General features: G+C 46.6%; 1 protein-coding gene across 1 annotated transcript; it reads left to right on the forward strand.

Moving 5' to 3' along the window:
• The first annotated feature begins 8,565 nt into the window (after positions 1-8,565).
• Positions 8,566-55,310, forward strand: LOC129382607 (uncharacterized). The gene is made up of 3 exons (XM_055066746.2): positions 8,566-8,629; positions 23,471-23,560; positions 54,982-55,310. The coding sequence occupies exons 1-3, from the start codon at positions 8,579-8,581 to the stop codon at positions 55,144-55,146; spliced, it is 306 nt and encodes a 101-aa protein (XP_054922721.2). The 5' UTR covers positions 8,566-8,578; the 3' UTR covers positions 55,147-55,310.
• Positions 55,311-72,089: the final 16,779 nt, after the last annotated feature.

Raw genomic sequence — 72,089 nt, forward strand, 5'->3', positions numbered from 1 at the left:
TGCAGGATAACGAAGGTAGCAGGGTAAGTCTGGTCATGAACGGTAATTCTTGCCGTGCAGATTCCAGTCGGCGTAATGAGGTGTCCTCCTGCGGTTCGAATTTGAGGGCCTTCCCATGTAGTCTTAACTTTTTTTCAACTGGGCGTCGGTGTGTCCACTCATTATGGAGTAATTGGCCCCTGTGTCCACTAAGGCGTTAACTGCGTGGCCGTCGAGAAGCACATCGAGGTCGGTGGTTCTTTGTCTGGCGTTGCAGTTAGGTCTTGGCGTCGGATCACGGCTGCGTCGTGTTGAACTGTAGCTGGAACGTCGCGTCGTCAAGTCGTCTTTCGTTGGCGTATTCTTCGCTGGGACGGTGGCATGTCGTTGTTATGTCGTCGAGATCGTCTTTCCGGCGTCTTCGTCGGCGGTGGAGGATCTTCGTCAGTTCGACGAACATCAAGCACACCTCCATCGGTTGCTGCCTTTAGTTTTCCGGATATCGGCTCGCTGACCGGCCCCGGGCTGGGCCAGTGTATGGTCGGCGCTGCGGCGACAGGTAGCGGCCTGGTGACGGCGAGCGAGACGGTCGTCGAGGGCTCCACTGCGTGGCGGCGAGGTAGTCGGCGATATCGCGAGGTCGTTCGCCAATCTGTGGTCGCTGCGCGTTAACGGCGAACCCTCGGAGTCCCACCTCCCGGTACGGGCATCGGCGGTAGATGTGCCGGCTTCTCCGCAGTGATAAACACGTATTAGCTGCACTGAAATTTTGCAGTAATGAATAGCGTAATCTTCTGTGAAAATATTTGTTAATCATTTTGTTGAACTTTGGATTAAGGATTATCGTCAGCGTCGGTGAATATTTTTGTTGATCATCGCCATGTAATGCCTGTTTCTTTTTCCCGAAGGCGTCACATAACAGGACAACTTTGCAGGCGCGAGGCTAAAAACCATCTAATGCTACCTAAGGACATCAAAGCTGTTGTATTGGAGGCCCTCGCTATGAATGAACGATTTCCTTTCTTTTCCTTGTTTAGTCAATTCGTACATGCTGGGGTTTATTAGCCACGTGTCGGCTCCCTTAAGTTCGCGTGTTCCGTGGCGCCAACGGGCACAAATTTTCCACACCCGCCCACCATGGCTCTGAGCGGCACTAGCTAGCATTCAAGGACTAGATCTAGTACACATAAAAACCTAAAAGAGCTGCCGAATTCATAGTCCTCACCGTAGCACCATTCGCAGTGCAACGCATGCATAATGCGAAGGTTGTGGGTTCGGCTCCCACCGGCAGCAAGTTATCTTTTCGTCCACATTAATTTCCATTTTCTTATTTTCTACATTTCTGTTTCAACCATAGTTAATTTACCCTATGGCTTGCTTGGCTTGACTGTCTGTTGACTTTATGCAGTTTCTAGTATGTAACTTTGTCTCAATACCCTATGGGGTAGCATGTTGTATGATACGCCAATAATAATTCGTTTGAACATAGTACATTAAAAAGGAAATGTTCAATTTTACCCGGAATCTATACCATGCCTAGCAATGAAGTACATAGCAAGTGTAACTGTGGAATCGATTGTTGAAAGAGAGAGAGAGAAATAACTTTTATTTATATAGCCGGCAGTTTGGTGTGGGGGCTAACACCGCCTAGATGGCGGCCAGAAGCCCTTGAGCTCTAGCGGCATCCTCGGCCTGCTGGACAGCCAAAAGTTGGTCTTCGGGGGCCAAGCTGAGCAACACAGTCTCCCACTGCTTCCGATCCTGAATTTTTTGGCCCTGTCGGGGCACCCGAGGGCAGGCCCAGATAATGTGATCCAGGTCCGCCCTTTCTTGAAAAAGTTTACAATTGGCCAAATATTGGTCTGGGTAATAATGATTAGAAGTCACCGGATTTGGATATGTATTTGTTTGAAGGAGGCGCCATACCACCGCCTGCTGCTTATTAACTGATGGGTGTGCGGGAGGAAAACGCACCCTCCACAATCTGTAATGATTAGTTATCTCCCTGTAGCCAACCATCCTGTCCCCTGTCAGCCCCAGCCGCGGCGCCCCGGTGGCTCGGCTTGTGAGTCCTCGAGCCACGGTGTCGGCCGCCTCATTGCCGGGGAGGGAGGAGTGCGCAGGCGCCCAGATGATATGGACAACCCGCTCACCGCGAAAGTTTGCCACGATACGTTGTGATTCCGGCGAAATGCGCCCCTTTGCGTAATTGAAAATGGCGGTTTTAGAATCACTGACTATTATCGTGGCCAGTGTGGAAGCCATTGCGAGAGCAATGGCCGATTCCTCAGCCACCTCGGCTCTGTTAGTTTTGATAGATCCGCTGACCTTACGCTCACCTTCCGAGTTCACTGCAACGATACACATATTCTGATTAGTCGTGCACTCTGCCGCGTCGACGTACACCACGTCCTGAGAGCGTTGGAATCTCCTCTGTATAGCCCCTGCCCTTTCCTCCCGCCTTTCCCTGTGGTGTTCGGGATGCATGTTTTTGGGTAGCGGTGGGATAATAAGCTGCTTCCTTATGTCGTGGGGAATGTCTACTTTAGTGCCATACTGTGATGCGTATGTTACTCTAAGCTTGTTAAGTATGTGTCTGCCAGTAGGTGTTTGTGAGAGTCTTTCATATAGCGCTATCGTATGGGCTTCTATGAGTTCTTCGAGCGTGTTGTGGACACCTGAGGCTAGAAGCCTGTTATTCGATGTGTTTACCGGCAAACCTATTGCTTCTTTGAATGGTCGTCTAATGATGCCTTCGATTTTTGTCTTTTCTGCTACTTGAAGATTTAGGTAAGGGGTTACATATACTATGCGGCTGATGACAAAAGCCTGGACTAGTCGTAGCAGATTGTTCTCTTTCATCCCATAATGGCGATTAGCTACTCTCTTAATTAGTCTCATTGTTTGTTGTACGCTGTTTTCTAGTATTCTGATTGTTTCCCCGTTGTGACCGTTCGCTGATACGTGGAGTCCGAGGACTCTAATGCTGTCGACAATAGGTATTTGGTTGCCATTTACAAAAAGCGTGATGTTTGGTTTATCCGTAGAACTCTTACGGCCCCTGCGTGTCGGTCGGTATACAAGTAATTCTGATTTTTGCGGCGAGCATCTCAATCCTTTATCCCCGACATATTTCTCAACCGTATGTATGGCTGTTTGGAGGATTTCTTCAATCTGCCCATCACTTCCAGCTGTTACCCAAAGGGTGATATCATCGGCGTACAGGCTATGCTCTAATCCTTCTATATTTTCTATTTCTGCTGGCAGGCCAATCATAGCTACATTGAAAAGAAAGGGAGATAAGACTGATCCTTGTGGTGTGCCCCGGCTTCCGAGTTTTATCTCTTTGGATTTCACTTCACCGATTGTGATTTGCGCAATACGTTCAGGGAGAAAGTCTTTAACATACGCGTGGGTTCGTTGCCCCACTCCTAGGCCTTGTAAGTTTTCTAAAATAGCCCTGTGGGTGATATTATCAAAGGCATTCGTAAGATCAAGACCAAGGATAGCTTTTGTACCTAGTGTTTGAGGCCCCGCGTCTATTATTTGGTGTTTGATTTGCAACCTAATGTCTTGTGTAGACAGCTTTGGTCTAAACCCAATCATGGTGTGCGGGAAAAGGCCATTATCTTCCATGTAATTAGTTAGACGTGTGAGGATGACGTGCTCCATGAGCTTGCCAGCAAACGACGCTAACGATATAGGCCTGAGATTCTCAAGTTGAAGTTTCTTTCCCGGCTTTGGAATCATTATAACCTGGGCGGTTTTCCATTGACGTGGAATATTACCCTGTTCCCAGCAGTTGTTAATATACTTGGTGAGGGCCGAGATATATTCATCATCGAGACTTCTCAGGATATTGTTGGTGATTCCATCTGGGCCTGGCGTGGATTTCGTGTTCAGCCTGATGAGTTCCGCTCGAACTTCAGCCTCGGTTATGGGGTTGTCAAGATGCGGGTTTTCCTTACCAGTATACCGATGTTGTTGTTCTTTCGTTGTATTTCCTACGTATAGCCTTTGTAGTTCCTGTAAAAGTTCTTCCGTGCCTTTGTATCAGTGAATTATTTTGTGCAGGCAGTGTCGCTGTGTGGACTTGCTGTTTTCCGGGTCTAAAAGATAACGCAGATATTCCAGCAGAACTGATAGTTGGGCGAGTTGGTACGAATTCATAGTACAATATTTTTGCGCGCACAATTGACAAGGACACAGTGAAGGGGGACACACGAGCGCTTTAGGTAGCCCTATCTGTCTCTCCATGACGTTGCACGTGGCCCCCCAATTTTGACGGCTTAATCTATTCGCATAGTCCTCTATTTCCTTATTGAGCATGGCGATTTTCCTTCTCAGGTTTATATTAAGTTTTTGCTGTTTCCAGCGTTTCTGCATGCTGCTTTTTGCCTCCCACATATGTGGGAGTTTGCTGTCCGCCTCCTCTCCCTGCTTTTTCCGGAATAGTCTTAGTGGCTCGTATCACACTTTGATGAAGTTTTTTAGTCCAAATCTCGATGTCATGTATGACTTCATCAGCTTCCTCCTCCCGGATTTTGCGGAAGGAGTCCCATTCGACAATCGTTATTTTCCTGCCTTTCTTTCTTGATGGGCCTTCGTGTACAGTTGTTGCTACAATGAAGTGATCACTACCCAGATTTTCTTGTGTGTTTATCCATTTTGCATCAGGTGTGTTCTTTGTAAAAGTTAGGTCTGGTGTGGTGTCATTGCTCACACTGTTACCCATTCTAGTGGGCACCTGCAGATCCGTTACGAGAGTGAGACCCTCCTGCTGAGCGTCTAACCATATATTCCGACCCTTTACGTTCTCCAAACAGTATCCCCAAGCCGCGTGAGGTGCATTAAAGTCCCCTACAATTACCATTGCATGTCTTTCTGCTAAATTTAAGGATTTACGAAAAAGCGGGCCGAATCTCATCTTGTGTCGAGGGCTACTGTATACATTTAAGATGAAAAGGCTTCCTTCTCCCTTGCGCGTGGGAATGATTTCAATCAGGACGTGGTCTACACCGGTCACGCCAGTGTTGTGTTCTATGACCGTAAGGTTTCTATGTACGAGAGTTGTAACGGACGCCTTCTCGTCGGAAGCACCGTATGCTTTAGCCGGTTAATTTAGCCAGTCCTCCCGTTTCTTGCAGGGCGATGACGTCTGGGGCCTCCTTGCTACTTATGAACTGCTGTAGGTGTCCCCGTTTCCGGCGATACCTGTGACAGTTCCATTGCCATATTATTTATTTATTACGAGGAGCCATGTTTAATTGTTTGATTCTCCCCGGTGACTTTACTGGTTTCTGTCACTACGGGTCGATGGTATGGTTTGGTGGTCGCTTTTACCGGTCCCACTCCCGCAGGCCTCAAGTCTTTTTGGGCGTTTTCAACAACTGTTAATCGGGTTTCAATGCCTTCTATTCTTTGTATAATTTCCACGAACTGTACCTGTAACCCGGCGAATTGTTGTAGCGCCTTAGTTAACTCCACAAACATTCCCTCTACTTGCTTTTCTAACTGCGTTGAGACGCTGCTTTGCGCGTCTGGCTCGTCTTCAGCTTTTCTTTTGTGGGGCGGCGTCCCTGTCATTTGCGCGAGAGCGGGCGTTGACTCGCGTCTAGGCGTCTGTGCTGTACTGGCGGTAGGCGTGTGATTTGGCTCGTGTGTCGTATTCTGCTGAAGCCTAGCGTTTTCTTGCTTTAATTGTTGAATTTCCTCCCTCTGCTTAGCATTTTCACGAGTAATTTGCGCTAGTAATTTTCTAATTTGGATCATTTCCTGCTCCAGGGCGGACCCTTCTCTTTTAGGTGTTATACTAGACGGAGAAGCAGCGCCGGAGACCGTGTCTGCCCAGCTCACCTGCGTTTTGTTGCCGTCGTCCCCGCCAGAGCCCTCCGGGGTTCCGTGTAGTGGGGATCCTCTCGATCTCGATTCAGACCTGGGCCGGGACCTGGACCGGGACTTGGAGTAGGACCGGCCGCCACCGCCTCCACTGGGGAGTCTTAGGAAGGAGCTAGAGCGGCTCCTGTCGAGGCGTCTGCTGCCGTGGCTGTTGGTCCATGTCGATCCCTTGTGCGATTCGGTGCTGCCCGACCGCTCGCTGGACCGACTTGGGCGATTGTCCGCCATAGCTTTCTGCGGTTGATGTTCATTTTGTAGTGATGTAGTTTTTGTTGTTGTTGTTGTTGTTTCCACTGCCTCTTTCTGAGAAGATATGGGGTCTTGAATCGCTCACGGCACTTTTTGTCTCCTTTGAGGTGTCCCTTCCCACATATGAAGCATCTTGGCTCGCACTGATGATCTTCGGATGGATAGAGAGTTCCGCACCCGCGACATTTCTTGCGGTTCGGTGTCGGGCAGACATCCACTCGGTGGCCGAGGCGGCGACAGGTGGTACATGTTTCGTACTGCTTACGATATAGTAGGCATCGGTATTCAGCTCCGCGGTAGTACACGTAGTGTGGTACGTATGTGCCTTCAAACACTATCATAACCGAATCGGTGCGTCCCATGCGTCTTGCGTGTAGTATAGTGGGGTTTCTGCAGTTCACCAGGCCTTTTTCAACGTCTTCAGGCGTGTCGTATTCTGGTATACCATGTATGACTGCCTTGGAGGTGTTCTCCGGCGCAGTGATGTAAGCGGCCGTACTGTAGATGTTCGATCCAAGTTGGACTTCCCGTATCTGGCTGTAGCGTTTCGCATTCTCCAGTTTCGGCGTGCTCATGATCATGGTGTTTTGTCTTGGATTGATTCGTAGCGTATCTTCTCCGGCATTTTCTGGTGTCAATGCGGCTGCCAGCAGAACGCCATCCTTTATGTACGCAATGCGTTGTTGCGCCATGTTGAGCCCACCTCTCGGGCGGATCACGACCTTGTAGTCATCCTCCGGTAGCTGCGGTTGCCTCGGGGCCATTGGTCGTTGTAGAATTCGTGCGTTCGTGGTTTTCCACGCCGTTGAAACCGGCGAGTCTCCGATGTTCTTGGATCGTTCATCGAGGTATGGGCGTCTCATGGCGTTACTACGGCGTTCGTGAGCCGCAATCCAGCCCTGGTCGTAATATTCTTCCGGGGAAATTGTCTCCCCTTCCACTTCTACGACGTCCATCCTCGCGTCTCGTAGCGAAACCGAGTACAGTGCCGTCGCAGACTCAGCTAGTTCGGGTTAGCCAGGCCGCCGGCGTGGCAGTGTATTAAAACTGCCTTTGTGGCTCAAGAAATCGCCCACATGGGATAATGCCGATGTCTTCGTAGTCCGTCGACCTTCCGGTGTTAGGTGTGGTAGTTCTAGACTCGAGAACTGCCTTTTGGGCCACAGTCTTGGAAAGTTTTCGGAGCCCATGTGTATCCCGTCTTGTCGGCTCGGCCCCCTAGCGGCGAAAAAAGTTGAAAAGTTTATTTTTAAATATGTATGGGGACACCTTGTCACGCAAGCACACAGTTCGCAAAGAAAGTTTTTCTTTTTGTAATTCTTGCCACAGGAAGATCAGCACACAAAAATACAAGGGCGTTTGGCTGCTTTTCGTTTACTGCCATGCTCTGAAAGATGTGTGGGTTGTTTTGTGCAACCAGCATTAATTGCTGCTGGATTTATTCAGCAGGATGCAGTTGTGCGTTCTTTTGTGTAGGTGAGCAGATATTTTTGTCACTGTGAAAGAACAAGTTGGCTCTCAAACTATAGTGTTTTTACAACCATGCTGCTTATTAGCTTAATTTTTGTGAAAATGAAAGTTTCAGCAGTGTTTAGATAACATTAGCTTGAAGTCTGCCATGTTCGGATTGCCAATGAAAGCAGCAGCAAGAAAGAAAACCCGGAGGAAGAAAAAGACATTCTTTCAGATTGCGTCCATGTCCCACAGACAAAGGAAATATTTACAAAAATGGAGCTCTGAAGGTTCTAGCCTTGGTATTGCGGCTGCTAATCAGTCACAAAAATATGACCGGATCAAATAATTAGGAAACTTCTACTAGCTCGTCTTTGTAGGAATACGCTCCAATTATTACAATACATTTTCATGTTTTTTTCAGTAGCTGTCATATTTTTTCAGGTATCCTGCAACTGAGATTTCTTTGTCTATGGCCACAAAATACACTCGTTAGTGCATTGTATATCGCATTTGATACGAGGCAACTTGCCTTATAAATTCGCAATTACGAATTTCATTAGCGAATTCACCTTGCCTAGAGTAGAATTGGCTCAGCATATTAATATATATATAAGCCATGCTGTAAGGAGAGACGGAATCCAAAACTCCTATTTCATTACCCCACGTATGCCTGGCCTGAACTATATCCTGTACTACCTCGTGTAGATAAAGCCTGAAAAAAAAAAGCAACAGCGCAGTTTTGTCTTAAAGTGGAGTCGATTATAACATGATCATGATCATACATGGAGTGATCACGAGTAAAAACGGACGGCAAATAAAACTGACGCACTAATGTACTAACTTAAATCAAGGAAACGGACCCTATTGGCCAAAAAAGAGCGTTGTCTTAAACGTGCTCTGAATTGCTTCGTACAAGGTTTCTCAGGCTTGCGGCTAATCTAAATAATGGTGTGGTATCGCCTTATCTGTTTACTTTCAGTCAACCTCATGCCTCCAGATGGCTGCACTGAGGATCACGCAGGACGTTGTGAAAAACATCCGGGAAGGGGTGAGTACTTTGATAATGAGTGGTTAATCGCGTGGACCGAATGCTGTTAGAGTTCGGTGCTTGATATGAGAGCTGTTTTGGAATAGCCCACGTACGCAAACGCGAGACGTTATGTGGGTAAAGTCGCGTTTATCCACTGCCCATTCTTTTTTACGGTTTTGTCACACCATTTTAACATGCCATTTAATGCGTTTAACTCATGCAGCGCTTACGTAAGGCCAAAAATAGCATTGGAAAAAACATCACAGTTCCTGCAGTATACCTCCAGCTTCAGTGCTAAATTTAGTAACGGCTTTACAATGAATGGTTGGCAATGTGGTGGCGATGTAAGCCGTATCGCGAATCCCGCCAGATTTTCTTTACCGTGGACAGCGCACATTGACAATTGCTGGATTCCGTTACTGGATTCCGTTACCATGTAGATGCTTACCATGTGGCACGTAATGGCGCCACGCCTGTTGATGCGTTGCTTGATTTTGCAACCCCGCAGAGGGAAATCAAGCATATATATATATATATATATATATATATATATATATATATATATATATATATACATATATATATATATATATATATACATATATATATATATATATATATATATTGCCATTTGAAGCAGCAAAGGCAACGCTTCCAGAGTCTTCCTTGTGTTTACATAGAGTGCAATTGTGCACAAAAACAAACAATCTAATTTCCTGCCTAGCACACCCCGAAATTTGTATTCTAAAGTGCCGTACCCTAATACACTTATCGGCAACAGGGCAAACTTACTGTTATAAAGCAAGAAAAAGGGTATCCGAGGGTCTGAATTTCTCGTTAGTGCCAATTCAATAGGAAGTAGACAACAACGAAGCCAGAGCAGCCATAGTAGTTAGCTGTTATATATAATTAAAACATTGAAATAATAAGGTTCAGGGAGAAGAAGTTGATGAAAAGACAACTTGCCGCCGGTGAGAGCTAGCCCCGCATCTTCCGCTTTGCGCATGCAGTGCCTGCTGATTTCAGCTATCGCAGTGGCCACCCTCCCGCCCAAATTCTCGGGCACGTGTACATGTCTACAAGAACAGCTTTGGGAGTATTAAGCAGTGCCACTCACGCCCATGGCAGCGAAATTTTAACGAACTTTTAATTCACGGCGCTATATAACACTTTAGCTCACGAAGAAGAAACTGATCCATAAATCTTCATTTACTAGCTCATGGCATCAAAGCTGCCACAGTCGAAGCCCTCGCTATGCATCGAGCCAAAAATATAAGCACACCGCTATTATGCGTATATATCTATTAAACATACCATTTAATTTTTATGCTTCATCCCGCTTCAGTGCAAGTTCTCTGTATTTGTCACAGGGGCGCTATAACGTAATGCTATTCCAAACTTTTCTATTCCAATTCTGCAATCAGCCCTCCGCGATTGGTGAAAAGCTTTTTTGGACCACCCGCACTTCGCCTGTCAGTCACGCGACGTCACGCAAACCGCGATAGCTCCATATCTGATATGACCTGTACACTCTGATTATTCATGACTCGACTGAAGAAAACAAAAATAGTTATTTCTTATTTGACGTCTTTTCGCCATTAGCCCTCGGCTATGGGTAAAAAGTTTTCGGGCTGAACATACTTCAGCTGCTTGTCATGCGACGTCACAAAACCGCGAAAACTGACCACGCCAACGTTGCATTAATATGCCAAACAAACTTAATTTTTCTCTGAATAGCCGCAGCGTGCCCCGTTCCGAAAGGAATAAAAGATGGATGCCGCCGATAGCTCAGGCACGGCTACTCGCACCTGCCGGAGACCATAGGTTTATTTGCGTACAATAAAACATTTTGCGTGGCCGTGTAACGTTTTCGAGCACTTTCAGCACGTTTACGACCTTGCTCAGCGAACGTTTCTTGGTTGAGGATCCTTTTTAGCGGCATTCTTACCCTTTCGCTGCATGCCACTGCAATTTTCGACCAGCCACCGCATGCTAAGTAAAGGAAGCGGACCAATCGCAGACGCCGGTACCACCCTATTCATCCGGTTAGCGATTTTCAGTGCACTGGCTCGGCCCCATCGAATTGCACTTTACTTGAGCGTGTTCCTAGCCTCTTATCAGCCAATTAGATAGGACAAGCCGCTCACTTTAGGCAATGTTATTCGTTTTTAAAGTAAATAAAAGTGACCTCTTATAAACGAGAAGAGCGTTTCATTGGTCTGTTTAGACAAACCTGCGGGTCGCCACCCGATCCTTGCGTCGGCGGTTACGCAAATTTGACGTCAGGGGCTTGGAATAAAAACACATTGGAATAGTTTTACGTTATAGGGCCCCAGATCTAAAATTTTAATAACGTATCTAATATACATATCTGAATCTAAACAACACAGATGAAACATACGTATCAGTCAGAAAAGTTAACGGCACACGCTCACACTAACTGCACAGAACGTGTTCAGGGTTCAAAGAGACTTAGGGCCAAACAATGAAATCTTCCTTACCTCAGTAAGGAAGCCTTCATTGCGGTGAGGCTACCTTATGTCACTCTGAAAGGTTCCTTACTGAGGGGCCCTCGGTAATGGCTTCCTTGGTGATTCCTCAGCATAAGGTAGCTCCAAAGCTACCTTCATGCGTCCTTACGCCGCTCCTGGCCCTGAACGAGCGCCTCACCTCATTGCTTAACCACGTGACGTTTGCTTGCGCATGCGCGCTGTCGCCCACCTGCGGAGAAGCGTGAGCACGGTACGTCTTGCCAGGCATGTTCGTTTCAGTCACGCGAGCGGCCGGCGTGCCAGCGTTGATGGAGCACATCAAGTTTTGCACTGTAATGCGCGACTTTTTTAAACTGTAATAAACAAAACTAAAAGAAAGCGTCCACGCTTCTCTATATTAGCTCTTCAATTTAAAGATTGTGCAACGATACAACATTGTTTTTATAGAATAATGGTGTTCGCGTAAAGATTTTAAGAGATAATCTCGAAACCAGGCATGCGGCAACCGCTCCTTACGCGAGGACGGGTGAAGGGAGCTTTCAGATTACGCTTGCTTCCTCCATCGGTCCTTCGCTATAAGGAGGCCTCACGGAAGGTTAGGAAGCGCTCGAAGGAATGGAACGTTTCATTGTTTCGGCCTGAGATTCATCAAAAGAAGACTCACCATAAATATCTCGGACACCGTCCTATATGCGACTCCTACCACATGTTCGTCCCCTAGCGGCCATGCCGAGGAACGGCTCGTCCAGGTTCAATCTTCAAGTGAGAGACTGTCACGGCATGCTCTGAATTCTTCGTACTTCTCAAATCGTCGTGATGCCGCCGCGCTTAAGCCAGACATGGAAAACTACGGAAACGTTATGCGGGTCATCGCGGCAGAAAGATTGCAATGTAAGATTTCATTTTCTCGCGAAAGAAGCAGACGATCCGCATCGGAGAGCGACTTGGATAAGGTACTTCGCATTGAGAAAAGGTGAAAACTGATACCTGCCGGTTTCTTCGAAACACTTCACTCGGGACTGCGAGCTGGACATTGCTTTCAATACGTTGCGGGTGTTTCAAATCGCGGGGTATGCAAGCTCTTTAATACATTATAGTGATTGATTTGGCTTCGTTCGTTTATAGCTTTCTGCCCAATCATTCGTGTTACTAATGCTTTAAGCAGCAGGAATTTTCTCGCTAATACTCTTGTCTGCATGCACGGTAGCAAGAATCATAACTGCCTCGGAAGGCCTCAAGTTGATCATGACACATGTTATGCTGCGAGGCGACATACCGTTTTCATAGCATGAGTTAGTTTAGCGGTGCAAGCGGACTCATTCACCCCGTTGAGTTGTCAATTTATTTGGTTGCAAGAAATTTAGAAGCAACAGTAAACAGTGCTCGTTCCAGATTTGGAGCGTGCGACCTGCGCACAGCACCACTAATTTGCTTTCCAACACTGTACCCAATCCTTTGTTGTATTACAGCTTGTTCAATTCGTTTCCAAGTCATGCATTTACGTTACCTAGTACAAGTGACTTTGCCCAATAGAACACCTTCGCTAAATTTGAGAATACTTGCTGGAAGAAATGCAACTTTGCCTGACTAGTTGTTATTAACTTCTCGCGTTTCATTTGGGCCTGAGAATTTCTACAGGCGGGGGTGTCTGCTGTGTTCGCAAGCACGTGCCTTACCCGAACACTGCGTAATGCAAGCATGAACAAGCATCCATCACCAAACGCAGACGCCCTTATCACACGTATCAGCTAACCATAAAAAGGAAGGTGCGGCCCCCACTGACAAATAGAACTCACATTTGTTGTTAATCCCGAGACACATTGACCAGGTAACGTTACAGTTTACGTTGCCTCAGAGCAGAGTATCCGCGTTTAGCAAGACAGACGTTGCTGCCTGTTTGTTGTGAGATGTTATATGTGATATACTGCAACACGATTATCAGTGCGGAGTTGCCTATAAAGGACGAAAACACTGGAGCATCGTACCTGTACCAGTGGAGCAACGCCGCGAGCAAGTGCTTGCAGCTTTCGAACACACTCGCTACGCGCACTCACTTCCCTTTTTTATACATCCAGCTTTCCTGAAGGCTCTTTGTCATTGAAAAATCTGATGTGGCTGGCTGGGCAGGCCGGACGTTGGCACGTCCAGCCTAACAATCTCCGCAGTTTCGTCGTGTAAATCCTTGAAAGCGTTCAAAACAAGGTAATCGGCAGCAACAACCACTTCGGCTTCGACAAAACTCCTCGATTCCACGCCATAAGTCAGAAACGCGTGAGTGCAGCACCAAACGAAAGAGCCGCCGTGAACCTGGATGTTGCAGCCATCTTTGTTTATTTGTACAGTGATGCCAGCACAAGTAACGGCTTCTGGAGCTGCCAATAGAAATCTAACTCTGAAGCTCATTTCGACTAACTACCTGATGCAGCCTTGTACAGCCTTACCAAAATCAAACCACGCGCGCTCATTCGGACTCGCCTAATTGAGACACACGTAGGCCAAAGGGCAGTCTGGGGCTCATAGACTCCCATTTTATTAGATTCACGAAATGGAGGAGTCACTGAAGCTCTAAAAACTAAGAAATCACCCTCACTAGAAGATATACAATCACGGTCTCACTCAGTGCTGGGGACTCAGGCGCAATAGTAGACAAGGGACGAGAAGAAACATAAAGGGCTCGGTGCCCCATTTCACGCATTTCGTTCTGTTTCTTCTTACCCGTAGTTTTCTTTTGGGGACTAAACAAAACATCACATTCGTAACCAATCTGAAATAGGTGAGCTCACTCAGGCTCTAAACTTCGGAACCGATGAGCTCCACTCAGACTAGCGCTCACATCTGTTGATATCCGCTTACTCAAGCTCGCGTCCTATCAAACTTTTATTTCTTCAGCGTAATAAATACAGAATATTAATACAGCGCAAAAAGGTTGTGATTTCGCGTTTTCTCGGTTGTATTCGTGATGTGCACAGAAACACGATTACAATAATACAGATGTGATATGCCGTGATCGGAGTGTGTCAGCCATGCGAAGACGACGACGAGACGCTGCAGCGGTTGCACGAGCGCGCCGAAGAAATAAGTCGAAGACGGCGACAACAAAGGTGGCACGTGGCGTGAATTCAAAATATAAAGCGCTTAGCCAATGAGTGACCGACAGGGCGATGCTAAAGGAGCGAGGAAGGTGAAAAAGAATACGGAGAGACGTATAACAACAAGCCAGCGTGGAGGAAGGAGTTCGCCAGCGCTCCACGTGCAGAATTGAAGTCGTCGCGTATCAGGCCTGTGCCTTCTACTGGACGAGGGCGACCTTCCAGGGGCGTGTTGACGGCGTTTTTTTTCCGGATCGCCTGCAGGAAGGTGTCGATCGCTGTACATGAAGCCCATGCAACGGGAGCAGAGGTGAATCCCTTGGACTTGCTGTCCGGCGTCGAGACCTCTACTGTGCCAAGGCCACCTGCCCATGTTCCCAACGTCGCAACCGAATTTCCTGCTGCATCACTAGACCCTGGTGTTTGCCTGCGTGCGACCAGAAATTTTTGTCGACACTTTCTGACTTGGCCACTGCTACTCCACTCCAAGCACCGCCACCGTCGCCACCTCTAGTTAATCTCGCAGCTTCACTGCAGACCCTGAAACTGTAGGCCCTTTCTTATTTTGGTTCTTTGCTTGGAGACTTGGTTCTTTTTTGCTTGTTTGGTTAGCTTCGAGAGTTTCTTTATCTCCATGTGCTGCATTATTTATTGAATGGATTGATGTGTGCTAACGAACGATTTCATCACTTCATGTGCTGAGGCTGCGCCTCAGTGACGATTAATTCGTTGAAAGAAGCTCATAACACAGACGTTTAGAAGAATACATAATCGGTTGAAATATTGGAAAAATGATTTGCTACTGTTCTTGCTATAATTTACCAGAAAGGCAGCATTTTATTGTATGGATAATTTAGCGCTTTAGTTCTCGTCTTCAGCGACAGGCAGAATACGTGCGGAAGAGGGGTAAATATTTCAAGAAGGCGAAGACGCTGCTCGGCGAAACGAAGATGGGAGAATCTTTCTGAATTGCGATGGGTGAATCATGTGAAGCACAAGAGGAAAGAAGGAAGAGGAGAAGACAGATGATCTGGGATTGCTGGCAGGAAGTGAAACCTTCATAGCTTTCGATTGCAAACCATGGCCAATTCCCCCCCCCCCCCCTCGTGGATACGTGCCACTAGGTGAAGGAACAACATTGTTGGCGTGGGCATGGACGGGTACAGACGCATCGCTAGCTGTGATCCGGTGACGTGATTGGGATTCATTCGGGACCCGAACAAGAGGAGGGAAGTCTGAGAACTGGCCAGCGACAGCTCCAGCTACTGAACTCCGGCTACGGTGCCGTTTCAGTACAGCACGGCCTCGGTACAGCACCGTGAAGCCGTCACTTGCCAGCGCCCAGTGCCACGGAGGCAGTCGCCTTGCCACGTCAGCGACCATGCGCACTAGCGTGACGACCACGTCCTACGCCACGTGAGACCCGGGTGTACGGCCGCCAATGCGAAAACCAGCCCCTTCGAGCGACCGCGATTGAGGCTGACGTCTGCGTCAGGTACGAGCTACAATGGCAGCGTCTTGTCCCACGTCAGACTGGCTCCCGCCACTTCGTCACGGTCAGCTTGTTTGCTGTTTACCTTATCAGGAACTGAGAGACTATATATTGTGTTGGTGTGTTGTGTGTCTAAGATATGGGTTTACCATGTGTTTACGCAGACATTATTTGTAGTATTTCCTTGTCGTTCTTTTTCTCTTTCTCATTAGCTTTTGTGTCTTTCTCTGTCATCTACACCTTGTCTCCTGTTTGTGTCCAGAGCACCGAGATAGCCTGGTTTCTTAGAAACGCTTTTTTTTACGGAACCCATCTCACGATGAATTTCATTGCTATAGCCATTAGCAGTAAAGAATAATGTAGCGACAGACCGTACTGTCACCGCCGGTACGCAGAAGACGTGTAAGGCATCCAGCAGCACCGCTGCTAAGTTCCTGCCTCTTACGAGTAAATAATTTTTTTTTATTATTTGCAATTGTACACGTGCATGTACTACTGATTATGCCCACGTGCGCATGCCCATAAAAGCGGCTGCATGCTTGTATGTGTGTTTATTCTGACGAAGGCCGTGCCACGGCCGAAACGTTAAAAACATTAAAGATGCAATTTTCGTAAGTGTGCACCTTCGTTTCTAAAACTATATATATATACTTCGGCACCACTTCTTTGCCAGCACGGACGAAGAATTTCACATTGGTATGTGTTGCTCTGTCGGGGTTTCGGGCTGGGGCTGCCTTGCGTTACTTTTTCAGACGCTGTGCCCACGTTCCTGAGACGAACACGCCTGTTACATTTGGTGGAACCGCTGGGTAGTCCCTTTGCTGGTCCTCGAGCTCTGCAGCCATACTTTACCATCTCCCGCTGAAGTCACTTAGGACGCCACTAGCCCTCAAGCCGTACCTACCCCCGCGCCTGCCATGTGCGCTGGTGTGGTTCCTCAGCGTGACCCTCAGACATTCAGCGGTACTGACGATCGCGATGTCGAAGACTGGCTGGCCGAGGATGAACGCTGTAGCGCCCATAACAAGTGGGATGACGCTGCCAAGCTGACCCACGTCATCTTTTACCTTACTCATGTGGCAAGCTTATAGTTTAACGATCATGAAGCCGATTTTACGACCTGGTCAGCTTTCAAGGAAACCTTCGCTCGGTTCTTCGGTCGGCCAGCCGTGCGCAAGCTTCGCGCTTAACACCGCCTGCGTGGCCGAGCTCAGCAAAATGGTGAGACCTTCACGAACTGTAATGAAGACGTTATCGACCTCTGTGGACAGATGAATGCTTTAATGGCGGAAACCGGGAAAATAAGGCACATCTTCAAAGGCATAGACGACGATGCCTTCCATATGCTGGTAGCGAAGAACCCTAAGACCATCACCCAAGTAATCGAACTGTGCCAAACTCTTGATGAGCTGTATAAGGACCGACTTTCCACGCGTCGTACCACTGTGCAATTCGCGGAAATTTCAGCCTTGGAAACCACACTTATGGGAGCTGAATATTCCACCCTGCTGCCGTAAATTAAGCAGTACATTCGCGAGGGTGTGACCCTCCAGCTCTCTCTTGTGGCATTTGTTCCCGATACTCCTACCTCATTGGACAACCCGCTCCGTCATGCCATTCAGACGCATATCGCTGAGGCACTGCCATCTCATGCTGCACCAACGCACGTTACAGCGCCTGACGCTGAACCTTTTACTTGCTCATGTGCGGACCGACGCCAGCTCAAAGCAGCCCAGTCACCAGCTTCTACTTGCCGCTACGTCACGTACGCCGGGTTCACGTACCAGCGCATCCACCTCCCGGACCCTCTCACAACCCATGGCGTACTCCGCATAACCGCGCCGTCTGTTGCACCTGCGGTATCGCTGTGCATGTTGTGCGCCACAGTCGCCACCGTGTAGCGTATTTTCGTGACGTCGGGCCCCAATTTGAATGCACATCTCAACGACCAGAACGCAATGTTTACGCTGACGCATCGGACTATTCACGTCGTGCCACCTTCAGCTCACGTCGGTCGCCTTCACCTCGCCGCCGCTCCATTTCCCCCATGATTCGGCGGTCCTATTCTCCGCCAAGGGAAAAATAACACCTGCAGTTTCTGAGGCAAGAACTGCGCTGTCGTCGAAATTTTCAAGGCCTCATACTTTGCCCCCTGATGAAATTGCAGTGTTTATAGATAGTGGCGCCACCAAAGCTCTTGTCGACACAGGAGCTGCCGTTTCTGTGATAAGTAAACTACTGTGCCACAGACGGAAAAAAGTGACGATACCGGTTCTTTACCTGTCATCACGGACGGCGAGCTCGCAGCACGTTAAGCCTTTGGCCCCATGCACCGTTCGTGTTTTGATTGAAGACGTGTCGTATGTCGTCGAATTTGTCGCCCTTTCGCGTGCGTCGCGCGAGGTTATCTTAGGCTGGGATTTCCATTCCGAACATCATGCTGTAATCGACTGCGCTAGTGCACAACTGGCTCTGTATCCGCTCAGTATGATAATCGCACACCTTACGTGCCCGTCACTTAAAGTGGTCGTCGCTGCCGACGTCGTCATTTCTCTCTTCTCGGCCGCCTTAGTGTCCATCCGCTGTGGTTCTATCACCGATTCTAGTGCTTTTTTACGCCATCTGAAGATTGCGCCCATCGCCGGAACCTCGTACTTCCGTTTGCTGTCGTCGAACTTGCTGATGGTTGCGGTGCAGTTTACGCGTGCAATCCCTTTCCCTGCCCTTCAACTTTAATACACGGCGAATGTCTCGGCCATCTGGACACTTTTCATGCCATTTTCCCATCCCAGGCATCTTCTGATGTGGCACTACTACCTCTTGATGCAGTCACTTCTGCCACCGCACCCGCCGAACGAGACCAAGACATTTTGTTGCGCAGCATAGAGAACGCCCTCACTCAAGTCCAGCGCAGCCAAGTCGTTCAACCACTTGAACGTTTTCATGCGTCTTTTGGCCTCGACCAACCTTCCTTGGGGCGCACGTCTGCGGTTGTTCACCGTTTTGACACTGGTGACCATGCTCCACTGTGCCAGCGTCCCTACCGGTTATCGCCAAGCAAACGCTACGTTATTAGCGACCGCGTCGATGATATGCTGAAACATGGCGTGATTAAAGGATCCGACAGTCCCTGGGCTTCTCCGGTCGTGTTGATGAGTAGAAAGGATGGTTCGATCAAGTTTTGGTTTGATTACCGCCGACTAAACCAGATTACACGCAAGGATGCCTATCCGCTACCGCGTATGGACGACACCCTGGCTTCCCTTCAAGAAGCCGAATATATCTCGTCCCTCGATCTGCGCTCCGGCTACTGGCAAGTGTCCATGGCTGAATCCGACCACCCAAAAACGGCTTTTGTCACCCCTGACGGTTTATATGAGTTTAATGTGATGGCCTTTGGACCTTTGCAACGCGCCTCCAACTTTCGAGAGGATGATGGGCTATATTCTCAGAGCATTCAAATGGAAGACCTGCCTCTGCTATTTAGAAGATATAGTAGTATTTTCTGCAGATTTTTCCTCGCACATCAGTCGCCTTCAATAAGCTCTCAAGTGTCTCACTGCAGCAGGACTACAGCTAAACTTGAAAAAAATGTCATTTTGTCGCCCGTCAACTTGTGATCTTAGGCCACATAGTCTCGAAACAAGGCATCTTACCCGATCCTGCAAAGCTTCGTGCGGTTGCCGACTACCCCAATCCCTGCACTTTCGAGGAGCTCTGCTAACTTGGCTTGTGCTCGTATTTTCGGCGTTTCATCCGCAATTTCACCTCCATTATCACCCCCTTGGCGCAGCTTCTTGCCGGTAGCACTAACCTCTCGACTTCGAATCCGGAGTGTGATAAGTCATTTACAACGCTTCGCCGACTCCTCACATTCGCTGCAAAATTTGGAGGACGCTTAAGCTTCGCCTTTAAGAGTGCAACGCGATAGCATTCACAGATCCCTGACTGCTTCTCACGCTTCCCGGCAGCTGGGGCGTATGTAACCTCACTGCTTACCAGCATACGCTTGCTGCGAACGATATATGCACGAATGCTAACTTTGTGGTGGAACCACGGCCTCTTGCGGTGGGCCGCAATGCGGCGGAGGCGAGCGCCAGCTGGAGTTAATGCAAGGAACCGGGCGCACCGCTCCGTGGGACACCCATCGCGCCGGCGCATCCAAAACGGAGGACGAAGCAGCCGATCTGTGAAAGCCGCGGCCGGTTTGTGTGTGAAGGGGTTTCTTTTGAGTGTTCGCGTAACAGAATTACGTTTTCTCGTATAGTCAAATTACAATCAGAGGCTATAATGTCTGTAGGTTGGGTGTAAGTCATAGTTTACAATTTTCTGCGTATTTTAGCTTCAGAAATTCAATTAGTTCAGTCAATTTCTTACACCATATGGAAGGCCTGGGTATACGTGGTGCGAAAACCTTTTTGCTGATGAGATGTCAGACGCCGGATGCGATATGCCAAATTTTCTGCGGCGCGGGTTCCTTAACGCTTAATACTGCGTCACTTTGATCCTGCCGCACCTATTGAAATACACACTGACGCTAGTTGTATCGGACTTGGTGCCGTACTCGCCCAACGCAAGCATGGCTTTGACGAGTACGTCGTCGCATACGCCAGCCGTAGACTAGCAAAGGCAGAGTCATATTACTCCGCAACGGAAAAGGACTGTTTGGCCATTGTTTGGGCAATCGGTAAATTTCATATTTTACGGTCGTCAGTGTAACGTTGTCACCGACCACCATGCCCTCTATTGTTTATCGTCTTTGAAAGATCCCACTGTACGCCTCGCTCACTTGGCTTTACGCTTTGAAAAATATAATATTCATGTCAGTTATCGCTCGGGACGAAAACCCTCGAACGCTGACGCCCTCTCCCGTTCGCCCCCATCTTCTGAGCCTGTCTGCTCAACCACTTCCATCTGCGATTGGTCATCCCTTACCATCACCGACATGCCGGTGGAACAGCGCAAAGATCCCTGGATTGCTTCGGTACTTGAACATATATCTAGACCTTCGCCTGACTCGCCCTCATGCACGCTTTGTCGTCGAGCTGCACACTTTGCCGTTCGCGAAGGCTTCTTCTATTGCCGCAATTAACCGACGGCCGCAGGCGGCTCTTTGTTATTGCTCGTCATCTGCGCATGGACATTTGCAGCGTTTTCCACGATGACCCCGAATGTGGCCCCGTTGGCACATTCAAAACATACTCCCGTCTTCGCCTGCGGTACTACTGGAGCGACATGTATCGCTGGGTGCACCAGTATGTTCGGCCATGTCCTACGCGTCAACGCTGCAAGACACCTCCTCACAGCGCCGCCGGTCCTCTACAGTCATTGCCTTGCCCTGCCCGAGCGTTCGACCGCGTCTGAGCCGATCTTTTCGGTCCCCTCCCGAACTCTCCTCACGGCAACCGGTGGGTCATTGTCACCGTCGACCACTTCACACGGTATGCTGAAAGATCTGCGCTGCCAATCGCCACCGCGAAAGCAGTTGCTTACTTCCTTCTTCATTACGTCATTCTGCGACGTGGTCCACCACGTGAATTACTAAGCGACCGTGGCCGCGTGTTTCTCTCAACGTCATCGAAGCCCTCTTAAAAGAATGTCAGATTGTACATCGCACCACCTCAGCTTACCATCCTCAAACTAATGGCATGGCGAACGTTTCAATCTTACCCTTGCCGACATGCTCGCGATGTACGTGTCCGACGATCATACGAATTGGGACCGGGCACTTCTATTCATAGCCTACGCTTATAACTCTGCGGCCCAACGTACCACTGGTTTCTCAGCTTTCTTTCTTCTCTATGGACACGAATCATCATACTCCATAGAAACAATTCTACCATACCGACCTGACGTTTCTGAAGTGAAACGTATTTCTGAAGCGGCTGCTTAAGCAGGAGTATGCCGTCAACTGGCGTGTTCGTTTACCACGCAAGACCAATGTCGTTAAAAACCTCGCCATGACGCCACTGCATCTACTGCCCACTCTTTCTGCGGAACGCTAGTTTGGCTATGGGTTCCATCGACTGCTCTCGGCGTTTCTACGAAGCTCTTGTACAAGTACCACGGTCCTTACAGAGTCCCAGAGCAAACGTCGCCCGCGAACTATGTCATCGAGCCGGTCAAGCCAGCTTCCGCAATCGTTTCCGAGGACGCGAAACAGTTCATGTCGCACGGCTTAAACCTTGGTACGACACGCCTGTGCTGTCTTCTGCCAAGGTCGCCAGGTTAGCTCATTTCTACCCGTGGAGTGTTGTACCGGAGCACTTCGACGCCAGTTCTGTGCCAGCACAGAGGAAGAAGTTGACGCTCGTGTGTGTCTCGCTCTGTAGGTTTTTTGGGCTGTGGCTGCCTTGTGTTAGCTGTCTTTTTCTAGACGCCGTGCCCACTTGCTGAGACGAGCACGCCTGTTACAATAAACATAATTTCGAAGCTCACCCTGCATCCTCCTCTGTTGCATTCCTTCGTTTGTATAACCGTTGTATATCCTCTCTCCGTTCCTAATAGGCACTCACTTGTTGGTGCCTGTTCCGTGTTTTTCTGTTTTACTCACCTTCCTCTGCAGTGATTCTCATTATTATTCTCCTACCTCTCAGGGTTCACTGGCATGCACCGGAACTAGCACACACTCGTGCTTACAGGTGTTCATTTGCTGGAACTCATGGGTTGGTCCGAGTCCAAGCCACCCTCGGTAAATCGACTCGTCAATGAGCTCACCGGCCTACGAAAACATGCAATACATCGTTTATTTGCCAGAACTAAATGCTGTACGGTTAGGTCAGATAACTCTGTCCAGCGCTACAAGAGCTAATTGAGCATGCGAAACCTTTTCAAGCAACCATTTTCAGAAGACGTGTTATGCACATTAAAGTACATTCACAGGGCTTAATCTGTTAATTGTGTACAGTGGTTTACGCTCTAGAGGATAATCTGCTCAGCTCGGAGAGAAACGATGCAGCAACAGCGTAGAAAGTGCTTTAATGCTTTAATGATATTGACGCCAATCAGGAATTATGAGGTGCCTTTATGGCATGCCTTAGAGCGTCATTTCGGTTAATCTAACCAGTCCGTGAGATATCCCGGGGCTTCATGAGCAGAAAGAGCGATGAGAAAGCTTTATTTGCATCTTCTGAAAGCAATGCATTAAACTGCTACAAATAATTTTTTTTTCTTATACTAACAGATTTAGTCTTAGATGCCGAAGTGTTTCAAAGCAATAGCGGACGTTGAAACTGGAGGACAACGTGTTTCGGGCACCTACAATCATTTCCAGCCCTTGCAGCCAGGAATAGCGTCGCCTTCCAGATTAATTTCCGTTTCTCAGCGGCGTCGTAGCTAGGGCTTGAACACCACCTTTGGATGTAGCATGTTGAAAACGAAAAAAAAAACAAATGTGCATGTAGGGACGACTCTGCGTTGCTGTCATGGCTTGGTCGTGGCAACAAAATGGGCCAGGTAATAATTCGCGAGACTTGAATCATTCTTAGGGGTGTCTAACATTGTAACATATTGCAGCAAAAACTCAGTATGCCACAACATCTGTGTGACCTCCGAGATTATGGCGATGTCCTGCTGCGACAAAGCGGCGCCCCTTATCTCAACGGTACTGGTCTTGGCGCACCGAGAGCGTAAATTTAAAGTGTAGAAGACGTGCATACAGCGAAATGCTAATTTCGAAGGAACCTTCGGCATCAGCTGTACCATGGCCTTTGATTTGAAACGAGAGCCACTGCAAGCAATCATGACGTCAGGAACGCCCACTTTACGCCACAACCTGTTGACGCAGGTGAGGACACAGATCGGCAAGTGCGCCTACCTCAGCCAGGCTTACAACCTGTCCGTAAACGTCGTTTGTGACAAGATCGTGTACTCCATGGTAAGTGCCCCAGTTGCCTTCTAAGATAATCGCGAATGAGAGACTATGCCGAGTAGTATGCTCTGGTGAGCAAGGTGCGCCTAATTATTTAGACGGATGCACGAAATAGTTTCTGCCGCAGTAGCTTGCCTTCTGTAATATAAATCAACAACGTTATAGGAACGCTAAGCAAATATATATTGTTTAGCGTTCCTATAACGTTCTTCACCTACTACGCTCCGCTAGGTTGAAGAACTGCTCAGCTGGAATTGGCAATAAACCAGTACTAATGTTATAGAATAATCAGTAATTTACAAAGCAAGCCACCAGAACTACACAACCAATGAACCACGAAGTTGTCACACGAGCAGCCTATAACGTAACATTACGTCATAGGCAGCCGTAGTTATAGACAACTGGCGGCGAGTGGCATCAGCGATATCATTCACAACTAGCTCGTGTTTCTTTAAGAAAAAAAAAGCATGCAGAATGCTGAGAAATAAGTGAGAACATTGAACTAATAATTTGTTGCGTGCGCAAAAATAAACTTGTCGATGTACAAAAATAACTTCAAATCCGACACGTGTGAGACTTCCCTCAGGGTCTCCGCATCTTGTTCCCAAAAATAGGCAGAAACTCTACCGTTTGTTTACCAGCAAAACATAAAAATTTTAGACCTCGAATGGTATTGCTTTATAAATAATATGATGGCGAATGACTTTTGTAGGACATGTTTTCCACTGAATGCAGTATTTCTTATTCAGGTAATATTTTGTCACTTTATTCTATTCTCCTTATATTAAGTCATAAGAATCAGTGGAGCCGAAGTGGTACACTATCATTCATCAACTGTCAACTGTACAGATGTGTACAGGGGCAGGTACCTTTGTCAGGTAGTTCTAGCCCTTGCCTCCCGATTGTGCGAGGAAACAATAAATCAAATCAAATCAAGTAATGGTAAGTTTTATGATATACAGTGCAGAGAGCAAAAAGCATCTGCCTCTGTAATTGTGCACTGTTTCGCCTTGTGAGCATGTCGCACAGCAGTTTGATCTTTTTCTTTTCCTTTTGTTTTGCAGCAGCTACATTGGGTTGTTTTATAGACTGAACTGCAGTATGAACACACATACATTTCGTATTTAGTGTTTTTAAGACATTAAGGCAGACGTTATACTCGTTTCTTGATTGCCTTAGACAAAAGGCACAGACGACTTATTTTTTCCTAAACCGGCCACCCCACAACATGCGGAAGGTTGCTGTACAAAAACGTTTCGTGGATACCCTAAAAATCGGTCACTGTTGCGAATACAACGCAAATGGTAAACACGACAGCGAATGGGACAACAACGACAGGACAAAAACAGCACAGCGGGTCACACATTTCTTTCTTATGATCATAACCATGAGAAAGGTAGCATTCTAATCCCGAATGGGGGATTTTCGAAAGATAACACATCTTGATTTATACATTTGATAACGCTAGTTCTTCAAACATGACAAAAATTTAAGCGACGATTACGACACTCCATAATCCTCAACTTGAGCGCAGCTGTATACGTGTTTTCATTTCGCGATATATTGGCTGGCGCGGACACTTTGTCTCGTTCGGCACGTCGCAAACGGAGCGAAATCATGCGCAATTGCCTCGCTAATTGGCAGACGGCGAGAGGCGGCGCATGGGTAACGCGTAGGTGCCATTCAAAGCGGCCACCGAAGGCAGACCTCCAATAATGCAACGCTTTGTTTCCAAACAGATGACGGGCTCTACTCTGCCGTCAACTCGTAGCCATCGTCACCGCAAAGCCCGTCTTGCGCGGCACTACGCTTTTCTTCTCGGGCTTTCGCCACAACCTGCCTCCTACGCTTTGCGCCTCGTGGTTCCGCTGCACCCTCCTCCTCCGCTTTCCTCCTCGTGTTGTCTTCACTAACGCCGTCTTTCATCTTCCGCTCCGCGTTCGCTTTCATTCCTCGCTGGGTTCGCTCGTTTACGAGGGACAACACCGACGCTCGCCGCAGGATCGCGCGCCTAAGAGCTGCGCTTTCAAATAAATCTATACACGACAAGCACCAGGAAAACTGTACGAGGTGGCGTGAGTACTTATACTCGTAATAATAATAGTACTCAACTGCACTTTCTGTTACTCGTAATAGACCATCGATTATCTGTATTACATGGCCTGCCTACCTCTATTCCTAATTTTTATTGTTAACTAGAACATCAACTACCTTCGTTTGCTCTCTAATCAACAATGTTGCAATCATTTCTCTTCAGGTTACGCTTAAAATATTGGTCATCATTCGTGTGGCCCTTAAAACTACTGTTCAAGCTATTGGGTTGGTCAGCATCTCTGCAGGTATATGTGTGAATATTACACTTGTGTAAGGATGCCAATCTTGTTCGTGCTCTTGACCAGGTGCGGCCCCTACATTGGGGTGTGCTATTCGATAGAATTTTCCTGACTGCGGCAATCCTTCAAATCTTTTCTGCCTCGCAATGCCGAATAAGTCCGCAGCCGGAGGCACAGCAACGACTGCGCCCGGTAGACCAAACGAACCCCTACAAAATGAAGTATGTTCCGCAATGTACAAAACAACAGAAGTCTGGCAAAACATGAAAACTAGCGCCTGCGACGGGTTCCGTGTCCCTTCTTTGTAATTGTGCCTTCACGCTAGATTATGTCGCCAAGACGGCAATCTATTTTGTACCAAGCTGAGTTTTTATCTTCAGTGCTCTATTTTTAGAAATTTTTCTCAGCCTTTGGAGAAACACACGGTAGAAAACTTGCGTAGCAGATCCTTTGTGCATTGTGCTTGATAGGCCGCCACCCATGTGGCAGCAGTTTGCCATCTGCTCCCTCTGCCTGTCTCTTCATTTCTCATATTTGTTGTTGCTTTTGCTCATTTACTGCCTTGCACATTAACATTAGTCTAAGATATCTAAATTACAACTTTCTCGTTTCTTCTTTTGTCCTGTTGCGAATTTCACTGAATAATCACAAGATCTGCCATATATTTGTATCCGGTATTTAATGGTATCTTCGCATCAGTTGTAGGCCCCACAGCAGGTAATTTGGAAAAGCGTGGCGGGGTGGCGAAAATTAAAAGCTGCAAATAAGCACCACATAGGTAATGGTTGTGCCCATGTGAAAAGAAATGGTGCTATACATGTTACTGCAAAAAAGGAACCTCAAGAACACCTTGCTTTTTTTTACTCTTGCTTCCCCTGTCCTGCAATGTGCGAATCGCATGCAAGAAGAGCAACAAACAGTTCTCTCGTTCTCGCTCACTGTGGCTGCCGGCAATATTGGACTCTATCCAAGTGGAACATTTCAGTTGTGACTAGCATTGCTGACGCAGGTCTGGCTGACTACATCGAATGGATAATAGTGTTGCTGAAATGGGTACTAAAATATTTTCGAGTGTCCTTGGTTACTAGAAGCTTTCCTCCATCTCGGAACAGTTATACGTTGAACGTTTTCTTTTTAATAATATGCCTACATTTTTTTTCGTTCGGCGAAATCTCTATTGGTGATTGCTTTGCTCTATAGCCATACCAGTTATCGTATAAAGAGAACTTTCTATATATGGGCGCTTCTTCATTGTTATTTCCTTCAGGATTTCTATTTCCTAATTAAGAAAGAGGGAATGACAGCAATGAAGCAGATATTCCAAAGGATGATCTGCCTAGCCCTAAGTGATGCCATGGGTGCCAAGGAAAAGGACCAGGCCTCTCCTGGAGGTGCGCAGCAACATCTTTAGGGCAAGGCGCAAGAAACACACGTTATGGATGGCTGCTCAATGCGCTGCCTTCAACTGTAAACGGATCTCGGCATGAAGATTGCGAATTATGCCAGTAGAATGAGGAAAAGTTGAGAAAACACGAAATTGCCCTCATTCCTGTAGCAATTTTGGCATTTTACTTAGACTTTTCTTTGTTTCTTCAATGTGTACAAAAACAGCTGCGTGATCTTGGACTAAATTTGTCTTGCTCAGATTTGTCTAGCTTGCAACACTGGAATTAGGGATTTGCTCCATAACTACCTGTGTAGCTCAGCAGATGTCAAAAGTATCATCTTGGCAAGATTTGTTTATTTTCCTTCTTTCACGATTACTTCAAAAAACTGCAGAAATTGTGCTAAAGTATAAAACAGGCGTTAGCTCCCACAAGTGTTCCCATGAGCACATTCTTGGACGTGGCCACAGCCGCCACGGAAACACAATTGGTAGCACAGCGCATGCACAGGCACGCCGTAGTGGGGGAATCCGGAAATTTCGACCACCTGGGGTTCGTTAACGCGCACCTAAATCTAAGTGCACGGGTGTTTTCGCATTTCGCCCCCATCGAAACGCGGCCGCCGCGGCCGGGATTCGATTCCGCGACCTCGCGCTCAGCAGCCCAGCACCATAGCCACGGAGCAGCCACGGCGGGTGTATATATATATATATATATATAATGTGCAGCCATTATTTTTGAATGGGAATACATCACAAGCATCTGCAATTGAAGTAAAACGGAACTGTTTTCCGTTCTATTGCAAACACCAGAACTAGAGCACTGCACGGCCCACGGGCCAGGCCGTGCTGTCCGAAGCGTTTCTTTCGGTGGGCCTGGGTCGGACTCGGGCGCGCTCATTAAAGGGCAAAAGTCGGGCCTTTGAGCACACGCGAACGTTATGCATTGCATGGCCCAAAGCATTCCGTACCAAGCTGAAGTGACCTGTGCAAAAAGCTGGCTGTTAGTATACCTTAAGAAAGAAAATAGAAAAAGAAATGAAATTCTAACTGTTTTCTCTGCTGAAAAAGCAAATATTGTTTCCGCGTAAGGAAAATAAATTACACAAGAAACCGCTCTTCACACCATTTCTCTGTTACCACATTTGCGATGGCAGTATTACCGCTCTCGATACTATTCTTTTTTTATTTTGAGCACTAACGGAAGGGGTGTCTTTTTCAACATTTGCGTATATCTTATGTTGTATGCTCGTGGGAATTGGCCTGTTCTTATATATACCGGGTGTTTCAGCGAACACTCTCAGAAATTTTAAATATATCCTGTGGTAGATGGCGCAATTCTAGTCAATGGGCTGGCCTACTCGAAGAGGCGGACATTACTTATGACCGCATTTGAGTTATTTTGAGATCATACTTCGTAGGCTGCTTTAAACTCCGAGAAAAATCGCCACGCAGCCCGTAACAAAAAAAAAAGTTGGATCCGTCGCGTCTGAAATCCCTATATAAAGCAACGAAACGCACTTGACGATAAAGTGAATAAAAAGAATTTTGAATAATTGATCTCAATTAATTGACTAGTCGACAAGTGGATGTGGAGGACCCCGAATCACGAGACTAGAAATGAAACAGACTTTATACTCTGCGCTGACCCTGGCATCATACAACATGTGGACGTGCTCGGCAAGGTGCGCTGTAGTGACCAAAGGATGGTAAGAACTCGAATTAGCCTAGACTTGAGGAGGGAACGAAAGAAACTGGTACATAAGAAGCCGATCAATAGGTTAGCGGTAAGAGCGAAAATAGAGGAATCCCAGATCAAGCTACAGAACAGGTATTCGGCTCGAACTCAGGAAGAGGACCTTAGTGTCGAAGCAATGAACGACAATCTTGTGGGCATCATTAAGGAGTGTGCAATACAAGTCGGTGGTAACTTCGTTAGACAGGATACCAGTAAGCTATCGCAGGAGACGAAAGACCTCATCAAGAAACGCCAATGTACGAAATCCTCTAACCCTACAGCTAGAATAGAAGTGGCACAACTTTCCCAGTTAATCAACAAGCGTAGGACAGCTGACATAAGGAAGTATAATATGGATAGAATTGAACAAGCTCTCAGGAACGGAGGAAGCCTCAAAGCAATGAAGAAAAAACTAAGAATACGCAAGAATCAGATGTATGCGCTAAGAGACAAAGCCGGCAATGTCATTACTAATGTGGATAACATAGTTCAAGTGGCTGAGATTTATACAATACCAGTGGCACCGACGTCGATGCTGGAAAAGGGAACAATCTAATGGAATTTGAAATCCCACAAGTAAGGCTGGAAGAAGTAAAGAAAGCCTTGGGAGCTATGCAAAGGGGAAAGGCAGCTGGGGAGGGTCAGGTAACAGTAGATTTGTTGAAGGACGGTGGGCAGATTGTTCTAGAAAAACTGGCCACCCTGTATACACAATGCCTCATAACCTCGAGCGTACCGGAATCTTGGAAGAACGCTAACATAATCCTAATCCATAAGAAAGGGGACGCCAAAGACTTGAAAAATTATAGACCGATCAGCTTACTGTCCGTTGCCTACAAAGTATTTACTAAGGTAATTGCAAATAGAATCAGGAACACCTTAGACTTCCGTCAACCAAAGGACCAGGCAGGATTCCGTAAAGGCTACTCAACAATAGATCATATTCACACTATCAATCAGGTGATAGAGAAATGTGCGGAATATAACCAACCATTATATATAGCTTTCATTGATTACGAGAAAGCGTTTGATTCAGTCGAAACCTCAGCAGTCATGAAGGCATTGCGGAATCAGGGTGTAGACGAGCCGTACGTAAAAATACTGAAAGATATCTATAGCGGCTCCACAGCCACTGTTGTCCTCCATAAAGAAAGCAACAGAATCCCTATAAAGAAAGGCGTCAGGCAGGGAGATACGATCTCTCCAATGCTATTCACAGCATGTTTACATGAGGTATTCAGAGACCTGGATTGGGAAGAATTGGGGATAAGAGTAAATGGAGAATACCTTAGTAACTTGCGCTTCGCTGATGATATTGCCTTGCTTAGTAACTCAGGGGACCAACTGCAATGCATGCTCACTGACCTGGAGAAGCAAAGCAGAAGGGTGGGTCTAAAAATTAATCTGAAGAAATTTAAAGCAATGTTTAACAGTCTCGGATGAGAACAGAAGTTTACGATAGGTAGCGAGGCACTGGAAGTAGTAAGGGAATACATCTACTTAGGACAGCTAGTGACCGCGGATCCGGATCATGAGATTGAAATAATGAGAACAATAAGGATGGGCTGGGGTGCGTTTGGCAGGCATTCTGAGATCATGAACAGCAGGCTGCCATTATCCCTCAAGAGAAAGGTGTATAACAGCTGTGTCTTACCAGTACTCACGTACGGGGCAGAAACCTGGAGGCTTACGAAAAGGGCTCTACTTAAATTGAGGACGACGCAACGAGCTATGGAAAGAAGAATGATGGCTGTAACGTTAAAGGGTAAGAAAAGAGCAGATTGGGTGAGCGAAGAAACGCGAGTTAGTGATATCTTAGTTGAAATCAAGAAAAAGAAATGGGCATGGGCAGGACATGTAATGAGGAGGGAAGATAACCGATGGTCATTAAGGGTTACGGACTGGACTCCAAGGGAAGGGAAGCGTAGCAGGGGGCGACAGAAAGTTAGGTAGGCGGATGAGATTAAGAAGTGTGCAGGGACAACATGGCCACATGGCCATGTACATGTACATGACCGGGGTAGTTGGAGAAGTATGGGAGAAGACTTTGCCCTGCAGTGGGTGTAACCAGGTTGATGATCATGATGATGGCGATGATGATGATTATGATGATGATGATGATGGTGGTGGTGGTGGTGATGATGATGATGATGATGAATTGACTAGTCAGGGGAATATCACCAATATGCTGAGGCACGCCACATGGTGGCAAACCGTCTGTTTTTGGTATCTCCCAGCTGCGGTTCACCACGTTTTGTAAATGACTTGTTAAAATTACGTGAAACATTCTGTATCCTTAAGGTTTTTTTTTTTTTATTTTGCTGCAACAAGCTATTATTCAACAGCCTCTTTTAAACATTTCTGTAATCACTAATGTTTCCAGCGGGAAGTGTAGATAAGAACAATAAAGACAATGTCCTGGGTTTCCTTCTATCCGCTTTTTCTAGTTAGTTGTGTACTTTGTTTTAAAACACTCTTTTTGCTATGTTCTATTGCCACTTTTATCGTAATGTCGTTTCATGTATCGCATAAGCACCGTTTGATTTATACTCTGGGATATTACGTGCGAGAACCACCATACGATTACGAGACACGCCGCAGTGGGGAGCGGAATTACTTCGACCACCTGGAGTTCTTTAACGCGCACCTAAATCCAAGTACACGGGGGTTTTCGCCCCTAACGAAATGCGGCCGCCATGACCGGTAATAGAACCCGCGTTCAGCAGCTGAAGCACCGCAACAGCTGAAGCGCTAAGCTGCCACTGCTGGTATCACAAATTTCAATGCACGTACAGACCGGATTGCCTCCAGCTCGCCCGGGCCGGGCCTGATCTATTCATTTATTTATTTATTTATTTATTTATTTATTTATTTATTTATTTATTTATTTATTTCCTCAAAGGTCTCTGTTGAGACATTACATGAAGGAGTGGGGAGTTAGTGACAAAGATAGATACTACAAATTAAAAAGGGATATTTCCAATGAGTCGCTTCAATGCAAGTGGGTCGATGGTAGTGGCAACTTCGGCGGGCAGGCCATTCCAGTCTCGTGTTGTGCGCAGAAAAAATGATTGCTGAATAGTAACGGCATGGACTTGTGGGGGATATACTGTGTTAGAGTGACTGGTGCGGGCAATGCGATGTGCTCTTTTTATGTACGGGTTGTCAAAAGGCAAAGAATGAAACAATTTATGAAAAAGGCTAAGACGTGCTGTTCTACAGCGTGAGGCTAGAGAGGGTAGGTTTATTTAGGCTTTTAGTGCTGAGATGCTTGAATTATACGAATAAGCTGACAGGATAAATCGTGTCGCGCGGTTCTGAACCGACTCGAGGGCGTTAATAAGGTTATTGTGGTGGGGGTCAAAAATAGCATCGGCATACTCCAGCTTGGGCCGCACAAAGGTTAGAAAAGCAAGTTGTTTAATAGGGGGAGGAGCGAGGAAAAGGTTACGGCGTAGATAACCTAGAGTGCGATTAGCAGAGTTTATTATGTGGTTAACATGACAGGTCCAAGTTAAGTCACACGAGATGTACACACCAAGATATTTGAATGAATCAGTTGTTGCAATCTGCTTGTTGATGCTATAATTAGGGGTATCGTAATTACGACGACGATGAACAGACATTAACACGGTTTCAGCTACATTTAATGAAATGAGCCAAATGGTACACCAGTTTTGTATGCGCGATAAGTCATTTTGTAACGCCAAATGGTCGCTGGGGTTAGTAACTGCTCGGTAAACCACACAATCATCAGCGAAGAGTCGGATATGAGAAGAAATATTACAACGAACGTCATTGACGTATATTAAGAAAAGGAGGGGACCAAGTACGGTACCTTGAGGTACGCCTGAAAGCACGGGTGTTAAGGATGAAGACTGTGAGTTAACGTATACGAACTGCTGACGGTTAGTTAAAAACCCTCGAATCCAGCTTAGAACACAAGCATGAATATTAAGACGCGATAACTTTATTAAGAGACGACCATGAGGGACCTTATCGAATGCTTTTTTGAAATCTGAAAGGGAACAGCAGTTTACAATAGGTAGTGAGGCACTGGAAGTTGTAAGGGAATACATCTACTTAGGACAGGTAGTGACTGAGGATCTGGATCAAATAATCAGAAGAATAAGAATGGGCTGGGGTGCGTTTGGCAGGCATTCTCCGATCATGAACAGCAGGTTGCCATTATCCCTCAAGAGAAAAGTTTATAACAGCTGTGTCTTACCAGTACTCACGTACGGGGCAGAAACCTGGAGGCTTACGAAAAGGGTTCTACTTAAATTGAGGACGACGCAACGTGCTATGGGAAGAAGAATGATAGGTGTAACGTTAAGGGATAAGCAAAGAGCAGATTGGGTGAGGGAACAAACGCGAGTTAATGATATCTGAGTTGAAATGAAGAAAAAGAAAAGGGCATGAGCAGGACACGTAATGAGGAGGGAAGATAATCCATGGTCACTCAGAGTTACGGAATGGATTCCAAGGGAAGGAAAGCGTAGCAGAGGGCGGCAGAAAGTTAGGTGGGCGGATGAGATTAAGAGGTTTGCAGGGACAACATGGCCACGATTAGTACATGACCGGGGTAGTTGGAGAAGTATCCAGGCTGATGATGATGATGATGGTTTCCTTGTAAGTCACAAATTCAGCCTATGTGACTGAGTTCGTGCCCTGAAGGGACGTTTGCCAGTGCCAACAGTTTTTGTTGTGGGGAAGAGGGGCAAAGCCATATCTGTCTCTACACCTGTACATATATATATATATATATATATATATATATATATATATATATATATATCTTCCTAAGAGATTTTGTAGCAACGGACGCAGGCGAATGGGTAGCAGTCACAAGCCTTAGCAACCATGTGTTCATACGGTGGCGATGGATGCAACCACGTGCTCATACCGGTGGCGATGCTGCTGAGGCGCAGGCTAGTCTTCTTCGTTACAATCGCCCTCCTAAAGAAAGGCGCCATCCTGGCGGTTTAAGGCGAAGAGACTATTTCAAAAATCAGTTTATTCAAACGACTAATAAGAAATACATGTGAACCATCTGGGCCCTTAGCCTTCTCGGCTAGACTTGGGCCCATGCAGGAAGTGCGAAAAAGAAAAAATCGTTATAGCGAGACAACTCAGTATTTTACACAGGATTCATGTAACGGCAGTTATACTGCAGTTATACACAAGGCAGGGGAAATGTTCAAGAAATTATACAATAATTCGGAGGACAACATAGAAAAAAAAATAGAGAAAAATAAAAAAATAAAATGAAGAATGCATCAAAGAAAAAACACAGACTTATAGTGGAGTCGAATATTGCTGGCTTCGGAAAAATTTTTTTATATCGGCGATTGAGAATTGACCTACTTTTAAGTTAGCAGGCAGTTGGTTCCAAATTTTAGCAGTGGCATAGGCGATAGTTCTTTTTCCGTACACATTATTAACAGCTGGAAGGTTAAAACGACAACTGAAAAAATTTCTAGTTGGACGAGATGGATATACAAAAACAGATGATGATAGTGGGATGTTATGGTTTAGTATATGTATAACCACACAAGCTAGTTTGAAATCCCGGATAGCAAAGAAAGGTGTAATGTCTAAGTGACGAAAGAGCGGAGCGGATCTATCTGTGTGTTTACTATGTGTTATTATTCGAAGTGCTCTTTTTTGCAAGATTACTATTTGATTTAAGTACGTGTTATACGTAAGTCCCCAGGACTCCACGCAGTAAGTCATATTGCTTTGAAAAAGGCAATAATACAAAATTTTTAATGTGCGAAGCGAGAAGAACTTTCTAGCTTTTATTAGGATAAAGCAAGCCCGTCTCAATTTGCTGCTTACTCGAATTATGTGAGGATTAAAATTGAAGGCTGAATCTAGAGTTATACCAAGATATACCTGTTGATCGACTCGTTCGAGGGGGTTTGCGCCTATTCGTAACTCATTTAAGCTATATGAATTTTTATATGGACTAGAGAACACAATGTATTTAGTCTTTGAGGTGTGTATTGTTAATATATTTTGTAAAAACCACTGGCACATCTGAGAAAGATCACTATTAGCGTGCCTTTCAAGCATATTAGGGTCATGACTAGAGAAGAGAAGGGCTGTGTCATCAGCATACATAATAGTTTGGGCATAATTCAAAGCATCTGGCAGATCATTTATGTACAAGGAAAAGAGTAATGGTCCCAATACCGAGCCCTGAGGCACGCCACAAAGGATGGAATGAACGCTTGATACGGATTTGTCGATTTTAACACATTGCTTGCGACCAGAAAGATAGCTTTCGAAAAACTGCTTCGCTTGACCTCTGAATCCATACCGATGCAGTTTTGATAGTAGTATATCATGGTTCACAGTGTCAAACGCTTTTTTAATATCAACAAAAATGCCAACTACATACTCTTTGTTATTTAATGCTTTGTTAATAAATTCACTTAAACATTGTACAGCCGTGGAAGTAGATCTGTTTTTCCTAAAACCGTGCTGGTTATCTACTAGTACGTTATATTTATCTAGAAAATGGGTAAAACGTTTCATCAATAACTTCTCAAATACTGTGTTAAGGGCACTAAGTATTGATATTGGTCGGTAGTTCTGGATGTCATCCTTACTACCGGACTTGTATATTGGTGTGACTTGCGCTATTTTAAATGCGTCTGGATATGTGGTCATGTAGAAGGATGCATTAAATAATTTTTCTAAATGCCCACTCAGTTCCTCTATGTGCTGTTTAATGACGAATAAGGGGATCTTATCTTTACCTGGCGTTCTTCCTCCAGTCATTGTTTTAACGGTAGAAATTATTTCATCCTGAGTAATGTCATCGAAAACAAAAGAATTAAGTACAGGAGCTGGGAGCTCGGGGGCTTCGTGCATACTTAGTTGTTTCGCAAGAGCTGGACCTATATTGCAAAAGTATTGATTGAAGTCTTCCGCAAGGCTTTCTGTGGTTCTAGTAGGTGGGATAATTTCTGGCAATATATGATCCTTCTCTCGAAGTGTGATGACCGAGTTTACTATTTCCCACATTTTACGCGGGGCATGTTGGTTGCTTTCTATAAGAGTTGTATGATACTTCTTTTTGGATTTTCTAAGTAAGGCCAGAGCTTTATTTCTATGTATTTTATATTGTATACGATAGTATTCATTAGCTTTGAACTGCTTGTGCTTTCTATACCATTTATCTTTAGTTTGTATAGCAGCTAAGACCTCAGTCGTTACCCAAGGACATATTGGGTCAGAATAATAAAATTTTGCATTAACAATTGTTTCTGTAAAGCAAGATGAGATAACATTTATAAGGTGGTCGAATTCTTTGTTAATATTCTTACTGTTCTCAACATTGATCACTAGAGTGCGTATACGGGAACTTAACAGGTTGTGATCAATAGTTGTTTTCACGCGTTTCTTAATTTCTTTTTTGAGAGGAGAACACGATGCTAGAAAAAACACTGGAAAATGGTCAGAAATATCAGCATCAATAACTCCAGAGAAAGATAGTGAGGTATCAAAATTGCATAGGATATGGTCTATGAGCGTCGCTGTGGAGGGGGTGACTCGAGTTGGTTGTGTTATTTGATTAAGGAACCCGTAAGACTCAATCAGGTTCACGTATGGTGCTGCATTGTCATTAAGAGTGTCGATATTAATATCTCCACATATTATTGCAGGATTATTCATAGAGGCGAGATGTTCTAGAGCAGGTTCAAAGGCTTCCAGAAAAAGACTAATGTGCGAACTTGGGGAACGGTATAAAACACCTACAGTTAACTTGGAACTCAGCTCAAGGAATAAGAAATCATATGCATCGGGAACCTGACATGTTAGTTTGGGACAATGCTTGAAAGGAATATTCTTGTGTACATACAAAGCAACTCCTCCGCCACGCGTCTTTGTTGGTCGCGAGAGATAAACTGAATTAAAATTTGGAATATTAAAGAATTCATCAGGTTTCAACCAAGTTTCTGACAACGCGATTATATCATACTCAAAGGAATGGGACTTTAATAAAACCAGCAAAGAGTCAATATTTTTAGTTAAGCTTCTAATATTGCAGTGTAGTATCTTCAGATTATGCGCAGCTGAAAAAGCCGCGTTCAGATGCGACACATTACACATTTCTGGAAATGGCTTACCTACTGCAGAGGCCACAAAATCATGCAATTAAATTCAATGACTGACGAGGTTTCAGTTTTCCGGACAAGAATTTTTCCATTGGAAACCCAGGAAAATTTCCACTGTTTTTCTTTCCTTTTCTGAATGGTCTTGCCGAGCAATATCTTCAACTCCGGACATAAATGTTCATTTATGTAAATAGGATTATCATTTTCTAATTGCAAGTTTAATGTGGAAAGCTTCTTCCTTTTTGCGAGTTGGAGGAAGTTGTCTCTGACTTTGCGAGATGTAAATCGGACAACAATGTTGGATTTTGTTTTATCTTTAGTTGACACGCGATGAACTACATCAATGTCCGATGTGGAGATTTCCGTACCAAGTTTAGCCCCAAGTACCTGCACGGTATTTTCAAGGTTCTCATCAACTGTGAAAGGAAGACCCTTAATTTCCAAATTCGTTGCTCTGCTGTATTGCTTCAAATCAATCACGTCTTTCTTTGTGGCGGCAAGTTCCTGTTTAAGGTGCAGGTTTTCTTTTTTAAGCTGTTCATTGTCGTCTTTGAGAGTCTTGAGATCCGCGCAGGCACTCTCTAGCTTGGTCTTAAGGTCATCAAAGGAATTACTAATATACTGAGTCGCATCCTTGATTTCGTCAAGGTCAGTCCTGATTGCATCAATTTTGTCAAGCTTCAGTGACATGTCCTGAACAATTTTCGCCAATTCTTTGATGGTGGTAGGTGCTTTTTCTCCCATCATAGAGCCAGAGCAGCGAGCGACTTAGAGTAGGTAATAGAAAGAAAGCGTCTAAGTCACGCACCTGCAAGAAGGCGAAGGGCGTTTTTAGCAGCGCTGTTCCATGCGAGCTATTCCCACTGAGTCGCCCGCTGCTCTGTGCCGACAGGGTTCCACCACCTTGCTTTTATAGCTGCAGGACCGGCGGTGCGCAGGCGCAATGATGGCTTCTTGTCAGTAGAGTTGAGGGGGCGTGATCCAGGTTCTCCAGGTAATCACCACGTCGATCCTGCTTTTATAGCTGCAGGACCGGCGGTGCGCATGCGCAATGATGGCTTCTTGTCAGTAGAGTTGAGGGGGCGTCATCCAGGTTCTCCAGATAATCACTACGTCGATCTGCAAGAAGGCGAAGGGCGTTTTTAGCAGCGCTGTTCCATGCGAGCTATTCCCACTGAGTCGCCCGCTGCTCTGTGCCGACAGGGTTCCACCACCTTGCTTTTATAGCTGCAGGACCGGCGGTGCGCAGGCGCAATGATGGCTTCTTGTCAGTAGAGTTGAGGGGGCGTGATCCAGGTTCTCCAGGTAATCACCACGTCGATCCTGCTATTGAGTTGTAGTACGGCTTAACGCGAGAGACGTGGACAACTTCGCGGCTGCGATGGCCTAGGTCCGTCGATGGTGTGAGGGGCTCTACGATGTAATTGACGGAGGACGTTTGCTCCAGTACGCGGTAAGGTCCAAGGTTTTGCGGAAAGGGCGGGTGCGGTACCCGAAGCCATACGAGAGAGCCAGGAGAAAAAGTTAGTGCAGGACGGTCGGCAGGTATACGGGACTGCTGCTGCCACTGATCCTCTGTGGAAAAGAGCGGGCAAGCTGGCGGCATTCCTTGGCATGTCGAGCAGCTCCAGATGGCGGAGCACTTTCGGACGTATCAGGTTTACATGAAAGAATGGTATCGAACGTATTAAATGGTTCTCGTCCGTATAGGAGAAAGTAAGAGGAAAATGTAGTAGTTGCTTTGGCCGCAGTATTGTACGCATACGTCACGAAAGGGATAACTTGGTCCAAATTTGAGTGATCAGAGGCAACATACGTCGAGATCATATCGCCAAGAGTACGGTCTCGAAGCGCTTGGTAATACCGTTAGTTTGCGGATGGTAGCTGTACTGGTGCGGTGGACGATTCGGCATTCGTCGACTAGTGCCTTCAAAGCATCGGAAAGAAAGGCGCGGCCTCTATGCCTCAGAAGTTCGCGAGGGGCACCGTGGCGAAGAACGAAATGTTCTAACAGAAACGATGCAACAATGCATCCACTGCAACAATAATCCAGCCGTTGCCTGCTGGAGTGGAGGGTAGCGGTACTTGTATGTCCATTACCAACACGATCAAAGAGTCGACTAGGGTAGGGAAGGAGTTGTGACGGGTAGACTTGTCCGAGAGGTGCTTTTCGGCATTGGCACTGAGCACAGGAGCGAATTAACTTTCGGACTTAGTTAACATACCACGCCAATAAAATCGGAGGCGTAGTCGACGATGACCTTGCCCTATTACATGACCTAGATGAGCTACCTCCGGCCGTCCTAATTGGCATTTGGGACCCTTGACGGTTAAGTGGGCTTCTCGTAGATGACAAAACACGGTTCGCAAGTGTTGCATATCGTCCACCAATGATGAAGAAAAGATTGCTATGTCATCGAGATACGGAAGTGCAAAGTCCTCCATTCCTCGTAGCACCTGGTCCATAAGGCTAGAGAAACAACAGGGAGCATTCTTCAATCCAAAGCTCAGGGCTTCCGGCCGAAAGGTTTCCATCGGGTAAATAAACGCCGCAAGCCTGCTTGCCCTCTCGGTCAATGGAACTTGCCAGTACCCTTTGACTAAATTGAGCGTAGAGATGAAATTAGCACTGCTCACTTTCTCAAGCCTTTCCTCGATACACGGTATTGGGTAGGTCTGGTCCTTCCTGATTAAGTTGAGCCTTCGGTAGTCGATACACGGTTGCGGCTCCTTTCCTGGGACCTCAACCAAGAAAGAGGCGAGGTATAATCAATCTCTCCCAGCTCGATTCCACCTAGCTCTAACATCTTGTTTACTTCAGCGGCCACGACTTGATGCTGACGAGTTGACGCTGACAAACTCGGTCCGATGAAGTTAACTCGGTATCGTGAACGATCGCAGTGGTCCTGCCCGGGGTGTCTGTAAATACTTCTTTAAATTCAAACACGAGCTCCCCCAGTTCGGCCCTTTGATTGGGATTCAACTCCGCCTGCTCTACGAGCTTGTCAATAGTCTCGTGAATGTCTTTTGCCCCCCTTACTGACGTTAAATCGAGAAAGTCAACAGGCTTCTCCTCAGGTTGGTTAAGGGACATGTTCACAATGGCCTCCCTTTGCCGCTAGGATTTTAGTGGATTGCTGTGGAACACTTTTCGTGTCCTTCGTTTTACCGGTACCGTGATTACGTAGTTTGTTTCAGATAATTTCTGAATTTTGTTACCCGGTCCTTCCCATTGAACGTGCAGTTTGTTTTTCAATGAGGGTTTCAGGATCATTACCTTTTCCCCAACTTCAAAGCGTCGTGTGCGAGCCGTCCTGTCATAGTAATGCTCAGCATTGCTTTGTGCCTTACCCATTTTCTGCTCAGCAATAATTGTGGCAGGGCTTACGTTCAATAACTTTCTCCTGCACTCTGCCTCTCGAGACATTTCAGGCTCCGGCGCTTGCCTGACCACTTCCTTAGCTGGTTCACTTTCCGTATTATCCCCTATAGGGCTGTCCTGTTCGGTGCTCGTTGACGAATCCTCCGTCAAACCTGTTTCCTCCACCACTGGACATTCGTACACTGCCTTGGCCACGAGCTCCCTTGCCTTGGAAAGAGTTAGGGCTAGCACTATTCCCTCACTAAACCCGAATACTCGGACTTTTGTTATAAAACAAATAAGCAACGTTTAACACCCGAACCCTCTCGAGTGAAGCAAGCTTAGCAGGACTCTTCCAAGAACTATCAGACATTGTTTGGGATGTTATCGGCCTTAGTGAAATTAGAAGACCTAGTGAGGCTTACACATTGCTCAATAACGGCTATGTCCTCTGCTATAGAGGTCTCCCGGATAAGAAGCAATACGGGGTGGGATTCCTAATCCATAAGGACATAGCGGGCAACCTTGACGAATTTTACAGCATCAACGAGAGGGTAGCAGTAGCCGTAATCAAACTCAGCAAAAGGTACAGAATAAAGGGAGTACAAACGTACGCTCCAAGGTCCAGTCACGACGATGAGGAAGTAGATCGGTTTTATGAAGATGTTGAATTAGCGTTGAGAAAAGTGCAAACGTGGTATACAGTAGTAATGGGGGACTTCAATGCAAAAGTGGGGGAAAAGCAGGCGGCTGAACAGGCAATTGGCAACTACGGTGTCGATTCTAGAAACTCTAGATGCGAGATGCTGGTAGAATTCACAGAAAGAAATAAGCTGAGAATAATGAACACTTTTTCAGGAAACGTAGCAACAGAAAATGGACCTGGAAAAGCGCTAATGGTGAAACAAGAAATGAAATGTATTTCATACCTTCTGCCAATCCCAGCATAGTGTAGGATGTTCAAGTAATAGATAGGGTAAAACGTAGTGATCATAGGATAGTGAAGGCCAGGATCCACCTGAAATTAAACAGAAAAAGAGTAAAATTGATCAAGAAAAAAAAAGGTCAACTTAGAGGCAGAAAGGTTAAAAGCAAACAAATTTAGGCTGGTACTTGCAAACAAATATGCAGCATTAGAACAGAAAGATGATGATGATGATGATGATGACATAGAGGTAATGAATGAAACCGTAACGAGGCTGGCTTCAAATGCAGCGATTAAAATGGGAGGTAAGGCACCAAGGCAACCAGTAGGCAAGCTCTCCCAAGTAACAAAGGACCTAGTAAGGAAACGACAAAGAAGGAAAGTGTCCAACTCAAGAGATAAGATCGAATTTGCGGAATTGTCAAAACTGATCAACAAGGCGAAAATAAGTGATATTCGAAACTAAAACGTGAGAAAGACTGAAGAAGCCGTAAAATATGGACGCAGCCTAAAATCAGTGAGAAGGAAACTTGGCATAGGACAAACCAAGATGTATGCGCTAAAAGATAAGCGGGGTATTATCATCAGCAATCTGGAAGATATAGTAAAAGCAGCGGATGAATTATATACTGACCTTTACAGTACCCATACGATTCAGGGGCGCTCTATTCAAAACAATAATGAACATTATACAGAAACTCCCCCTATAACTAGAGATGAGGTCAGAAAGGCCTTGCAAGGCATGAAAAGGGGGAAAAGCGGCAGGAGAGGATAGAATAACAGTCGATTTCATCGAAGATGGAGGAGACATAATGCTAGGGAAACTCGCGGCTCTCTATACGAAGTGTCTATCGACTGCAAGGGTCCCAGAAAACTGGACAAATGCAAACATTATACTAATCCACGAAAAGGGCGACGGTAAAGAACTAAAAAATTATAGGCCCTTAAGCTTACTCCCAGTATTATATAAAATATTTACCAAAATAATCTCCAAAAAATAAGGACAACATTGGAATTTAGTCAACCAAGGGAGCAGGCTGGCTTCAGGAAAGGTTACTCTACAATGGATAACATCCATGTCATAAACCAGGTTATCGAGATATCCGCAGAGTACAATAAACTTCTCTATATGGCTTTCATAGAGAACGAAAAAGTATTTGATTCAGTAGAGATACCAGCAGTCATGAAGGGCTTGCGTAATCAAGGAGTACAGACCGCTTACATAAATACCCTAGAAAATATCTACAGAGATTCCACAGCCACCTTAATTCTACACAAGAAAAGTAGGAAGATACCTGTAAAGAAAGGAGCCAGACAAGGAGACACAATCTCTCTAATGCTATTCACTGCGTGCTTAGAAGAAGTATTCAAGCTATGAAACTGGGAAGGCTTAGGAGTAAAGATCGACGGCGAATACCTCAACAACGTTCGGTTTGCCGATGACATTGTTCTATTCAGCCACAATGCAGACGAGATACAACAAATAATTGAGGTCCTTAACAGGGAAAGTGTAAGAGTGGGACTGAAGATTAATATGCAGAAGACAAAGATAATGATAAATAACCTGGCAAGGGAACAATATTTCAAGATAGCAGGTCAGCCTATAGAGTCTGTGGAGAAGTACGTTTACCTAGGTCAACTAATCACAGGGAACCCGGACCATGAGAAGCAAATTCACAGAAGAATAAAAATGGGTTGGATCGCATATGGCAGACATCGTGAGCTCCTGAATGAGAGCTTACTATTATCGTTAGAAAGGAAAGTATACAATCAGTCCATTTTACCGGTGCTGACATAGGGCGCAGAGACTTGGAGCCTGACGAAGAAGTTTGAGAACAAGTTAAGGACCGCGCAAGAGCGATGGAACGAAGAATGCTAGGCATAAATTTAGGAGACAGAAAGAGAGCAGTTTGGATAAGAGAAAAAGCGGGCATAGACGATATTCTAATAGACATTAAGAGAAAAAAGATGGCGCTGGGCAGGTCATGTAACGCGCAAACTAGATAACTGTTGGCCCATTAGGGTAACAGAATGAGTACCAAGAGAAAGAAAGCGCAGTAGAGGACGGCAGAAGACTAGATGGAGTGACGAAATTAGGAAATTTGGTGATGCTATTTGGAGTCGGTTGACGCAGGACAGGGGTAATTGGAGATCGCAGGGAGAGGCCTTCGCCCTGCAGTGGACATGAATAGGCTGATGATGAAGATGATGATGATGGATACTGCGGTGGAAGATGCGCCGAAATGGCGGCTTCAGTGTCCAGTACTCCAAAGGGGCCTTCGATGCAAATCTTTGCCACCGGGATACGAACACTGGAGGCCTCGATGGCTTGCCTTATCAAAGCACATTTACCCGTGAAATGGCCTTCCTCCACGTACGACGGGTGCACCACGTCCAGTGTGGCTGCCGAGTCGCGAAGCACCCGGCACGGTTTGCCGTTTACCAAAAGGTCTCGAATGTACGGTTCTAACAAGTTCAGATTTTCGTCGTTACTACTTAGTGACATAAACATTAGTTTGGTGATTTCCGCACACCACGGAGATATGCACCGTTTGCTGGCAGTTGTAACGAACTACTGGTTTCTTGGCCTCGAAAGCTTTTTTCTTTTGCCTTTCTGCCCTCTGTTCGGGCGACTCCTCCCTTCTCTTGCTGTTCTCGTCACTATTCTTCACCGAATTTGACCTTTGATTTATACTGATTCGACTTTGACCATCGCTCTGGCTCGTCGGGTCTGTATTTATTCACCTCCTTCTGAGTAGCTTCGTTGCCTTCGAACGCACGGCGAGTTACGTACTCCTCAGCGAGATTGGCCGCTCGCGTGATAGTGTCTACGCCTGGCCTATCCTGAACGCAATGCTTGATGTTTACTGGCAGCCGGCGGTAGAACTGCTCCAAAGCTACGCACTGCATTGTCTTTTCGCCGTCGCCGAGTGCACCCTCTTCTCTGCGCCATTCCTTCAGGTTTACTCCAAGGTGTATGCGAAATTGGAGTATGACTCACTATGGACTTCTCGACCTCCCTGAATTTTCGCCTGAATGCTTCTGCTGATTATCTATACTTTTAGGCACACTCACTTTGAATTCATCAAAGTCCTGTGCTTCTTCTTTCACCATGCGGGCAATGATATAAACTACCTCACGTGGCGGTAACATAAGCAAGCGTTGCGGCCACGTGTTTATTGCGAATTTCGCCCTCTCACACGCGCGCTAAAATTGCACCAGAAAAAGACCTATGTCCCCTCCTACGGCGTAGGCTGCCATCAAGACTGTTATTCTGCGCTCGCTTGCACGCACATCTGTGCTAGGTCTTTCAGTATTTTTAGCTTTCAGGAGCTCAACCTCTAGGGGCTTCATTTCGAGGTGGCGCTCTTCTTTGGCCTTACGTGCTGCTCTATCGTGCTCTTCCTTTTTTTCCGCAACGCTCTCAAGGCATTCTTTCAGTTCATCGTCGTCTGCCCTGGTCGTTTCGATCGCCCCAATGATCTGCGGCTTTCTCTATGATTCGGCAATTTGGAGGCCCGAATCTCTGGCCAAGCTCACCAATTCCGACTTCTTTAGTGCCTTCGATTTCATGGCTGCCCTTAGTGCTGCTAACGCTTCGCTCTATAACAACCTCGACGTACTCGAAACTTCCATCAACGGTTTAAAAAAATCACTGCTCGGTACTTCCCCAAAATATACGTAAACACAAGTGATATCTTAGTGAAGAAAAGCCGTGCACTCACCGTATGTAGTCATGAATCCGGAGACGATACTCAGGGTAGCGTATCCCAATTTCTGCCAACCAGTTGTTGCGTTCTCCAGGGTAGCGTACCCCCCGCTGCCAATCAGTTGTGACGCCTGTTTATCGAAGCTCGACCGACGTTCCTATTGGGTAGCGTGGCGTTGTCGGCAGGTTGCAGGCTTCCGGTAGACCGTGGCGATCAGGCAGGGACGAGACGACCTCTAGTCTGAAACTTGCATGGTTTATTCAATGGTTGGTGAAACATGTAAAAGAAGAGAATGAAGTGAAAAAGTACATTCCCGGCCATTTGAATAGGGCCACCAAAGTCGTAGGCGCGATCTTGCTCACGTCAACTTCACGTCACAGGCACTGAGTCTGGTTGTGAATGGGTAGCTGATCACTCCTCGCCGATGAGCTTGGACGGCCCCGCCTCCGCAGGTGGCAACACTGGTGCCTGGTTGGGGATGAGGCTGTTGATCCATGCTCCCAGGTGAGGTGGTACGCGCTTGCGTCCGCAGGGCAAAACCCGCAGGTCTGGTCGGGGAAGGGGCTGCTGATTCATGCTTTTAGGGGAGGTGGTACGGGCTTGCTTCCTCTGGCGGCAACCAGCGAGGACTGTTTGGTTGGCGGAAAGTGTTTACAGTTCGTGGAAATGGTGTCTCGTTGTGGATGGGCGACTGATTCATTCTACCAGTTGACGTCTTCATGGAAGTTCTCCTGCCGAGCTTGACAGTTCTTGGAAAGGACAGCTTTCAAGTCGCACACACATAAAGGGGCCTGTAAGCACTGCGGGGCGCCAACCAGACCGGCAACCGCACGATACAGCCAAAACGAATTTCGAATTCACCCTTCGTTTCGGTAAGGCATGGTGGTCGAGCATCGTTTTTGCACGGAGTGCTACACACCAACCGTAACACCATGCAAAGAACGACAGAATTTCCCTAGGGCCCAAATAATGACTAAACACTCTTTCTCTATAACAGAGTAATTAGCCTCGGCCTTTGTCACAGTTCATCTTGAGTAGGTGATGACATACTCATCGAACCTCGCTTTTCGTTGCGCGAGTACGGCGCCGAGTCTGACGCCGCTGGCATCAGCGTAGACCTCGGTGGTGGCTGCAGGATCGAAGTGGTGGGGGATAGGTGGCGAGGTTAGCAGGTGGCATAATATTGTGAAGGCGTCATCGCAGGGAAGCGACCAAGTAGAAAGTTCTTTGTTGCCATAGCAGAGCTGCCAGCGGTTCACTTATGGAGGAGAAATTTTAGATGAAACGTCGGAAATACGAGCATAAACCAAGGAAACTTTGAAGCTCCTTTAACTTCTTTGGTTGTGGAAAGTCGGTGAGAGCACGGACCTTGCTGGATCCGAAAGGTGCCGTCTCGCGATGCAACATGGCCAAGAATAGTGAGCTTTCAGGCGACGAAACAACATTTTATTTTACATTGAGTTGAAGTCCGGCGTCAGTAAGGCATTTCAGAACGTGCTCGAAACTCCTGAGATGTATTCGGAAATTAGCGGAAAAGACAACTAAATCATCCAGGTAGCATAGACATGTCTTCCATTTGAGGTTGCATAAATTATTATCCATCATCCTCTCAAAAGGGGCTGGAGTGTTACACAGGCCGAAAGACATTACGATGAATTCGTATGATCCGTCAGGTGCTACAAATGCTGTTTTTGGTCGGTCAGATGGTGCCAAAGGGGCTTGCCAGTATTAGGAACGTAAATTCAGTGAAAGAAAAACATCCACTCTCTGCAAACAGTCGTCGGTAGTCGACACAGAACCGAATAGAGCCATCCTTTTTCTTAACCAGAACGACCGGTGGCACCCAGGGACCGTTTGAAGGGTGCACAACGCCGTGTTTGAGCATGGCAGCAACCTGGTCGTAACTAACACGGTGCTCCGAGGCGGAAACTCGGTAAGGGCGTTGCGGTAGAGGTGCATGACTGCCGGTATCGATCTGGTGAAAAACGGCCGATGTGCGGCTCAAACCGGAAGTATCGCTGTCGAAACAAACGCTGAACTTCTTCAGGAGCGCGATAAGCTGGCTTCGCTCTGAAGATGACGCTTGCATCGTCGATGGAGCGGTGGAAAGCGTCGAGGAGTGACTGATCAACCGCAGGGTCGCAAGTAAATACGCTAAGGTCCGTAGAAGTAGAAGCGGCAGGAGCGTCAAAGATTCAAAAGGTGTCGACCGGTTGAACGAGGCCTGAAATTCATCATGAAATAAAGATAAAGGGCAAGCCGTGTAATTGTCGATGACCATTTCCGTGACGCCATGGCTGCGAAGAGTAAAGAGAGCAAATAGCAGCGGTGAACATTTGGGGCGGATGAGTGCATCATGGGACGTAAAGATAACAGTGCCATCAGAAATAGCGTATGACACAAGGAAAAGTAGGGAAGAGCACGGAAGGACGGCGTTGTCTTCGGACACAGAGTTTATCACTAGAAGGGCGGTTTTCGGTAGTGTCAAGGCCTAGAAGTGGATAAAGTTTGAGTTCGGCGTGACAAAAGTCAATAAGGGCGTCATTATTTGCAAGGAAGTCCCAGCCTAATATATTGTCATGGGAACACGAGGGCAGCACGACGAATTCGACGGTATACTGTGGTCCTTGAATGACGACGTAATATATTGAGCGTTCGCGGCTCGGAGGGAGAAGTCGGAGAGAGGCGTCAAAACCTTTCGTAGTGTACGGCAGAGTTCGGCGGAAATTACGGATATGGCGGCTCTTGTATCTACCATAGTTCCAGCACGACGATTTCTTTAACAACACTTCAATTACGTTGGCTGGAGAGGGACGAGGACTTGGACATTGCGACGTGGACGCAGTTCGTGCCTCTGCGGCGATCGGTTTTCCTGCGTGGTGGACACGGGACGGCGCCGCATCGGAGAAAGCGAGCGACGACGTGAAGATGGTAAGTGGTGCGTAGACGCGGTTGGGGGATCAGGGGAAAAGGAAGCTGGAAGGCGAAGAGGAAAACTCCGCGGGGAAAGGTGGCACTCGCCAGATGTTCGGAAAAGGATGCATGCAACAACGACAATGGCGCGCCACGTGACCAGCACCAATACAAACAAAACATATTGGACGGCCATCTAAGGTTCGCCACTGGTCGGGGTAAGGTCTGAGTCATGGTTCAGGAGTCGGAAAATGCTGTCGGTCTGGAAGCGGCGTAGATGGCGCCAAAAATGTCGGCGGTCGATGAATACAGGCCAGCAAGAGTGTTTGTGGACGAGATCAAGAAACTGCTTCAGCGTATGTGAGATGTGCCGTGACTGGTGTCTGCTTACGGGCTGGAGGAACGGCTTGAGAAACTTGCTCTTGAATGAAGTCATGCATCATGGGTGGCAAAGCGGGTGGTGGTTCCGGGACAGAAAACATCAAAAATAGCTGGCAAGCGACCTCTGCGCGAACGAACTCCTGAATTTTTAGGAACACACTAGCATGGTTGTGTTCGGCTCCAAGGCTTGACAGAGAGTCGGCGGGCGTGGTGGGACGTCGGGCGCGAAGCCGCTGCCTGCACAACTCGTCGTAACTCTGACATAATTTTGTAAATTCCTCGACAGTGCGAGGATTCTTCGATAATAACATTTAAAATGTGTCGTCCTCAATACCCATCATTATCTGTTTGATCTTCTCCTCTGACATCAACGCGTTCTCCCATTTGGAAAGGTCAACAGTGTCCTCAATATAGCTGGTGAAATTCTCTTCGACTTTTTTGGTATCGTGTACGTGAACATTGTTCTGCACGAAGCTTTCGTACTGCTAGCCGACCAAAACTTGCGTAAAGCTGGTCTTGAAGACCAACCACCAAGCCAGGTTGGCTTCATGGTTTGGAAAGCATAGTTTCCCAACGTCCGAAAAATAGAATGCGACGTTTTTCAACTTGTTAACATCGTCCCACTGGCTCACTCACTCGCTCACATGAGGAGATCCAATCTTCAACGTCTTTGTCATCTGCGCCGGAGAAGGTAGGGGGATCTTGCCAACGCAGGGCACCGGCCCAAACCAGGGTGGGCGGCGCCGTTGGAGGAGTCGGAGGAGTGCAGGAATCGTTGGGGATGATGGGGGGTAGAGTGCGTCTCCGAATTCCAGGTTGGTCGAAACCCAGCACCTCCACCACTTGCTAAGAGATTTATTAGCAATGGATGCAGGCGAATGCGTAACAGTCACAAGCGTTCTGCCAAGGACAGCAACCACGAACTCGTACCAGCGGCGATGCGCAGGCTACTCTGCTTCATTACACTATATATATAAATATATATATATATATATATATATATATATATATATATATATATATATATATATATATATATATATATATATATATATATATATATATATGAGTTGGTATGAGTTGCCTGAGACAGAGAGAGAGAGAATTTAGTGACCAAGGCTGGACCAAGGCTAGAACCCGGCCGTATCATCGCCAAATGATTTACGCTTCGCGCATTTGTACGTTCCTTTTGTAGGCTTTTAATACAACAGGACCATCCAAAAAACATTCATTTGGTAAATTTAAGGAAGTGTTTCGGTTTGGCAACTGATCTTTGCAGTACACGCCGCTTGGGGTCGCTCTGGCGTCACAACCCTGTCGGCATGGATGCCACGCTAAGAACGGAAGGCCCGCTGCTTTAAACCTATATGTAATTTTGCTCTTGACTTCTGCAGTACGCGTTCGTTTTCCATATGTTCTTCCACAAAGCCTGACACAGAGGGCTCCTGTCAAGGGAAGCGGAGTGAGCCGGGGTGCCGCACGGGTGGGACGGGGGTTAAGTAGATGCCCCTTCAGTGGTCAAACACCAGAAAATAATTACTTGTTCTTTTTGATGCAATGTGTTACAGAGAGTGATTTTTTTTGTAAAATATTGATTGAAGGCTATACATAAGTTGATGTTATTGACTAGGCGGAGCATTGTCTGAGTGGTGGCATTGTCTGAGTGGAGCAAAGGAACGCCTCCCTTGAGTATTACGCGATTGCCATTGCAATAACAAAGGCTGAAAAATGCGTCAGCAAAGGTTATTTTTGCCATTGACAGATGTGGTTTTCAATCACACGTGATGAACCATTGTAGTCGAGTCCTGCCGAAGTTTTCTGAAGCGTATCACTGAAGTTAGGCCAAGAAATGTCACTAGAATTACCGTTAAAATTGTCAAGTGTCTTTTAAGAACATGGATGTCTGGGAGCACTCTAACATAAGCTAACGTGAAGCAAGTCACTTATCTAGAGGTTTCGTGTTTGACTAATGTCCGTGCAGGTGAAGGAAAACAGTAAATTTACTAGGAGGGTATACAGGACTTTACAGATGTATTCACTATAGCGTGGGTGAATATTCAAAGTTCAAAACAAGCAGTCTGTGTGTAATATTTTATTGCCCGCCGTTGTTGCTTAAAGGCTATGATGGGCTGTTCAGCACGAGGTCACGGGATCGAACGCCGGCCCCGGCGGCCGCTTTCAATGAGGGCGATGTGCGAAAACACCCGTGTACTTAGATTAAGGTGCACGTTAAAGAACTCCAGGTGGTAGAAATTTCCGGAGTCCTCCGCTACGGCGTGTCTCATAATCAGAAAGCGCTTTTGTCACGTAAAACTCCCTAATTTAATTTTAATATTTTATTCCTATTCGTAAATGAACTATTCGGTACTCTCAATTATGGAAGCTAACCAAATACTTCGCAACAACCGACTGTTAAAGTCAGGTTACTGTTCTCCGCCTGCTGAACAAAGTATCCCGAATATCAGAAGTGCATTGTCTCTTATCACTTCATTGTATTTAAAGAATAATAAACGCAAACTGAGGAGAACGGCAAAGATTTTTGAAGCAATGCAGAAACCGAATGGGTAATGCACTTTCCTTGTCGATGTTGCGGTGAAAGTGTGGCGCTGCTTAACACTCCTTGCGTTAGATCTTGTGCACATACAAAAATATCCAAGAATGTGGACGTGCGAACTGCCGCACAACTGGCAGTGCAAAGCTTGTATAATGCGGAGGTTGTGGGTTCGGCTCCCACCGTCTGCAGGTTATTTTTCTTTTCCTCCATTTCCCTTTAGCTTCTCATTTTTACATTTCAGTCATAAACTGGAAGTATTTTCTTCTATGCATTCTTTTTCTTCCTTATCTCTTGGCTTTATATGGTTGTGACTAACAATAAATCGAGTCCCTCGGTTCCTTTTCTCTTACATTACACGACAACCGCTTAGTTGTGCTTCCGGTTTACCGTTTAGTTTTTCTTACTGTCTATTCTTGTAGCACATTTATGTTTTATGTTACAGCCAGTGTTGATTTCCTTGTAATAGACTCTGTATTTTGTCAACGGCCCACAGATATTCCATTATCTTTTTTTCCCTTTTCTGTAATTTCGGATATTTTTTCAGCAATTGTTTATTTAGCGCTTTTGAAAAGCTAGCCATCCAGCAGCCTGTCATTCTTGAAAAGCTTGTTGGCGACCAGGCTCTAAAGCTCTCGAGCACTTCTTTCGACAACAGTTGAAGTAATCTTGCGCTTAAAACGATCCTAATTTCCAGTGATAGCTGACTGCCTATTCAGTACCAGTGTGTTGTCTAATTGTACCGGAATAATTATTGCAGTTGAAAACTTGTGCCTCTGCATTTGTTTTTTCGGTATTCGAAAAAGTCAAAATTCGTCCACCTCTAACATTTACATACCTAATAATGAAAGCTTAACCTTTCGTTACGATCAGGTAGCAAGGTTACAAATACGGCACGATTCAAAAGAACACAAATAACGCAGTTTTCCTTACATGGGCACGCATTTAGTCTACATTAACCTTGAATTTTCCGTTCGACATTCGTGGTAGCAGAACTAAATTCTGCGGAACGCACTTAGCCGCCTATTGCTAACACGGTGATGACAATTGCCCAAGCTTCACACATGTCAGCTACCATATTTTTGCCTGTGGTCTCCCTAAAAGCCGTCTGAAGTACTGATTGTTCCGAGAACCATGAAGACAGAAGCAACTTGTCCAGACTTGCGTGAGCGAGCTCAGCCGTTCGGATACTTACGCCTTTTTTACGCAGTCGATGTGTCTTATTCACCTGCTGTGTTCTAAATCTCAAAACAACGTTTATTTCATTTTGCTTTAGTAAATTAGCTTACTGACATGCTTGAGCGCGTCCACCAATCAAATGCATTCAGTGACACCACTGAAACCACAGCGTTCAAATAGCCCTTTTGAATATTAAAGAAACACTAATTTTGGGAGCACAGTGTGAATCCTATTATGATGACTACCGTGTTGTGAAGCACAATCACCCTGTGAAGGCTACCAGTGTGAAGGCAACCGTTCTTAAGTAGTAACAGACCCTATGCTTCGTACAACGAGTTTGGTCCGTTTACATGTACCTTTTGAATAACAAACTGCGTTCTTGAACGCCATTTTTGAAGCAACTTTTCTATCTTGTAAGTCGGTAAAATATCGCAAATTGCTCATTTAGGTGACTAAAAATGTCGCTGAAGACTAAATAGAAGACTTTATCCTGAACAGACAAAAAGGTCACTAAATCTAACAACAAGGTCGCTAAAATGGCAACACTGATGAAATACAGGTAAATTATGAAAGCAAATCTGATGTTGTGTTTTGAAAGATGGCTAGGTTAAACGGCCCCAGCAAACGCTGGATGATGCAATGGATGGTAGGTTCAACTTGACTCAGACTGCCCATTTGCATGGTGCGTCCGCAGGCGGCCCGCACCGTGAGATACCGTACTCTTAGCTGCTTTTAGTGGCCGGCTGAGCGTCATCTGCTACAGCACGTGGCGGTTTGGCCCAAAATACCATCCTAGCTGCCCAAGCAAAGTATACGCAATTAATAAATCGTAGGTATAGGAGCCCAATTCTGAGAGAAAGCTTGGCATCAGCTGTTTTGTTGAATTTGCCTGTGTGCAGCCGGCAGTGCCCGCTGCCAAAATACGTGGGGGTGGAAGGGGGCAGGCAAATGGCCTAGTTTGTCCTTCCTGTGACTGTCGAGAAGGCATGCCCCCCCCCCTCCTTAACAGTAGATTCGCCTTTGTCAAGTGACGTGTTACGGGCGCACAGGCAAATATAAATACGTCACTCGATGACGCAATGCGTGCGCGATGTAGAGCGCTCGCAGCAGAAAGCAAACGCTTTGTGCTGCCTCTTTCTTCATCGCGAAAAAACATTTTACGGCCAAATCAATGCAAGCAGCCTTGAAACTACTGGGAGCCTCAAATGCACTAGGTTTCCAGTATGACAGACCCACTACCCCGAATCAGTGCCTTGGTGAATGTCTTGAAGAGCCACTGTCGATGTGGGAGATTTACCAGCTGGAATTGAGTAGACCGTGTGTGCTATATACATACAGGGGATTAGTGCCCTGAAGAAACACTGTAGCCGGGGCTCCGCGTGCAGCTGGTGGAGAGGCCAAAACTCCACTCAGTGGGCTTCTTGCAGCTTTCTGTAAAGTCGAGAGACCTTGATCGCGACTCTAGACGCCTTATTTCCGGTTTTGAAAATTGCAGGTAAGCAAATGGCCTACTTTGCCCCCCACGTCTGAGATAGGGCAATCAAATGTCCCCCCGCTGCCCCCCCCCTTCCGGGTAGATACGCCCATGCCGTTTGCCTATATTTGTATCGCTGTGTATTTGTTCGTAATTTTTATAACGGAGGGAAACAAATATTTTCTGCATGCATTTGAAAGAACACTTTGGTTTGTCCATTCCACATAGAAGAATTCTGTTTGCCCGCACTATAGTAGTGCCATCACTAGCTATGTAAAGGCGGTCATCAATAAATCAGGCACCTGTGTAGGGATATATGCACTGCTTATGTCAACTGCGTGTATATTCCTGGTTATTTTATGCTGGATACATGCATACAAAACCTTTATGAAAGCGTAGAAGTCTGTATAATGCACCCTTAATTAAGAAGGGCGTATGTCCGTAAAGAACTTTTGTACACGTAGGGTAAAATTCTGACAAAATACCCATTGAGCGAAAAGGGTGCGACTCTGAGTTAACACCCATTGGTGAAAAGGGTGTAACTCTTAACTAAACAACCTTTCATATGGGTGTGTTATCTAAAACGCCCTTCGCGAAAGACGTAAGCGGATGAGTTATAGACGCGAAAAGAGACCTTTCAGGTTAACATTTTCCTTAGTGTGCAGAGTTGTCTCACTGTGAGTTGTCACGTGACAATGCGTCCTTGAGATTGCACCCATTCTGATGTGGAGACGCAAGAAACTCTGTTTGTTCGATGTGTGCAGATGTCAAGAAATACTTTCATACACGTTTATGTCAAATTAACTCTTCTTCTTGCTGTAAATATACCCGTGAAATAGAGCCACCATAAGGTGATAGTGCGTGCAGTTGATAGAACACCTAATTAAATATGCTGTTTATTAGGGCCCATACCCAAATAGAGGTCGTAGCTACACGTAACTAATCTGCTAAGATCTATTCTGAAATATTATTACATGTGTATGAAGAAATGTTGAAACCAAAATACGTATGCACTGCGCTATTCTTTTCTGTGCGCGAAGGAACGTAAAATAGGCCGGCCTAGCTGCTCAATTTATAAAAGGAATTACCGGATCAAGGAAGCATTAAGAAAGCATATAGTCATAGTGCTCTGCAGCCAACGATGTCATTGCGCCAATAAAAGCTGTAATCTTGAACAATCAAGGAAATTCGATGGTTTCGAAGTGAGGGCTGTTTGGTGACCTGTACACGAGTAGTCTAGTGTGACAAGAATGCTACCCCCCTCCCTTCCTCAAGCTACTTACAGAATAAATTCTTACGAACTTGCCCATAAAGTACGCTTTTAACGCCTCGCTAACGTCTATATGCAGAACACCTTCTGGGCCGCCTCGTTGCTGTTCTGCTTGGGCTACCTGATCCACGAGCTGCTGGCTCAGCAGGCGAACAAGGTGCAACTGAAACTCGAGGTGGAAAAGGAAGAAGAAGAGGAAGCGGAAGCGGAAGTACAAGCGACAACCGTTGCAGACGTCGCCTAAGCGACGTCTTACACGTACTTTGCACACGGATGATGCCCTATGCACGAGCAGTTAACTGTCTGTTCCCTCGAAGGAACAGCGAAACCTGTCACAACGCGATTCCCGTCGAACAACACAAGACCAGAACTCTTTTGAAAGGAAATTATACGTTTATAGTTTGCGCAGTTGTTTTCCATTCCATTGCTCAATATTTGTACAATTTACACTCACAAGCAGGCATTTCATGCCCCGAAGGCATGAAAACACATGGCGGTCTGATTTACCTACTGCGGAAGGGGTTGTCGGGCAATCCAAATTATTAGGTTTAGGAAATGCCTCCCCTGTATTTCTTCCGAAAACTTAATGATAACTGCGAAAGCACTGTTTTCGTACAGGAAAAAAATCAATAAAGTAAAAATTTTACCTACTGTGAAATTTAAGTCACGTGCGCCTATAAAGTGCGTTCTATCTGAAATGCGGTGGCGGCACAGCAGCTAATACAGAGCATCAGTGATAGAACGACAAAAAAACAGTAAAGAACACGCGTGAATACGGGTACGTGCCCGCAAAAATGATAACGCTGGCATGCGCTGTACTTCTCCTTGCCGTCACTTGTTGCCGTGAGGCGCTCTAAGCCCGCTCAATTGAATCTCAGCCCCCATCAATATTTACAGAAACAAAAAAGCAATAGTGAAGCCTAGCACTTCAAGGGTTTGAGAGCGATAGTGTTTTTAAGCTGACGTCAACGCTGACGGCCCTTCAGGACGCAGGATGCTCAGTATCTCTGCATTGGTTACCGGCACACGTGGGGATCCCGGGCAATGAAGAGGCGGACACTCTTGCAAAAAGTACCCACCACTCAAGCGTTTCCCTCAGCCCTGCCGTAACGGCCGCAGACTTCTCGAGACACAGGCTGCGCCGGCACATCATCGCCTGCCACACGGACAAACGGGTATCCCTGGGCCGGCCTCCACGGCCTCTTCCACAGCACGATCTCCTACGAAGGGATGCCTCGTTGCTGCTCCGACAGCGAGTTGGCTGCTACTGGACGGCAGCCCGCCGGCACCGCCTTGGGAAAGCCACCTCGCCAGCCTGTGCCTCCTGTGGTGAAGCAGAGACTCTGGAGCACCTCCTGCTGGCCTGCCCTGCTCACCTGCAGCACCGCGGCCGACTTCTGCAAGAGTTCCACCGCCTGGGGCTCCCATGTTCACGATAGGAAGATATCCTCTTCCCTTGTCGTAATCAGCTACCAGCCTTCCTAAGTGTCGTCGAGTACGTCGACTCGTCGAGGCTCTCGGCGAGACTATAGGACATTTCTACAAAGACGGATGGCCTAACGGTCATCCCACCACCTCTGGCTTCCTGATCCGCCACTACTTCGCTTCCATCTCTACGACCCTCTACCTTTCTCCCTCCTACCCTCTCTCTCTTTTATTCCCATCTCCTCCACCCTGCTGGCGCTGAACCGTGCTCCCGCATGGGTTGCAGAAAATAGTGCTAGCCGTTCCTCCTTCCCCACAGGAACCACTTCTCTCAACGCTCTTTTAGTTCGAGTAGTCACATGGCAACCCTAAAAAATCTTCAAATACGTAGGAACGGGTCAGGTTATGGTAATAAACTCGTATATTTGATTGAGTCGTCATAATGAAGTTTAACGACCAAAACACAACTACGACTAGGAGAGGCGCCACAGAAGGTAATGAGTTCTGAGCCGTAAATGGCCTGTCTCGTCTGTGTTTCGTGACGATAGAAAATTCGAGAGGGGAAATGTGAGTGTCAAGGGCGACTAACGGTGATATAGAAATGGAGATGGGGAACTCCGCACATATCTCAATGATGAGAAATTGAACTTACGAAGAAAATATTGCACACATGAGCTTAAACTATATGAAGATGCATCGTTTCAGCGCATGCGTCAATGGTTCGGCAGACGGGATTCGCGTACAAATGCGACCTCCGAATATGACTTTAACGTGCCGCTATAATTTTTCTTTCCATGGCGCCCACACTCGCCCTTAGAGAAGCGAATAAGGCAAGGAAATCACCAGCGAGGCAGCCGTTTTTCCAAGCTTGAGAAGCCCGCGAATACACAAATGATCGCCGCGCCACAGACCGCTCGAGGTACTTTGTCTGTTCTCGCGGGCTTCTCTCATGCTTCGAAAAACACTTTTGCGTAGCGCGTATAGACCAACAGAAAACCGTATCGAGAGTTTTTCATCTTGCTCTATAATTTTCTCATTGACACTTTTCATCTTACTATAATATTTGAGAAGTTGAATAATTAAGACTAACTACAGGATTAGGCTGAATCCAAAAAATAATATCAAAGCGACGGCAAACAACATTACTTTGCTTCAGTCCATCTTGGTGGCACTTGCACGTCCTTAATGTTTGGCTCAAGTTACGAGGGTACAGTGCCTTACGTGTGTGTTCCCTCGGTCAGGGTTCCAGTATATCTCCATACTGTTACAGCAACCTCCAAACGGCCATATTGGTACCATAATGTAAACTTCAGATGAGCCTGCTATAACTTTCATTCGTCAGAGGGCCAGATTTCTGTCGCTGAGCTAACCGGATGGACCTAACTCGATAACGGAATTTCAGGCCTTTACGTGCCCATACACGCGGCACAAACGTGGAGGTAAACGCTTAAAGTGAAGGCACCAACACCTTCATGCACAGTTCCCGTTGCGTGCGGTGTCTTTTTCAGGCCACTGAAGACCATTGCCTTGCACTATGTAGGATATACAAGTTACCCCTTTCCATAGAAATGAACGTCAGTGCTGTTATAGGCTCTTTCACTAAAGATTGCATTCAACCAACTTGATTTTTCTAAAGAGATTTGGTCATATATTATACGCCTTCACTGTGAAATCAAATTGATATTGTAAACGAAGATCCTCGTTATTTAGAAAGCAATGAATTGTAATTTATTAACGTGTCTTTTGTCCTCTGGGTGATAATTATTCTCTGGAATGTGCTAGAAGCAATTATTTCAAAGAAAGTTTAATACCAAAGATTAGCTACCTCAATTGAAAAGAGACTGGGCTTATTTCTGCACCTAGGTGTAAAAGGCTGCAGTTAGGCGCATTTTTAAAGTGCTCCTCAAGATTAAAATGTGTTAGGTTCATCCGTGAAAGGTTATCTTTCAGCAAATAACCATACTCAGTCCACTTCAGTATCATACAATGTTTCGGGTCCGTATTTATTACTTGTTGCTGGGATGGTTGTGTCATACTTATAATGATGTGTCGCGGCACAAACCAAAGTGAGCAAGGACGACGGCAACAGAAAAGAGTGTGTTTTTTATCGCAGTCACTTTTTCACTTTGGTTTACGTTTTGCACAACGTGATATGCACGCTATGCAAGTACTATGTTCATGTCAGAGTTTAGTGACTTTTTTACTTTCAGATACTGAATCCCTTAATCAGGCTGTAGTAGATGTGGAGAAACAAAACAAGGCACAGGCACAAATAAATAAATACGCAGTGAAACGCAGTACAACACGTTAAAGCGATACATATATATGAAAGGAGGTTAGATGGAATATTCAGTGGCGCTCGAGAATTCCTTCACGGCTCATCTTGGGGTCTTATTTTTCCCATCGTGCACGTTACCCTTCACTTGTGTTTAGCGCAGGGCTTTACCACTGACCAAAATGTTCTCATACTGCAGCTGGGAAGTCTTCATGTAGAAATAGAGGCAAATAAAAGAACAGGGCTGAGGAGGGAAATGGATAATCTCGTGTAAGGAGTGGCTGTCTACCCTGTGTAGGAAGAAGTGCGAAATGGATTGAAGGTATATGCAAGTAACACGAGAAATACGAGTATCAGATTGCGACAAAGCGCTCGACAGCTCGCAATGTTTGTCATCTGCTGGGCGTGCCTTCGAGAGTCACATCATTAATTATTGTCACAGAGAGCGAGAGAGAGAGAGGTGAACAGCCTAAGGCGATGGTTGAGCCTGATTGAGCGAAATAATGTTAACGCAAAGCTGTCTATTTCACCTTGATGTGGCTGCTGCGGGCCGGCAGGCGTGTCCGACTTGACCGTCACCAGGGTGGTGGTTCAAAGAGCGAGAAAGGACAACCCCATGTTGCAGTGCATCACCACTATTCGAGAAATCCACGAATGTGCTTTCTTCGAGCTGACTTCAGAAATGTGTCTGGTACGGCTGGGCAGCCAGCCGGACGCGCTTCATTTCTGCTCACCGACATTTTTTTTTTTTTCGATGTGATCTCTCAAGCGGACAGACGTCAGAAAAAAAATTGTGCTTGCGCGCGTTCACATCATTCTGTAATGGGAAAAGGTGGCAAGCTGCACCGGTACATCACATACCATTCTTTTTTTCGTAGATGTTGTGACAGCATTCTGAGTAAAGCATGAAAGTCAAACATTGTTTATATTTACACTGCATGTTTCGTTTGTGCGTGTGTGTGTGTGTGTGTGTGTGTGTGTGTGTGTGTGTGTGTGTGTGTGCGTGCGTGTCTGTGTGTGCGTGTGCGTGTGTGTATGCCGTAATGCTGATATAGCACGCTACACACGCTGTCCGTCCCAGGTCAACGGCAATGAAGTCTGCGCCGGCAAGGACGTTTCATAAAAACGGCTCTTGTAAAAAATATTGTCGCCTCACTCGGAATATAATTTTCTGTCATAAAAATGGCGCATTGATGCTCATTTTATTTAGTACGTGGTCTAAATTATCTGTTTTGTCTCCCGTCTACAGCAAGGGTATAAGAAAAAAGTTCACTTTCCGATGAGGAGGTGCTGCGGTGTCATGTGTCACTGTCACCGCAGAACAAATGACTTCCGCGCCACGGAGGAAACGGAGGTTCCCGCCGCAAGCTTGCATTTCCGCATTTGGCCAGCTGAAATAGCATTTTACAACACTCTAGCCGGAAAATTGTGATATGTACCACAGGTGCCTCCACCGTTTCCCACTTGAAGCAGTCTTAAGCTTTAGTTTCGATTGACCATGGATAACGACTACTCCTCATTTGTTTTCCATGCAACATACAAGCACACCATACAAACCTACACGGTGGTCCTGTATGAGACGGAACGCGCGCGAGTGCGTGGTCAGTGCACTGTGACGGCTGCTTAGAGCGCCGGCAAGTGGCAACAAGAAGCACGTCCACTTTTAACGTCAACCATTAGCGGCCGGAATAACCAGGCATGGCCTATAGGCAGGCGCTTGCTGGAATTAGCTAGACACCCTCCCGCCTGTCTGTTGTACAAGTAGCGTCTGCTTGCAGCGTAGTATCTGCTGCTGGCAATCGGCGCTAGGTACGCGAGCGCACCGGAAATATGGAAGTGCCAATATATTGAATAGAATTTATTGATAGGAAAGACAGAGAGGTCGACCTGAGCTAGTGCGCTCTAGTCTGCTACTCTGCACTGGGGAAGAGGGAAGGGGAGTGAAAGTATTGGGATGGATGATGATGATAAGAGAAGTGGTGAGTGCTTATGTACATGAGACAGTTGCCTCGCTAGAGCCGCTCGTCGAGCTTGGTGTCCTGCAGGAACTTCAACAAAACTTTTGTTGCACGCACTGAAATTGCAGTGTCAGGCCATGGGCCGAGGATAGCTTCCTCCGACAGTAGTTGTCTGCCAACGCTGGCTAGGAAAGTGTCTAATGTCCTTCGCTCCAGCATATATGCTGGGCAGTCGCACAGTACGTGTTGCAGTGTTTCGGGCATCTGGCAGTGTACACAATCAGGGTTGTTCGATTGGCCGATGAGGTGTGCGTAGCGACGGGTGAAAGCAACGCCGAGCCGAATCCTGTGTAGCAATGATGTTTTGCTCCGTGTAAGCTTCGGGGGCAAACAGAATTTACCGTCTGGGTCAATCGTATGTAGACGTCTGTGAATATTATCAGAGTGGGCTCTATAAGCCTTTGTAAGGTCCTGCATGAGTGCCTTGATCATGGAGTTGGTGTCAGGTCGCGAGTAGGCAATCCGTACTTCATTAGAGGAAGAGGAGGCCGATCTTGCCTCACGGTCAGCGAGTTCATTACCAAAGACACCACAATGGCTAGGCATCCATTGAAAGGTGATCACGTGGCCACTTAACTCGGCACTGTGATAAAGTTCGACGATTTCCAGCACGAGCAGATAGTATGGTCCTTTCTTTAAAAAGTATTTTAGCGCCTGTAGCGCTGATTTGGCATCGCACAATATGGTCCATTTATGGGGTGTCTGCGTTCTCATAAAACGGACAGCCTCTCGTATTCCCGCAAGTTCTGCAGCCGTAGATGTCGATTTGTGGTCTAATCGAAATCGTTGAGTAATTCCAAGTTGTGGGATGACAAATACGGCCGTTGTGGCAGATGGCGTGACCGAACCATCGGTATATACTTGTACAGTCCCACTATATGATGTAAATATATGGGACAGGGTGAGCTGCTTCAAGCCAATGGAGGAAACGTGAGATTTCTTCCGAATTCCGGGTATCTGAAGCCTCACTAGTGGTCTTGGCAATGTCCATGGAGGTGTCACGGGGATGTCGGTGGCCTGGAATCTTGCAGGTACAATGCTTGCGTGACATGCAATAGCTTTAGAAAAAGCACAGTCAAGGTTGGTGCTTGGAAGTGTTGACAGTGGATGGTGTGAGTGTCTGGTTAGCAGGCGAAGATACGTTCGCATAGGTTCACAAGACCTGTATATGTCGATAGGACAAGCCCGTGCTTCCGCTATTGTGCCCTTAGTTGACGTGCAGCGTGGCAAGCCAAGACATATTCGTAGTGCTTGTGCCTGAAGGCTCTCCAGCGTGCGTATACAAGATGACCCCATGTTAGATAACACAGGCATGCTGTAGCGTATGTAGCCCACAAAAAGTGCCTGGTACACTTGGAGCAAACTTCGCTCAGAGGGGCCCCATCTCAGTCCTGATATTACACGAAGAACGTGTATAAAGTTGGTCAGTTTAGCCCTAAGCGCAGTAACATGTTTGGTCCAAGAAAGGCTGCGGTCTATTATCACGCCAAGATATCTTTGGTGGGTGACTAAAGGGAGCGCCGTTCCGTCGACAACGATTGGATAATGCGACATTGATTTGCGCGTGAATGCCATGACTGCACACTTAGTTGCTGAGAGTTGCAGGCCTCTATGGCGCAAGTACTTCGCCGTTATGGTAGCCGCACGTTGGAGCCTTGCACGCACTTGTGGACGTGTGACCCCAGATGACCAAATACAGATATCATCCGCGTACGTACTGATACGCGCTGTTTCAGGTAGCTCGTCTGCAAGGCCCACCAGTATGATATTGAACAATATTGGGCTAAGGACACCACCCTGCGGAACACCCCTGCGAACGTCATGTCTATCAGTCTCGCCATCCGAAGTGGACATGAAAATGGTGCGGCCACTGAGGTAACTCTGCAGCCATGCATACATCCGGCCACCAACACCAATATCCTCAAGCGCCTGAAGAATCGAATGGTGGAAGACGTTGTCGTAGGCACTTTTGATGTCCAGAAATATTGCGCATACCAGACGACGGCGTCTCTTTTCCTGTTGAACAAAAGATACTAGGTCGATCACACCATCAATTGATGATCGGCCTCTTCTGAATCCATTGATGAAATCAGGAAGTCCACCACTTTTCTCGAGTAGCCATTCCAGTCTGCTCAGTACCATCCGCTCCATCACTTTACCGACACAGCTTGCCAAGGCTATTGGCCGATAATGTGAGAGCTCATGTGGGCATTTCCCAGGTTTTAGTAAAGCCACAAGACGACTGCACTTCCAGTGATTAGGCACAGTTGCTGTGTCCCACGTAGTTGTAGAGCGCCAGGAGAATTTCTCGAGCTTCTACTCCAAGATGACAGATCGCGGAGTATGTAATTCCGTCTGGTCCTGGACAAGTTGACCGGCGGGAAGAAGATATCGCAGTGTCGAGCTCGTGCATAGTAAAAGGTGCGTCCAGACGGTGATCACTAGATGACGGGAAAGTCAGTCGTGAATGGGTTGGTATATCGTTCGAGGAGCTCACGAGTAATTTGCAGAAGTCATCGGTGACCTCAACTTCACGCCGGCCTTGCCGTATGGCCACAGCGCTGAACGGGTGAAGCTGTTGTGGAGGCGAGCGAAGGCTTCGTACAATTTTCCAAATTCTAGAGAGAGGTTTTCTCGGATCCAGAGAGCCGCAGAATGATCTCCAGCGTTGTTTGTCAAGCTTGTCAAGGTGGCGCAGGACATGACGCGGAGCCCGGCGTGATGCAGTGACGTCTAATGGTGATTTGGTCCTTCTGTATTTCCGTTCTGCTCGACGCCGTATCGCGCGAAGTCGCTCGTATTGGTCATCAATAGATGATCTCGGTGAGGGTGCGCTGAGGTGTTTTGTTGTGTCACGTAAAGTTGCCGCGATGACATCTTCAATATTGGATTGTGCTTGGATGGCTTGACATGCATTGGTCACAGATTCTCGAAATGTTGGCCAATCGATAGAACGCACAGTGTGAGGAGCTGGTGGACGTAACCATTTCAACTGAACATATGTTGGTAGATGGTCACTTCCATGGGTGTCGAGATCAGTACACCATCGTGTAGCAGACAGCAGGCTTTTTGAAACAAACGCAATATCAAGACAACTGCTGTAGTAAGAGCCTCGAAGGTATGTTGACGAGCCATCATTGATCACCATCAAGCCTTGACTAAGCATGAAGTCAGCCAAGTCTCTACCACGGGCGTTCGTCGAAGCAGAGCCCCACATGGGATGGTGGGCATTAAAGTCACCGATGACTATGTGGGGACCCGGACAAGCTTTCAGTATGGACAGCAAATATGAACAGTCTATGCTCGATGTTGGGGGTATATACCCGCCAATTACTGAGAGTGTGCGCCGCTTGTACTTCAGCGTTATGCAAACGTACTCGTTGGAAGCGTGTGCAGGAATGTCTTGACGAAGACACGTTAAATTCCGACGAACAAAACGGAGCACTTTGCTTGAATTATGATCATTCTTTGACCACAGTGGCACATATCCAGATACACGTACTGAAGACGTCAAGTTTGGTTCACATATTACAGCCACGGGAAACTGGTATTTGAACAGCCATTGCCGAAAGTCTGCGAGGCGGCCTCGTAGGCCTCTGGCATTCCACTGCATTATTGCAGATCTTCGTAATTGGTTTTCAAAAGATAGCGCCATGATGCCTTATTGTAGAGCCGTGAGGAGCGGTTCCAAAGCATCTAGAACATGTAGCGCGGTCTTAGCAACCGGCGTCTGTAGTCCGCAGAGAAGTGAGCGCATCGTTGTTATCAGGTGTTTCAGCATACTTCGTACATTTTCATTTTCTGTCTTATCATTCTCAACCACCTTTGCAGACACATCACCCGACGCGTTTAAGCCTGTTTGTTTGGGTGGGAGCGACGGCCAGTCAATGTCAGAGTCGGTCGGCGGAGGCGTCGTTTTATGCAGCGCATGTGTTCCACGTGCTGCTGCCGAAGAAGGTACGTCAGGCCCGCATCTTGATCGCACAAGAAAACTTGGCAAGCGAGGAGTTTGCCATGCGGTCGATGGTCCATCTGTACGGGAAGTACTCTTGTCTTGCTGTCGTCTGTGTCGCGATCGACGTCTGCGGCGGCGTATCGATGTAGCAGCCTGTCTGTGAGTGGAGTTGTCCCGCACCATCTTTCGAAGCACTGACATTTCGTCCTTGATTTTCTGGCAGTCTTTTGATGTCGCTTCATGTGGACCGGCGCAATTGGGACATTTTAGGGCAGTAGCATCGCAGCTATCATTTTGATGGGCCCCTCCACACCGTTGGCATGTTACGCCGCCCTTGCAAGCTGCGCTTACGTGTCCTATTTTGAAACACTTCCGACACTGCACCAGTTTTGGCACGTAAGGGCGCACACGGTGTCTTACGTATCCTACTTTTACGTAGTCAGGTGATGTTTCAGAGTCAAAGACTATTTTAATACACCGGGATTGACCGAAGCGGTGAATCTGCACTATTGGTGCGGTGGAATTCAAAAGCTTCTGGAGGTCAGTGTCTGCGATTTCTTTGTCCACATCAGAGATAACGCCAGTCGAGGTTCCTTTTCCATACGCAAAGAAGGAGCGCACTGGGATGTTTCCTAGTAGTGTGGCAGCCTTTAGCGTATCCAGAATTGACTTGTTGTTCACGTCCACCGAAAGGATGTTCCTCCGTGCGTTAATTCTGATCTCGCTGACTTGGCCGGGCGCAATTCGCTCAAAATACTCCGTTAAGCTTTGCCTGTTCAAAGTATTCAGATCGTCGGTAGCTGTGGTAGGGACGTAAGCAACAGTGAATGATTGCTTACCACTGTCCTGCCTGGGCAACGATTCACTGTCTGTTGATGTCCTCCTGAGTTTTCTCTTCAAACGGCGACCCACGGCAAGTGTGAAATCGTTGTCCGATTCCATTTCTTCAACCGTTGAGCTGTCGGAAGATTCAAGGGCGACAGCGGAAGGGCCAGTGCGGTCCCTTGTCTTCGATGCAGCCAGTGGTGGACGACCAGGGTCAAATGCTTGGCTGGGATTCCTATCCCCCATCCTGGAGGATGACGTTGTGCCCTTTGCACAGCCTCTGATGTTGAAAAACGTCCGAGACACAGGAAAATGAAGAGACCTTAGCTGTAGGCGTTCTTCTTCCGAGGCACTTCTTCTTCCTCCTCCCGATGGAAGTGCCAAGATACGCGCGCGAGTTATTAGATACTACCAGCGTATTGATCTTCTTCGCGAAACACTTTCCTCTAGATAAACCAGAGGGCGCTTTCGACGGCGTGCCGTGGTGGAAGAAAAGTAGGGAAGCGATAAACAGCGGAGGCGTACAAAAACAAAGTTCACAATAGGGGCTCAGAAAGCTTGATTATGGGAACTCATCGTGGAAAGCTTATCCTTTTCCTTTTTTTCTTTTTCATCCTTTTTTAACCTAGGTAGGACATTAAGCAGTAAAATAACAAGAACTTGGTGGCGCAACCCACCGCCCCTTTCCAAAGGGGCCCTCGCCCATAACATCCATCAATCCATGCGCACGTTGCCTCAGCGAAAGCACACGAATACGAAACCATTACCTCTCCTGCTCTGCTTCTGTGCGATCGGCTATCGCAAATGCAACTGGTTTTTCTCTAACTCACTGTGTTGCTGCACTGTTTCTCTAACGCATGCTGTAAAACATGCAGCGGTGGAGTAAAGACGTGTGCAGCAGTTGGCTGCGAAAATTCTAACTGGCATATTATTGAGTGGAATGAACCTTCGAGGCCAAGTTCAGAAACCACTACTACATAAGGACTGCCTATGTTTCCGGCCCTTTGCGAAGCGCGGCTTCCCTCTAAAATAAAAAAGTCACTTATCTGCTAGCGTTGCATCGATAACCTACAAGGAAAGGACTTCAACCCTGGAACGTCTGCACGAATGAGTACCGCTCGTTATTCGGTGGCAAAGGGACTAGCGCCGCTTCATGACATATAGTAACTTTCTCGCACGTTATCTACACACATCCACCCCAACTCGCACGCTAACTTACGCCCACTCTGTCGCCAAGATATCAAGAATAAATGAACAGGTGCACCAACAGCTCAACTACTGGAAGCTGAAAATTTCGAAGCTGAACATTTCGTAACGATCCACACAGTAGGCGAGTGACGAGCAAATATACTCCCCCCATTTGGTAAAAGCTATTACAACGTACAGAATATCTATGTTATACACCTTGTGCACAGCAAGAACAAGTATATCGCAACTGAGCGCACACGCGAGCGATCACGCAGAAAATAAATAATCGGATAGTGACCGCCTGGGGAGTCGTACTAAGTGAGAAACGTAACGAGCTGCTGCTTAAATGTGTTTGCTAAATAAGGAACGAAGAGCTAAACACACTCTTACTGGTTCAATTCCTAAGCGAAAATTTGGCAACAGGTCATTCTCTGGCTGACTTCTGAGACACCTTCCCCTTCTCTGCCTATGTTTTGCTGCAGGATGGCGTCTCATTACAACATGCAACCTGACGGTCCTGAAATGCTCTTGGTTATTCCCACACATATGCCTCAAACTGTACACGATGCTCCCACCACAGGTCACCGGGGTCCCTCCAATGTATGAGTGTGTTCGGTATCACTTCTTTCGGCCCGGTATTTACCGTTCCATCTGCCGTCAGGTCGCTTCTTGTAAATAATGCCAAAGCCACAAGAAAGCAGCATTACTCCCAGCAGGTCGCCTTCAACACCTTGATGTACCGTCGGGGCCATCCTTTAGGGTGGGGCTTGACCTTCGTGGCCCTTTCCCGGTCTCTGCGTGCGGAAATAAGCGGATAGCAATCGGTATACCGACTACACGATCCGGTACGCGATCACTCGGGCTCTCCCAACCAGCTGTATAACAGACGTTGCCGACTTCTTCCTTGAAGACGTTATACGTCACCACGGCTCTCTTCGACAGCTCCTCACAGACTGGGGCCGCTATCTAAAATCAAAGGTTTTCCAGGATTTCTTGCACTCTTCATTTACAATTCACAAGTTGAGAACGGTGTGCCACCGTCAGACCAACAGCTTGAATTGTCTTAATATTCCGAATTGAAGATTTCGATAGAATGGTTTTATTAGAATTATCAAAGACAAGCTTGCTATGTATGTTTCTGGCAATCATCGTGACTGGGACGTCACTCCGCCTTTCGTAATATTTGCTTATAATTCCTCCCGACATGTGTGTGCATGTGTTTCTGAGTTTTATCTCTTCTACGGGAGAAATGCCACGCTGCCATTTGACACACTCCCTCCAACCGTTCTTGACATGTCGTCAGAATACGCCCATGACACCGTTTTCGTAGCTGTAGAGGCACGCCAGATTTCCCGCCTGCGCTTTACCGCTTCTCAGGAAAAGCACCGACGTCGTCGACCCATCGGCCCGCAACGTTCATCCCTTGCAGAACGCAGGTCGTCACAAGGCAAGAGCGTCCACGATACTAAAGCAAGGGCCTATAACATAAAGCGATTCCAATATGTTTTTATTCCACTCTCCTGGCGTCAAATTTGCGTAACCGCCGACGCAAGCATCGGCCAATCACCCGCAGGGTTGTCTGAACAGACCAATCAAACGCTCTCCTCGGTTATAGCTCACTTTTGTTTGCTTTAGAAACGAATGACATTGCATACATTGAGTGGCTTATATTATGTAATTGGCTGACAAGAGGCGAGGAGTACGCTTAAGTGGAGAGGGATTCGATGGGGCCGAGCCACTGCACTGAAAATCGATAACCGGGTGAAGAGGGTGGTTCAGGCGTCTGCTATTGGTCCACTTTTCCTTACTTGGCTTGAGGTTGCAAGTCGAAAATCGCGGCAGCATGCAACGGAAGGTTAAGAATTCCGCTAAAAGGGATCCTCTCCAAAAAAGAGTTGGCAGAGCGAGGCCGTAAACGTGCCGAAAGCGCTTGAAAACTTTACACGGCCACGCAAAAAGTATTATTGTGCGCAATAAACACAGGCTTTCCGGCAGGTGCGAGTAGCCAATGCCTGAACGATCGAAGGCAGCCATCTTTTATTGCTTTCAGAACGGGCCCACCCTATGGCTATACAGAATAAAAAAGTTTTGTTCGGCATATTATAGCATCTTTAACGCCTACACGTCACTTTTAAGCCGTGAGTTTTCGCGGTTTTGTGACGTCGCGTGTCAGACAGGTGAAGTGGGCGCAGCACGGAAACTTTTGACCAATAGCCAAAGGCTAATGGCGGAAAGGCGTCGAATCAGATATAACTATTTTCTTTTGTTCAGTCCAATAATGCGTAATCAGTGTGTATGCATCACATGAGATGGGGAGCTATCACGGTTTTCGTGACGTCGCGTGAATAGACAGGCGTAGTGGGGGTGCTTCAAAAAAGTTTTTGACCAATCGCGTGGGGCTGATTGCAGAATTGGAATAGAAAAGTTTGGAATAGCTTTACATTATAGCTCCCCAAATCTAAAAGGACAAGAACGAAGCAAGCTTCGTGGACGCCGCCGACTACCGGGACCGCAAGGCTTTTCCTGTTTCCGTCGTGGACGCACGGGGCAGAGTCATCAACCGTGCGTCGGTCCGGACGATGGGCGCCGAGGTAGCCGAGCAAGTGGCCATTGCAATCGCCATGCAAGACGGTCGGAGAGACAGAATGTATAGCGATTCGAAAGCGGAAGTCAAGGTATTCCAGAAACGCCGGGCAGCGCGGCAGGTAGTTCGAATTCTGAGAGGCACCAAACAAGGCAACAGCTCTACACACTCCATCTTTTGGTTCCCTGCCCACGTCAGCGCGTTCGAGATGGTTCCTCTGAATATCAACGAGTCTGCCCATGAGGCTTTACCTACGGCGCTGCCCTCGGATCAGGCGTATCTGTGCCCGGACCGAGACACGCACAAGGAAACTACTAAATTGTTTTACTTAGAGGGAAATTTTTTGCCGCCGCCTCATTCCAAGCTCAGCAGGCCGCAGGCGGTCACACTCCGACTCCTGCAAACTAACTCCTACCCAAATCCGCCGTCCTTTGACAGCATATATGCGGACATTTACCCGAATTGTTCTTGCGCGGCTAGTGGTGAGGCTGCTACTTTGTCTCACATGCTCTGGGAGTGCGGGTTGTCGGGCCCGAAGTTCACCAAGGGAGAGTGGGACCCGCTCCTGCGAAGACCCGTCTTTGAAAACGAAATCCTGGCCGTCCAGCGCGGCCGCGATCGGGTCGACAGCCTAGACCAGTCGCTCATGTCGTGGGATTAGCCAGGTGAGCGTTTTATCTCGTTTCGCTCGACCCAATAAAAGTTTATTCCCTCACTCACTCGCTCACTTGCGCTTCTATGATGCCCACTACCGCCATGCCCACTTCGACCTTGGCGATATGGTCCTTCACCGTCACGGCGAGTGGTCCTTTGCCAAAAATTGATTTTGCGTTAGTCCGGCCCGTGCCGTGTCTTGCAACAAGTAACTTACGTCGCATATGAAATCATGCCTCTCTATTCCACCATGTCTCGACCTTCTACCGATGTCGTCCACGTCACCTGACTTAAGCGATACCACTCTGACAATCTAGCGTATGGGGACGGCGCCTGCGCTGCCGGGGTTCATGTTACCAAGCACAGCCAGAGACGAAGCTGAGGACGGAATGCGACGACGCTCGGTGATTTCGTGCGGACGGGCTTCCATCTTGTGTGCCAGTGATTGCGCTGTATATACCTGTGAATATATTTAAATCTCTGTACTCCCTGTAATATATATATATATATATATATATATATATATATATATATATGGCAGCGAAGTAAACGCACTGGCTCCATTAGTATACCATCAAATAATAAACACTATGTACGTGGAAGCGGGTTCTTTTTTACTGCCAAACGTTACGGCTGGTAGGCCAGCTTTTCTCAGAGTGATCAGCGAGAGAAGAAAGCAAACCGAGGGGCTCGATATTGTTAATCATGATCACGTAAAGCAAGCAGACGATGAACGCAAGGAAAGCATAGGGGAAACTAGCTGTGCTTGAAATAGAACTCTAGAAAATAATAAGGAAAAGGGAAATGAAAGCGAACGAAAAGATAACGTGCCGCCAGTGAGAACTGGACCAACAACCTCCGCAAGGACGTCGCTATTGAGTGACGTCCTTGCGTCCTACATTTCAGACTCACCCAAGACACCGATCCGCGGCGCCACCGAAAGAAGTACCGAGAAGATGAAAATATGACTGGCTGAATGGTTGAAGAGCGACACTCGAGACACTCGAGGCCGTAGTGTACCACCATCTCTGCAAGACGTAGTAAATGCGCTACCACAAATGAAAAAAAAAATAGGGGGCATTACGTGGCAAACCATGTTCTTATTAGATACACCGTAGTGGATGACTCCGGAATAATTTGGACCACCTGGGGCTCGTTACTGTGCACCAAAATATAAATACATGGGTGTTTTCACATGTCGCCAGCATCGAAAAGCGGCTGCCGTGGCCGGGACTCGATTCACCACCTGGTGCTTAGCAACCCGGCACTATAGACACTAAGCGACCACGGCGGGTGACTACCACAAATAACATGAATGCATATTCAGTACATAAAACTAGCGCAAACAATTTTTAGTATGCTTGCAGCTGGCGCAATCCATTGGGGGAAGTGACACCGGATACGTTTGATGAAAAGACAGCTGGTGCTGTTCCTAGGTCGATATTTTTTAAGTATACATGCAGGAAGAACCACCGATTAGATGGTTCCGATCAGATACATAACATGTGCCCATAACTATGCAGTGACGGTCACAGCTGCTGTGATCTGCCCGCCAAAGAAAATTTGAAATAATCATAACAAACATGGACACTCCATTTTATTCAAGCATATAAAATTTAAAATGAGCCAAGTCCAATTATGAGACAACCATTTTTTTACAAGCTGAGAAATAGCAATTGACCGGAATAATAATTACAGTATTTTTGTTGCATGTCAATATAGAATAGAATAGAATACCACATACTGACGACACTGTGCTCTTCTGCAAGTCATACTGAACGCTAATAAAAACGAGGACACGGAAAGAGAACACAAAACGACGACACGAGCGGTAACCAATATACGTGAAGCAAACCAATATATTTTTCAGTGACAACAACTTAGCCAATATATGGTTGAGAGAAATGCTTGGCCCGAGCAGCTTTCCCTGTAGCTGGAAGCAAATCGACTTGAAATGAATATAACAAAAACAAATACAGAATATTTAGACCTCGAAATGTTCTTGTCAGGAGTAATTTTAAGAACGAATTTCGAGATATCGTAAATTTTGATAGCAGCATAGAACTGTAGGGTACACGTGTGAAATATTTGAAGCTTAAGCTGGCAAAGCTTCAAAGTATTTCATATAAACTACGTCTTGAAGTTCGAGCTAAGTTCAAAACTATACTTTTGTGTTCAATGATCCAGTACTATTTAGAATATTGTTTGCTAGTCTGGGGTGCGACCACTTTTACAAATGTCAGACATTCTAATAATTCTATGA

Source organism: Dermacentor andersoni, chromosome 6 (assembly GCF_023375885.2).
Source record: "Dermacentor andersoni chromosome 6, qqDerAnde1_hic_scaffold, whole genome shotgun sequence".
Lineage (NCBI taxonomy): Eukaryota > Metazoa > Arthropoda > Arachnida > Ixodida > Ixodidae > Dermacentor > Dermacentor andersoni.

Excerpts from the sequence above, each read along its gene's own strand:
- LOC129382607 (XM_055066746.2), top strand. The coding sequence starts at position 8,579 with ATGGCTGCACTGAGGATCACGCAGGACGTTGTGAAAAACATCCGGGAA. Across the intron at positions 8,630-23,470 it reads TGAAAAACATCCGGGAAGGG|GTGAGGACACAGATCGGCAA; the intron begins GTGAGTACTTTG and ends CTGTTGACGCAG. Across the intron at positions 23,561-54,981 it reads ACAAGATCGTGTACTCCATG|AACACCTTCTGGGCCGCCTC; the intron begins GTAAGTGCCCCA and ends GTCTATATGCAG.